At 44.6% G+C, this 60948-nt stretch overlaps 2 protein-coding genes across 3 annotated transcripts in view; both read right to left on the minus strand.

The window, feature by feature from the left end:
* Positions 1 to 23525, minus strand: part of Sans (SAM_USH1G_HARP domain-containing protein Sans) — a 121032-nt gene extending 97507 nt beyond the window's left edge. Inside the window, exon 1 of the mRNA XM_084604799.1 lies at positions 23000 to 23525. Within this exon, the coding sequence (XP_084460925.1) occupies positions 23000 to 23166 (167 nt within the window). The 5' untranslated portion in view covers positions 23167 to 23525. The remainder of the gene's footprint in view (positions 1 to 22999) is intronic.
* Positions 23526 to 27103: 3578 nt separating this feature from the next.
* Polr3E (RNA polymerase III subunit E) lies at positions 27104 to 60592 on the minus strand. Of its 2 annotated transcripts, none has more exons than XM_084604801.1 (17): positions 60476 to 60592; positions 58344 to 58472; positions 56870 to 56994; positions 55213 to 55295; positions 52229 to 52327; positions 46703 to 46866; positions 45248 to 45366; positions 44350 to 44394; positions 43796 to 43893; positions 42899 to 43019; positions 42269 to 42350; positions 38575 to 38634; positions 38102 to 38202; positions 36190 to 36287; positions 34048 to 34235; positions 31510 to 31625; positions 27104 to 27273 (listed from the first exon to the last, which is right to left on the minus strand). In XM_084604801.1, exons 1-16 carry the CDS (start codon positions 60539 to 60541, stop codon positions 31572 to 31574), a joined length of 1632 nt encoding a protein of 543 aa, XP_084460927.1. In that variant the 5' UTR covers positions 60542 to 60592; the 3' UTR covers positions 27104 to 27273; positions 31510 to 31571. The 2 variants fall into 2 exon arrangements, with proteins under 2 accessions (XP_084460927.1, XP_084460926.1); XM_084604800.1 differs by having other exon boundaries at positions 43796 to 43896.
* Positions 60593 to 60948: the final 356 nt, after the last annotated feature.

Raw genomic sequence — 60948 nt, forward strand, 5'->3', positions numbered from 1 at the left:
TCCTGTGCTAGCTGCATCCTCTTGACAACTGCAAACATAAGCTCATCCGCCCATCTAACTTTCTGCTGCGCCCTCTTGCACTTTCCTACCCTTGGAATCCAGTTTGTTACCCTAAGCAACCATAGGTTATTCTCTCCGCACTACATGCCCTGCCCATGTCCATTTCGTCTTCTTGATTTCTACTAGAATGTCATTAACTCGAGTTATTTCTCTGATCCACTCTGCTCGCTTTCTAACTCTTATCATTACACATACCATATCGTTTACACGTACCCCATACCATAGCTCTTTGAGTCGTCCTCAACTTGAGTAGAACCCTCTTCGTTAGCCTCCACGTTTCATGAAAGCTCTACCAGCAGACGTATTTGCCCACCACTTCCAGTGCTTCGCTGCCTATTGTGAACTGCTGTTCCTTTCCGAGGCTGATCAACATTACCTTGGCCTTCTGTATATTAATTTTTAGGCCTACCTTTCTGCTTTTCCCGTCTAGGTCATCAACCACTTTTTCCAATTTGTCCCGTGAATTACATAGCAAGGTAATGTCATCACCAAATTGAAGATTACTGATGTATTCTCCATCAACCTTTATCCCTAACTGCTAAGCAGTCTTAAATGACCCCCCCCCCCCCCCCCTCCCTCTCGCAATTCTCTTGGGTTTCCTATTACGCATCACCGAATGTCGTGTATGGCGATGTTCAGCATGTTCTTGCGAGCCATCACTCGTGGTGTCTTTCTTCCTTGGCTCACTGTTTGTCCGAGCTATTTTACTCACAAAGAAAAGAAAAGGAAAGAAAAGAAAAGGAAAGAAAAGAAAAGAAAAGAAAAGAAAAGCTCGTTTGTGGAGTAGCGCGGCTTCGGGCTCGTTGTCCGGGATGTCTTCTGAGTAGCTCGGGACGTGTAGGGCGCGCGCGTTGGTATGCGCAACTCGGGGCCGCCGCCGCCACGCTGCGAGCTGAGGGAGCCAAGCTGGGCACCGCGAGCTGCCTTGTTCCTCGTCTGCCGCCGGTTGAGGCCGCTCCCGCTTCTTTTAGAGTGTGTGTGTACAGGATCAAGGTCAGCGAACTCGGCCGCTTGCTTGCATGCCGCCGAGCGGCCTGCTTATGCACGCCTGTTGGTGCGGCCGTGGTATCCAGGCTGTGTGTGCGCGCACTCAGCGTATTATACGATCCCATACGTGTCCGTTACTGCTTGGGAAAGGCCATCGCCCGTCTCTTGTTGCTCTGCCACGCATTGTTGCGGGGAAACAAGAGCTGGACCGATATCCTAGTTACATCCCGTTCTGATCCTTTCATCGCTGTATATTTGCAGCCAAAGTTAAACTTCAACTGTATTGAGCTGTTTAAGTTAGCTTAAATCTATATCATTTGAATTTAAGCTTATTTACCCTATTAAATTCATTCGAGCTCACGATCACTCCGGTACAATGTGTTCCAGTGCTCAGCTCTGAACTTCGCTGCGCCTATAGTTTACACGGCGCGTAACCAACTAATCCAAACAAGTCGCTATTACCGCTCGCATCACCCAGTGAGCACTGCATGGTAGTGTGACCGAAATTGGTACATTGGGAGGAAAGTAATCGTCGAGTGAAAAGAAGATATTGTTACAGTACGCAATCTCGGAGAAGACGAAGATGTGCTCGAGTAGTGAACGATGACGGCGCTGAAGCTAGGCTCTGTTTGTCCCGCGAGTGTGTCCCTGGCGGCGAATTGTTGCGGCTACGTCGGAGTGTGCCTCGTAATATCCCCCCCCCCCCCCAAAAAAAAAAAAGAAAGAAAGAAAAGAAAAAACGCGGACAGAAATCATATTGCGCATGCGCGGTTTATTACATACTGGCCGCTCTGATTAACCAGGACAGTTAAACAGTGAGCTAGAAGCAGTCAAAGGCCACGAAGTTCACAGACATGGCGCTGTATCGGTCTACTTAGAATTTTGTTTTTCTTTATTGTCCGCTTCCTATCGCGCCGCTAGCATACTCCATGCAACTCGCTGTTCTATCGCTCATTCGAGAGGTACCAGGTTCGATCCCCACTGCCGCCGGGTACCCACCGGCTTTCCAATGGGTACGAGATGTGTCATGGCCCGGGGCTCGGTTTTTCTGGGGTAAAATGATTGGGGAAGGGGGTCTCGGATCAAAACGTTAATGAGATAGGTTAATGATAAGTTGACGTGATAAGTTAATGATAGAGACTGATAAGGCACCACGGCTAGTTACGATCGCAGTCACTAACGCGTGTCAGTCAGCATGAGCGTCGAATCGGCACTGGTTGGTTGACGCCAGCTCCACATAGCTGCTATCGCGCAAAACGCCTCCACAGGGAGGCGGAGTATATACGGCTATATAGAGCAATGCATAGACGACACAGATATGTACGCACGCGCACGCATCGTAGGAAGCGAAGACGACGACAAGCGGCTTCCGCGTCACGCCCTACAACATGCACGCTGTACGCATCGCCGTCCACGGCGGTCGGTGGGTCTCGCCAGTGCAAGACCCTTGTAACCCCCTCTTCCGCGAGCCTTATTATACACGCGATCCATAGCTGCCAGCGCGGATAGTGTGTACACAAGACGTGTGCGTGGATTATGCGAGATGCCATGTACGTAAGCCCGACACGGGTGAAGAGCTGCCCTTGCGGCGACGGAGGCCAAGGCGACCTCGCGGGAACGCAGAGATAAGGCACGCACGCCGTACCCGGGTACGCGTGACAGGGGGACTCCCATGGGCATACCTCTGTAGAGTCGCCGTTCACTTCCGGTTCCGCGAAATACCGAGCGACACGCGGGGGAATGTACGTGTGAAACGGACGTCCCACCGATCGTTAGCCACTGCTACTGAGACTGATAGACGAAATATCCAAGCCCCGTCTGCCTATGTCGTGACAGATGGGTGACCCTGAGCGAAATCAATAGATATTCCACCGACAAAGAGCCTGCAGAAGCATCGACAAACGGCATACGAGAGGGAACAAACAAAACGTTATAAGCCCCGCCGTGGTGGGGCAGCTAGAGGTTAGGGCGCTCGACTACTTTGCTCAAGAATGCGGAATCGAATAACCCCGGCCGTGACGACCGTTTTTTGGTGCAGGCGAAAGGCAAGGCGCGCGTGTGCTGTGCGATGCCAGTGCACCTTAAAGATCCCCCGGTGAGTCAATTTGAGACGTTAAACCACATATATCAAACAAATGATGATGATGATGATGATTATGATAATAATAATAATAATAATAATAATAATAATAATAATAATAATAATAATAATAATAATAATAATAATAATAATAATAATAATGACAAAAAAGAAATAAACGATACAGACTTGAAGACGTAACATCGAATTTCAATCCCTACTGAGCTCCCCTACAGCTTCAAGTCGTTTTATGCGAAATCGGTGACTGAAAATATGTGGCCCTAGCAATATCTTTGGAGCGCTGCAGAAAACGCGAGGCAACTACTATGGACATCACAATCATCACCTTACTGAGTAAAAATGCAGTACAAACTGCGGGACGGGCACTGTTAAGCTTAATTCAACACTTGGAGAACAAAACTATGTTTGCTCTCTTAGCTGCGGACCCGGCGATGCTTCCTCGCCCTTCCTGTTCCGGGACCCAAGGGCTTTCGCCTATCGTGGCGATCACCCTCGCCGCTTCGAAAGACGGAGGCCGTTGCGACGCGTTTTGCCTCTTCCCGCATCCCTTTGATCTCTCTTCTGGCTCAGCCGTTTCCTTTTCGTGCTGCAACAGAAACAGCTTGTGTTTTCGCATCTTTGTCAACTCTTCTCTGTTTGCAAGTGGTAGTAGTAATGGAGAGGACAGGTGCGTAGATTTTAGTTTTTCCTTCAGTCGCAGCACCAAGTGCCTCCGTACCTCAGCAGCTACCCCACGCAACTCGCAATTCTACAACAGCCCAAGAAATGAGGCTGAGCCTTGCTGTGTGATGGGGCTTCCTGCTGCAAGAGGCAGCACGAACCTTTTGACGCTTTAGACAGCTTGGAAGAGTTCTGGTGTAGTTGCGCATGTGCTACAGAGCGATCAATATATGATGCACGTCGCAATACGAACTGTTGCAATGCAGCAACAACCTGCCTGTTTTACTGATACATATATAATAGTAATCATCATCCATAACAAGCCTCGCACAGCTAACAGAAAACTTCCTTGTTTATCATGTACGCCATCCTGAAAGGTGGCATGTAGCCAAATGTAGAACAAATTATTGACATCAGATGTTGAAATTCCAATTATCCACATTTCTAAATCGAATAACTCAAGAAACTGACACTGATATCTATCGTATATCGCCAAGAAAACTGTGCTCAATATTTGTACAATGATGTGACATAGCGACTTTACTTTTTTTGCTTTATAATGTTCCTTTTTTAAACGATGTTCCATAAATCCTGTATGCTTTCGTCATTATACTGTTTTCCCTTAGCCGCACGCTCCTCTGCTCCCCGTGTGGTTGGGGGTCAGGGCTCCTCAAGCTGCTCAGACAGATTTTTTCCTGTCCTCCATGTAAACTTTTATTTGCAGAATTAAATTTGAATTTGAATAGAGACGTGGTTTGCGCGAACAAGCAATAATTTAAAGCGACCAAAGCGCATCTGAGACATCACAGTCATCGCTCGGCGGTTAAAACCGATACCATAGTCCTTCTGTCGGTACTGAGCGAAATGTTTCAATTAGGAATTATTTATCTGGTGCAGGTGAATTCAGCGTCACGACTTATCCGCACTACTATTTCGCGCACTGTTACAACAACAATAACAACAAAAAACATCAAAGATGTTGGTGCCTCTACACCTTTAAGATGTTTATGATCCCACCGTGAAACATGATTGTCCTCCAGCTACCATTCCATTCATCCTACCATTCATCCGGTAATGAGCACGCCTATCCCGTCCCCTTTACACACTTTTTAATCGACAAGCTGTTCTGGTGCAGCACACGGAACACCGATGATTCGATAAATCGACGTGACTGCGACAGACCAAAAGTTCGAAATGCACAAGACTAGAGCGTGGGATACTCTTGAACTGAAAAACGTACGTGCGCCTTTCGATCGATCCCAGGTAGCTTACGCGAGCCCTCATATCTGAGACCCCCGCCCCTAAACTTATCGGCATGCCCTGATAAAAGCAAGCGGGACAATTTAATTGCCGAAACGTCGCACCGGTTTCCGACGCAACGCTTCCTGCTCAGCTCACCTACTCCTGGTACGATATCGACACCCCAACGAAAGCGGTTTGAAAGATCGAAGGTATAACAGCACCTCAAAGAGAATTACAGCACAGTGCCCGCGAGCTAAACCGTTGAATTCCGCTTTAGATAACGCACTTCTAAACGTCCATCGTCGGCAAGCACGCACAGTCGAACGGACACGTGCGCACAGTAGAGGCCGGATCAGAGTAGCAGAACGTGCCAGCGCTGATACCGTTAAACGCGCACACCGTTGCCGGTTGAGAGATAAGGAGGTAGAATTCAGTCAAAACAAACTGGGATGATGTAAGCGGTTGCGCAACAAAAATCAAACAGAAATGAGGGGGGGGGGGGGGGGACAATCGCAGAACGTGAGGCGTGCTATCGACAGTGTACGCTATTGCATCGCATTACCGGAACCCCAACCCCAGTGGCGGCGGAGGCCTTCACACGGCACGACCACCTCCCGGTGCGTCGTCGGCAGAATGATGGCAAAACGTTGGCGGGCAGACGTTTTAACACTTTTTATCGCCGTGGGAAGCGGTCGATAGCGAAGAGAAAGCTGCTCCCATACCAAATTCCCTCAAAGGTGTTTAATTTATTTGGTTATAAAAACGCATCTATAGCTGTGCATATATATACAGGTTGCCTCATTTTTATTCAGTACGAATTAACACCCGAATGTGTTAGATAAGTTGTCAGTTTGTAACTTAGTATTGAAGTAGTAGTAAGTGGTTTTATTATTATAGAATAAAATAAAGATAATAAAGGACGGAAAAAGATTTTTTTGCCTGCCCCGGTATCTGCTATCGAAATGAGCTGAACATTCCGATAGCACAGCAGAACCTGCAGTGGAGAAATGCGAAAGCTTGAGCGTCGCTGCTGCACATGGTATGTCGCGCGCCCCTTGCATACAGCTTCTGCTAGCAAGGCCTGCGCTCACAGTGGGAATTTCTTTTCCTTGGAGCGAGTTTGTTGCAGTGCTAATTTGGTTTACGGGAAAGTACAGGTGCATGTCTGTTACACTTTCTCCTGCAAGTGTGACAGATTGACAAACTTTCTAGGTTTTTATTATTTTTTTTTAATGTCAGGTTATTTTTTTTTTTTATGTCAGTAGTGGTGGTCTTCATGCCAACCGCGTTGACATGACATCACCACGACCGCACACCTTTTTGACATGCTTTTGGGAAATTTCGTCTTAATTATCATTATTTGATTCATTCACGCAAATTAATTAATTTAATCTATTCCAACCCTTTATTCGTCTTGTTTGTGCTTCTTTTGCCACAATTTTAACGACTTCCGCTCTAGTCTGATGTCACTACGAGTTTCGCACGGCCCCGCTCTGTATCGACGTCCATGGTTATTTCGACGTTTATTTGATTTTTGCATCTAATTAATAACTAACCATCACTCCACAGCAACAAAATTTGGCATATAATGACATCTCTTCATCCTATACCTCACTCAATCACTCTTTTCCTCCTAACTCTTCAATGAACGACACAAAAGTGCCAACAAGTTTTGCGTCACTGATGGCACGAATTGGCAAACATAGTGAAGTAAGGCTTTCGCCTTAACAACAATCACAAGGGACCACACAAAGGCTGCATCTTCTGCATGCAATCATTATGGCTGTGCCAGCAAGCTCTTCATTTTATGCATTAGCAGTTGGGTAAAAACTTGTAGAAACAGTAAGGATCATTTCGACAGCTGCCGTGGCTGGCCTTGCTGGTCTGTTTACTTCATTCTTGTAGCAGCTCTAAAGAAACAAAGAAAAGTACAATTAGGCTATTGTAGGCCCATACTGCAGCTATGCTGATCAAGGTCAAGCAATACCAGTAGTTACACATGCAATTAATTCCTTCCTGCAGCTGTAGTAAGTGACGTCAGCTCCGCCTGAGGGCAAATTAAAGGGAAGCTGAAGCGGTTTTCAAATTGCATGAAATGTTGTGGTTGGGAAGAAAAGACCTCGAAAATCATATGTGTAAATTTTTTCTCGATTCTGTCCGTTAGAACAGCCGCAATCGCCTTTTAAAAACCCGCCGCGGACACGCCCCCGTCGCCTCCGGAAGCGCCGGGTTGGGGGATGGCAAAATTGGAGAGCTGGCGGAAGTGACGCCATTCACGGGGAGCCGGCCAGCCGTCTTGCCCGTCCCGCATTGCTTGCTCCGCTGCGTCTCGCGCTTTGGCGTGGCGAACGACGATTCAACGTAATCCTTTGCTAGTGCCGTTTGGTTTTTCTAGTTCGAGCGTTCTGTGTGGAGTGGGTGTAGCGACAAGTGGCCATCATGCCGTCGTTCTGCGCAGCATTCGGCTGCGCGAAAACTGGCGGCCGGGACGATGTGGTGTTTCACACGTTTCCAAAGGACAAGAAACTTTCAGCGCGTTGGGTCTCTGCCGTGAAGAGGAAAAATTTCGTACCTACGAAATCAACTGTGTTGTGCTCGAACCATTTCCGTGACAGTGACTATTATCGGAGCTTGGGAACGATGCGGGCACTCGGATTCCAATTAAATCAGTGCAACTGAAGCCCGGAGTCGTTCCGTCAGTGTTCCCGCACAACAATAACGCCTCGCCACCTCCAAAAGCGGCCTCCTGGCAGCAAAAGCAGTCCTCTTCATTATTCATCAGCGCGCAGCACATGCAGCTGCACCTAATTGAACAAAATCCGATTATTTGAACTTATACGCAATGCAAACAATTTGCATTCGTGAACGCTTGACAAGGCTGATGATCGACAATAGTATAGCGTTCGTACAAATTTTTCCTCGAGTAAAAATGGCAAACTCGTGAAGCCGCGGTATGCATATATCTGTTGTAAGTCATTCTGCTGGCTATCTCGCTGCGCAACACCACCAACTACATCCTGCCGAAACACGACCAACGGAAAGCCGCAGACAAAAAGAGGTGCACAGGACGACGCGGCAAAGATCTGCCTCGTTTTCTAGCTGGCTTTAATTGTTTAAAATGTACCAATTCACCTAGCTCTCCACTCTATACATTTCGTAGGACGACAGAAGAAAAAAAAAATACAGGGGCGCACTTAATAGCACACACGAATAGCTTCCTCTCTCATCTCGTTACACTGCAGTCCAGCAGTGAACTCACTAAATAGGTTTGGCGCTCTTTCGTAGTAATAAAAGGCCTTCGGATGTAAGTAGGCACCGTGCTCTAAATAAATGAAAAACAAATGCTTTACCTCGCGTGACTCGTGTAAGCATGCCGGCGTTTTGAATTCGATATTACAGGTGTCTGGTGTTTAGGCTGTTATGCAGCAGCCAGTAAGCAACAGCGTTTCGACGTGATTTACTTTATTACCACTTGCACATCTACATCGCAAAGATATGCAAAAACAAGCACCTACGCAAAACATACGTACCAGAGGAGATTTCAAACCCGCGAAAATGTCGCGGCGTCACTTTCTCCATCGGCGCACTCCGCGGCGTCGTTGGTTCCGCCGTTTTCTGCAGCCGCTGATGGCTCGAACATATATGGCGAGAGTCCAAACTGTTCACTACTGCCCGCACTATCCATAATTTTCAAGACTAGGCCTTCCAGCCAACTGAAGCAACGCGCTAGCAACGCACTACGCAGCAACGCCGTCGGTGCAGGCCGGAGACCCGCGGGACGCCCGTAGATAACGTCACGACGGTCCCGACCACTCACAGGCGACAGTGGCGTTCGCTCGGCGCTCTGAGGCGCTGGCGCGCGTTTTCTTCTAAAAAACAGCTGTTTGCGTTTATTTAAGCCCTTTTTTCATGCGATATTCTTGTTCAGTGGACCAAAAACAACTAAATGCTGCCGAAAACTCAATTTTTTCGAAAAGTGCTTCAGCTTCCCTTTAAAGTAAAATTGATGCACGCAATTAATACGCATCTTACTCTGTGGAAAATCCATATAGAATTTTATGCTACCACGTCAGGTAGTCTCGTTATATATCCCCATTTGAACTTGTCTTAGCGGCAAATTCTCGTAAAGAGAGCGCCTTCTGTGTACCTGCAAAGTCACCTGTCGTCGATACAGAAGTGCCTCTAGAACACAACAGAAAGCGCTGTTGTCACGACAGTCGATAAAAAAAAAAAAAAAAAAAAGTCCAGCGAATCAGAATCATCGGACTTTATATTCAAGAGGACGTATGCAGCGACGGAACTATAAAATTAGAGGGTCTCTTGGGGAATGGCGAAAGCGTATACCCTTCTTCTCCTATCATCTGCCTCTCATTGTTTGCCTCTTCGGCGTTCGTTGCAGTGCTGTGTATAATTATAATTGGCTTACGAGAAGGGAAAGGGCGCAGTATCTGTCACACTTTCGCCTGTAAAATTCTGAGTCAATGTAGGACTTCAGCTGCATAGAAGGAGTTAATATGGGTACCAGGTCACCAGGGGGTTCAAGGAAACGAGCATGCACACGCTTCGGCCAGAGCTTTTCTTCCCCGGAATCCTTCTACGTCCTCCCTTGCTGATTTAGGCTCACCCTCTCCGTTAACAACATATTCAGAGATATTACAGCATTTGCACCTTGAAAGGCAGACATTCCCGAAGCCCGCTAAGGGTCTTAGTAAATTGTCATTGAATAATCCAGCAACACTTCACGCCATTTTGAGCTCTAGTCCTTTTCGGCAAAGTGCAAATTTTGTGGCCAGAAGGCAAACTTATACCACATGGTATGGGCTTGTCAACAAAATACCAGTATTGACATAATAAATTAGCCAATGTGGGAAGGCTGGGAGGCAGCCCTGTCCAGCTCGGACCTCAAGGAACAACGAGCCCTCGTCGAAAGAGCACGGGCAGCGGCTTTTACCAAAGGTGTCCCGGACTAGGGACCCGATCAGCCTTTCCTTAATCTAAGCTAATGTGGCTTTCAATAAACGTTTTCATCATCATCATCATCATCTGACAAGTGTGTTTGGACGGTACACCATCGCTCCTGTCGCATGGCGTTCCTTGGCGCGCGTTCAAGTGTGGGATTGCAGATGGCAGGAACACTATGAAAGAACACATCTCGAGCACAGATCTCGCGCACGAATCACGCGCATGGGATTTCGTTCCATGAGCCTATAAAGGCTTTCGCTTTAAAAATATTCGACGTATATGTCATTTTCGAATGGGGCATAACCACAAGCTACAGCAGAGTAGCAGGCCAGATTTGAATTATTCCGGCCAACCTCTCTGCCTTTTCCTTTCAATATATCCATCTATCTATACAGCATAGTGGAGGAATCTAAATCTAACTTACGGGTTCTACAACGTACTGTGAGTCCTAGGTCTAGGTTCCTGTCCTTTTTTTGTCCCATTTCGCTCTCTCTCGAGTACGAACATGGGACCAGACACTTACACCAGGACGTCAGGGCAGCTGAACATGACCCACCGCGGTAGGGAAATAGACAACAGACAAGCGCTGGCCTAATAGAATCGTTTACACATTCAGGCACTAAGAAAAAGAAAACAAAACGCATAAATAACTTTGTCTGGGTGCAGAGGACGAGGAATACGGACACATTTATTCTCGGCTACACGGTTATCTTAGGATGCGCAGGCGGCACCAACGATGTCAGCAAAGCCCACAGACATGAAGCGCACTCTGAAGCGAGCGAGTGAGTTCTAAAAACGCAAGCCAGCTGAGCGCTGAAAGGCCGCTGTTCTTTTGTTCTCTTTTATGTTTCTCACGCGGAACGCCTACACATCAAGCCCTCGAGATAACTACTGGTAATAAATAGCGCATACGAAACGCAAGGCCGCGCCGTCGCTGTAACGTCGTGTCATTACGCGGCTTTAGTAGAGCGTGCGTCTCGTCTTCGCACTTTAGAAGAACAGAAAAAAATAAAATAAAGGAAAGTCGGCACACGGCCTCAGAGATCTGCATTGCACGCATTGTTGCGAACTCTCGGAGGCCAACATGGTAAGGCGGCAATCGTTGCGTGCATGCTTCAAAGATATCCCATATAATACCATGTACAGTGACCGTCCTGGCAATGCAATCGCTCAAGAAAGATGGGGTCAATATTTCTAACGTACATGTTATGTATGTATGTATGTATGTATGTATGTATGTATGTATGTATGTATGTATGTATGTATGTATGTATGTATGTATGTATGTATGTATGTATGTATGTATGTATGTATGTATGTATGTATGTATGTATGTATGTATGTATGTATGTATGTATGTATGTATGTATGTATGTATGTATGTATGTATGTATGTATGTATGTATGTATGTATGTATGTATGTATGTATAACTTTATTAGGATTGTAGCGAGAGCTACATTGGACACAGCCTTGCCACTTCGCCATGCCTGCACGTGAGAAGGAAAAGAAGTAGAAAAGAAGAAAAAGACAGAGCCTTAAGAACAAGACAGATAACTCTGTAGAGGCGAAAGACAACAGCGAGTTGAACGTTGTGACGGCGGTGTGCCCCGGAGTTCGACGTAGAGACGATGTCATACCACTAGACTAGAAGTATTCTACACTCGAATGAGAATAGCCAATGATGAGAGGCAAGGGGTGCTCATATGTGAAGTGATTCCCCTACGGCTTAAATAAAGCTGAAACCATACAGTAAACGACTATGTGCAAAAGCCATGTCATTTACTTTCAAGCCGAAACTAAGCGTAGCCATGCAGATTGCACTCGCTTAACTCCAAGTTTAACCACACGCTAAACCACAGCTAACCTTTTTTTTTTTAAATGGTTAGGCATATTATTATAACAACACATTGTCTACTGAGCTGTTCACTTCGTTGGATGGCGTAATGCATAGAGTGAATTCAAGTGAAGATGACCTATATCTTTAATGGCCAATAAAGTTTACACCCCAACCATCTCCACTTCAGCATAAAAATGATGTGCCTGATTACACGAAAATATATAACATTGAAAACCAAAATTGTCGGGGTTAATCATGGCTTGAACCTATAGTGATAGATCGAAAGCCGCGAGTGTTGCAGCGATAGCCTCAATAAGACCGCCTTTTCAATCCGCGGTTTTTTCCTACTTTTTCTTATAATTGGTTCACAGGAAAGGAAAGGGGCAGCATCTCTCGCGCTAGTTCTGTGGACACCTATACCGCGCAGTAAGGGAAGGGAGGAAGGTGGGAGTGAAAGCGGAAGGAGAGAAAGATGAGCCGTAGCGGAGGACTCCGAAGTAATTTTAACCACCTGGGGATCTTCAACGTGAAGGGTGGCAGTTCCTGGCCCTACGGGGCTGGGATGGTAGGTCAACGCCGCTTGCGGCGGTGGCTAGCCAGCCACTGATTTTTATCTGTTGTAGGCCGTCATTGTACCCGCCACCGCTTCGGTGGTGGTGGACGACGGCTGTTGCGGCGCACGTCTTTCTCTCCCTCTTCTTTGCTTTATTGTCTATTTTCTCTTCTGTCCGCACGAGGCAGCGGAGGTGGCTCAGCTACAGAGCCAGTAGCAGGCCCGTGCGTTTTCTTTTCTTTCTTCCTACAGCCACAACAACAACATACCAATCTTAAGTAAGAACGTTGACGTGCACTGACACCGCACAGCACATCGAAACGCAGCCGCCGGTAACAGTGGTCAAGATGTCCAACTATTGTGCTAAAGTATCCTGGTTCGATCTCGAATACTTGATAATAATAATAATAATAATAATAATAATAATAATAATAATAATAATAATAATAATAATAATAATAATAATAATAATTGGTTCACAGGAAGGAAAAGGAGCACCTGTCACACTTGTTCCTGTGGACACCTGAACCACGCTGTAAGGAAAGAGAGCAAAGTTGGATTTAAAGTTGAAAGAGAGAGGAGCCGTAGTGGAGGACTGTGATGTAATTTCAACCACCTGGGGATCTTTAACGTGCGCTGACATCGCACAGCACACGGACGCCTCTTCGTTTCGCCTCCATTGAAACGCAGCCGCCGGCGGTCGTGATAGAACCCGGGTACTCCGACATCATCCTAAATGGCATCCCGTAATTTTACGTAACGACCCCAAAATAAGGTATTTGAGGAAAGACAAGCGTAACGCTGAGCTGAAGACTCGCGTTGTCCACAGGAGACATTGTATGACAGGAAGTGAATTGCAGCATGGTCAATTGTGACCCCATTACATTAACCCCTGTTAAATACACAGACAACCGGCGGTATAACGAGAGTGCCTTGAATCTGGAACGCCAACGGCCAGCAGCGCGCGCCCGTTGCCCTGGCAACCGCCAGTGGAGGAAGCTCACTACGGCGCAGCCCCGCGGTTCGCACACACCTGCACACAAAGCACACACGCCTCCCTCGTCCCCACTGCCCGCGTGACCAGCTGCAGCAGCTGAGTCCATGCGTACAGAGAATTAGAGCAAAAAAAAAAAAATAAGCACATAATAAATAACACCGAGACAAAGTTCGACGCTGTCGGCAGAGACGACAAAACGACCGAATGAAGTCACCAAAGGGGCACATGCTGAATACACACACGCGCGGCACTGCCGTTTTAGGGCAATAAGCGCGTATTTAGAGGAGACGCTGGCGCCGGACGGCAGACTGGGCAGCTATAATAATTTTAGCATATCACGTCTGGACGTCTACCGGATTGAGGTACGCGCCCACTGCGCAAGCGCAGTGTCAGCGTTGCTTTACTCGCATCGTGGCTTGCGCAGATCGCTGGTACACGTCAATCCGGAACACGCGTCTGAGTCAATAGAGAGATTTAGCTTACCGTGATCCGCGATCCGCCACCGTGACTCTCTACTATAGTGCCTAGAATATTCTAGGCACTATATCTCTACCGCGCGTTCAAGCTGATTGGTCCCGACGCGGTAGGTGTGTGTGCCACCATCCAGTATTTGGCGCCATCTATCGGCGTCAAGGGGTGTCTGGGCATGCGCAGTGGAACGCGCGGTGGCGGATCACGGTAGCGGATCACGGTAAGCTAAAACTCTCTAATACGTCTCCGTTGAGGTAAAACTGTGCAAAATAAAGGATTCCATTTTGATTCGGTACCACGTTCATTGTGGCTGGAGAAAGCGACAGGAGCCCGCAGTGAGTAACCTCCAGCCAGAGGAGAGAACGCAGCGTGTGGCAGCCAACCGCAGGGTGTGAAAGGGAAGCAAGATGGAATAGGACCGAAACAACATATTGCTCTTAATACCTACCATTTCTGTACACGGTGTCTTTAATGGCCTTTACGTTGCAACGAGCGAGCGCTATGCAAAGCGGTTCAATATGCACAGACCATTTCCTCCATCATTCATAACAAGTGACGCACCGCGTACAGACAGTTACGTGACTACTGTGCCGGAGTACCCGGGTTCGAACCCGACCTCGGCGGCTGCGTTTCGATGGAGGTGAAACGGAGTGGCGTCCGTGTGCTGTGCGATGTCAGTGCACATTAAAGAACCCCAGGTGGTCGAAATTTCCGGAGTCCTCCACTACGGCGTCTCTCATAGCCTTAGTCGCTTTGGGACGTTAAACCCCACAAACCAAACCAAACCAAACCCTTAAGGAGGGATTCTCTGCTAATTTAAATTAGTTTTTTTCCACTCTCAGGTTACGTAGAGGTGGCTGTTAGCGGCATTTTGTACCATGCTTAGGAAGGTTAGGTCGGGTACTAAATCGGTAGGAAATAATCAGGCATCATATGTGGAGGTGGCAGACCGAAATGACACTTCCTGGACAGCTACGCTGGAACGTCCGTACTAGCCGTGTTGTATCACAGCCGCGGAGTGTTTGCGACCACTCCCGGCCCAGCGTTCGCCTGTTTTGGCCTTCGACCTGCTGCCAGCAGGAGATGGCGCTGCCTGCGCAGCAGTTGCGAAAACGTCTTTATTGGTCCGGTATTATTATTATTATTATTATTATTATTATTATTATTATTATTATTATTATTATTATTATTATTATTATTATTATTATTATTATTATTATTATTACTAGTAGTGTGAAACTTGTGTGTGCATTTTTTTTGTGCTGCAGCACGAAGACCACATGATTGTTCCTGCGCACATTAAATAAAGATTAATAATAATAATAATAATAATAATAATAATAATAATAATAATAATAATAATAATAATAATAATAATAATAATAATAATATTATTATTATTATTATTATTATTATTATTAATATTGTATGTATATTTCTATATTACTATAACCAATGTAAGTTATTTGTTATTGTTTTTTCTCTCTATCTACCGTTTTTTTTTTTCTTTCGTGATGTGTTCAACAATTCTCTAACTGTGTATATAAGAGATGCTACACATTGGTTTCTTTCTTTCCGTGACACTTTCGTCTCAGTTTCATTTCATGTTATTTATTTCTTCTTTTGTGTTCTCTCTGTGTGCGTAAAACTTGTTTGTGCATTTTCAACTTTTTCTTTTTTTTTTCTTTTCGTAAGCGTCGATAACAAAGAATCGTCAGTTTTCTCGGCTAGTGCGAAAAATGACTTTTCTACAATACGCTCTCAATCTGGCCTGTTCCGCTGAAGAACGAAAAGATAAACATCCTGTGAGCTCTTACTACCACCAAAAGCTTTCAAATCATTCCGACTTCGCGTTACTCTGATGGTGTTTCATTGAGCTGTGGCCGCTGATAATCGCCATTTCAGCAGTCCCGTCCGTTGCTTATAAAACTATGCACTGATACAACTACCCGCAAAACATGTCACCTGAAAGCGACAGCATGTTATCAACAGCTTAGAGCAAGCGGAAAGTGCACGCAACTGGATGCACCCATGAAAGGACAAGAAAAGAGCAAAGAAAACGAAGTTATAAAATGAGACAATTACGCCCTAAGCAACTCCTGAAAGAATAAAAGCGTGTTATTGCACTAAAATATATTTAGAAGTAACAAAATGGTAGTTTATTTCTAAAAAATATTTGGTTTGCACGAAAATGTTTAAAATATCTTTTCGTCCACTAGTGTATATGCATGCAGCGTCAACCTATAGCAACAGGAGTAACTTCCGCCGCAGAAACAGTTGGGGGGGAAAAGTTGGTCACCAGAGCCGCTCCGACAGGCGAAAAAAAGAAACGATAAGCCAGTCTGCGAGCCCAGTTGTTGCAATGCGAATAAATAAACAAGAGGAAATAAAAAGAAAAGAACAGCAAGAGTAAAAGTAAGAAAGGGAGAAACGCAATCGCGGGCAGGGTTGCGAGTACTATACACACAAGCTGCTACCAGCACGCCGTGAGCGCTGCCGAAGCTGCCGAAGGCAACCGCTCCCTGACGCACACGATTCCGTACGAGCCAGGTGTCCCTCCGTGAGTGCAGACTTGTATATGCAACAAGCCCTGGATCACGAAGCGACACGCACCACGTGGCACACAAGCACTCAATTCGCCCGCAAATGACACAGCCAGGAACGGCAAGGGAGACAGGATGAAGGCACGCACCGGATATTGTCAGAAAAAAAAAAAAAAAAAAATCGCCGATGTAAGGCAGAGAATGAGGGGCGAAGAAAAGAAGAGAAACAGTGCAGGAATGAAAGAAAGTACAAACGGACAAAACTAGATAGAGCGAATAAGTACGCAGTTAAGTGTCAACGACAGCCGCACATAGTCATAGATTTCTGTTGTCCTACTGAAGTTGAAGGCTGATATAAATAGACAAGCAAATGAATAAACAAAGAGAGGAAGAAAAAAAAAAGAAAGCAGCAAGAAGGAAAGACTAGACTAGTTTTCACCGGTATTCGGGACGAAGAAGAACCGCGCCACATCGGCTTCCTCATTCACCTTCGCATCAGAATAGTCGCTCCGAATCACGCCTCAAATTGCGCCCACTCCATTTATACCCACTATATCCGAATTGGCACAAGATGGCCGAACTTAGCAGGTATGCCGTGAAACTTCGAACGTCGACGTCATCATCATCGTCATCAAGCGCAATCTCGCGAGCGCCGCCGACTTTTCCCGGACTTACCCTGATGACAACCTCATCTACTATCAGCAGTGCGGAAGTTTCCTTTTACGGCTGACTACAACGCCCTTTAAGCCAGGGAAAGTCTGCTGTCGCGCCCATAATGGCAGAAAGAATAAAACAACGAAGAGGATGCAGCCTAGCGAAGTAAAAGCGAAAGTACTTCGGAAGGAGGCGAAAAGGAGAAACAGACCGAGCACTAACATGTGCTCCACTGGGCGCGCACCGTGCCGAGTGTGTTATACGGGAAAGCGAACCGGTCGTCAGTTGCAACGTTTCCTGGCGACACACGGGGCCATCGCATATGCGTGGCAAGTAACCCGTGCATATCGACGATGTTACACCGGATGGGAGGCAGGAAGGGGTGGGTATGGAGGTTGCGCATATACACGCACCACATGGACGTGCATATTACATATGCGCCCCGCACGAGCATTCCGACGTCCGGCGTATCCGGAGCGCGCACAAAAGCGAGAGCGATTAACACACAATGCTGATGCGGCAAAGGCGAGGGGGATAAAAAGAGGCTACGCGTGTGCACTACGGCAGTAACACTTGCGAAACCGCAACGATTACTCACAGTGAGCGGCTTATGTACATTGCGTCTGTAAGAGCGCGATTAGTGCCGGATTTGTTCCATGGCCGGGACGCGAGCGTACATTTACACCGTCAGTGTAAGGTGTCATTACCGGAGCATGAGATCCCTTACACCTGTGGAGATGAAACTGGACTCGTACTCTCTACTCTCGAAACACCCTTTACGCAGACATAAACACCCCCTTATACCGTGTATGACGGTGCGTCTCTATCGCTGGCATACACAGTGCGGCTGGCCTGTTATCACTTGTGGGTTATATATAAGCAACACTTTCCAATAAACCTGCGTTCTTCGTGTTCTGACCATAATAATAATAATAATAATAATAATAATAATAATAATAATAATAATAATAAAATATAATTGGTTCATAGGAAGGGAAAGGCGCAGTAACTCTCACACTTGTGTCTGTGGACACCTGAACCGCGCCGTAAGGGAAGGGAGGAAGGTGGGAGTTAAAGTGGAAAGAGAGAAAGAGGAGCCGTAGTGGAGGGCTGCGGAGTAATTTCGACCACCTGGGGATCTTTAACGTGCGCTGACATCGCACAGCACACGGACGCCTCTTCGTTTCGCAGCTGTTTCGAAACGCAGCCGCCGAGGTCGGGTTCGAACCCGGGTACTCCGGCACAGTAGTCGGGCGTCTTACCACTGCACCACCCCGGCGGGGCCTGACCATCATGCTGTTGTGACGTTTTGCCGGCTCTGATAGATGTAGTCTGAAGTGGTCACCACGGTCTATAGCTACGCCAACGGCGTACGAATCATGGAACGGCTGGTCACACCGGAACCACAGCTTTCGAGCGACCAGTTTTCTTTGTTCGCTCAAAACTATGACCCTATGACTTTATACATGTTACTTTCAGTCTCCATTACCCCTAGTCGAATGGTCTGGGGATATATTCAGTCCGTGTCCTCATCGAGAGTTTGATGCCTTTTACTCGATACTCGGTGGAAGACTTCGCGGTTCTAAAGCTGTCCCGATGACAATATAACAGACATGATCTGAGCCACGTACGTGCTACGAAATAAAAAAAAAAAAAAGCACCAAGAGAAGCCTAGTGGCTGGAGGTTTTGAAACGCAGAATAAGTACTTGCTCCTGTTGTAACTACAATGTTGTCACCAATATCGTTTCTGTTGACGTTGGACAATGGTTCTTTATGAAGTGCCCTCCATATATATATTGTCAGGGTGGCAGGGCGGCGCGATGCCAGAACACATGTACCGAAAAGTGCCTCTCGTCAGCCACCTCCGGGACATTTGCTACGTGGTTCGTAAGGCAATCGAAGTTTGGTGACACCAGCATCATCCTCTCTCACGGTAACAAGATCGATCCAACTGCCAATTTATTCCTTTAACTCACTGACGCGCCCCTGTCCAGTTATCCGCGGAGCTTAGAAAACGGGTTTATCATCGTTTCAAAAACTGACATGTGAAATACTTGTTCCCGGACAGCTCCCCACTGGCACTAACTGCCGAACTGCGATAATGAAAATAATTAGTGAGATTTTGTTTATTTGCTAATAATAGAGCTTTTAAAATAAGTCACGTCCGCTGCGGCTCACTATAGACCTTTGCAATGGGTGAGGAGGTTGTCTCAACGCCTCCTCCCTGGACTGTTGCAAACCGGTTCTGCTGCCGCCTCTACCGTGTTGACGTCAGGCGCACACAACAGCCCAGCGAGCAATATCGTTGCAAAGGTCTATATGATCCTGAAAAACTCCCGTATTTCGAAATCCATCTCTTCGGGGATTTTGAAACTTCGTTTAAACGTGCACCTGGTAAATGTCTCCCACGCTAAGTGCTGGAACGGATAGGGGTTATAGCTGTAAGTCGCTCTGTTAAAAGAGTGACTCATAAAAGATGCAATCGACAGGGTTGGCTAAATATAAACGGGACGAATATAAGAGGGGATACTTGAGCTCTGCCTGTAAAGGGTATTTACCGGGCAGCGTTAAAGGCTCCCGCGTTGGCCGGCTAACCTGGAGAATCATGTTTCGTGTCATTTAATTCGTGCCTCTATTATTTTGCGCATACTCAATAGCATGGAGTCATAAGCTACCATATCATGTGAAAGGCCTACCGACATAGATACATAGAGCCGGCTTCATTCAAGCCGCAAGAAAGTGCCTGCGTGGCCCTGGGGCAGCGTATATAGTTGATCGGTTTTTTTAAACTTAAGGGCCTATGGAAGGTGGATGATATCCCCGTTACAGCTCAAAGGCGATAGCCGTTACAGCTAATGGTCATGGCATGTGTCTCGTGACGTCACAATCCGACAACCAGTCAGTGCACCACCATATCGCCTGCCACCTACGCACCAGTCATGCATGCACGTGAATGGTTTCTCGTTCACAATGCCGACGGCAGATCTTCTGGAAAATGAGCATTTAAACCTATCGCTTTAAAGGAGATTCATTCGTCCGTTTCTCTTTCCAACCGTGTATTCGTGAATTTTACGATTTTGAAGTAGGCGCTGGTAGCATGCTCGTAAGAGAATTCCCATTTGCATTACTCTGATGTGCGCATATTGCTCCGTGCATGCGGACACTCAGACACGGCAGCGTATGCAGCCTATAGGTGCAGCTGGAGGAAGCGTATACATGTAGTAAATATGGGCGCATTCATCCGTAGCGGTGCGCCATTTTGCTATTTGTTCGTACTTTTCCGCATATGGGCGTACAGGGGAAGCAATCGATACCGTTTCCACAGACAGACTCGTATGGCACGTACATAAATCGCACAGGTGGGAACCGGACTGCTGAGTCATCGGCTATAAAAAAACTATTCGAACGGGGCCATTACCATGGCAACTAAAACGCGCTGATTACAAATATGGGAAAAGTAGGAGTAGGCTGGATGCTGCCTTTTTGCTGTGGACTCTAGCGGTGCTCGATATTTCGCCGCCGTCGAATAATGTGTCTGAAGACAGTGCCCGCAGTCTGGATAGGAGCAGTGTTACCACAAATACTGCGACCAAGTTATATTCGAAGCGAATGCCACAGAAAGAATCGCTTCGCGGTAAGGCCGATCTGGAGCGGGGCGACCATTCGTACGCAGTCAAAGTAGGCAACGCTATTTTGCGGCATGAAGATATATCCACCCTACTGCCTTCGATTTAGTTTTCTTTAGTGCATGCGTACAGGCTAATATATTTATTTCATTTGAAGAATTTTGCAGATTATACAGGCAGCACGTTATATTTCATTTAACAGCTCATGAGCAACTAAGACCATCGTGAGTACAGGGTAAAACCACAAGGTTTCGCAACGCACGGCTGCGCATACAGTTGCAGGGCAACACTGGCGTGACGACCAGCTCGAAATGCGCGTTCGCGGGTCACACATTTCTCCGTTGTTCTTTCATAAGCCAACAGAGGGTCATGCACTCGCCCGGTTGCTAAACCGGTTGAATGCGTTGGTCAGAGGAGCGTCTTGCAGTGTTCTCGCTTACAACGAACGCGCCAGCGGCAACCGCGAAACGAACGTGGAAAGCCCCTTCTGATGACACGCATACGTCAACCCCTGTGCCTCAAGCGGACGCATAGCGCCCATTGCAAAGTGGCGCGCATCAGTGAGACACAACTGAAAGAGAAAAGAAGAGCTTCGCTTTCCACTGCGCTCCTGAATTAAGCACTGACAAGGCAGATTGTCATGTCACTGAGTCCGACTTCGGCAATCTTCAGATCGAAAAGTACGTATCTCAGAGGGGATCACTTTTTTCGAATTAAGCGGAGTTCGAAATAAGGGGAGCTTGAGCAGCTCCGCTCAGTAAAAATGATGTCGGGGAGATCAAAGCGTCAGTTCGAACAGAGCGGAAATTGAAGTCAGCTCGTTTCTTGTGCTGCTTTCAAAGCTGGAGGATAACAACTTCCATGATTAAAAGATACGAGGACGAGACACGCACGACACAAAAGCCGATGGGACGATGCGCTACCGTGTACCCTTCTGGTACCTCGAAACAAAACGGGCTTCAAACAAATAGTCCAACAACAAGCTTGCTGATAGACTGCCTTAGTTCATAACAGTTAAACTGTTGCAATAATAAAATGTAATGTTCTTATTAGTGAACATAATCGTTCGTGGGATGCGAATGTAATATATGGGCTTCAGTGCACTATAACTATAGATCAGAATTATAGCTTATTTTGACAGGGCTAGCAAACTGCTGAACGTGATTTGCACATATATACTAGGCTAGGATGACATTACAAAATATAGACGCTTTAGTTTGACGTTGCTTCCGCTTTACCTTCCACTGAAGTCGTGTTATTTGTCGGACAACTTGGTAAACCACCGGAATGTAAATAATTTCAGGCGTGCTAGTATGTCAGTCCCGGGACTGTTTTATGTTGATCGTCGTCTACTTGCACTTCCTTGTTGTAACTGCCACTAAAATCTCTAGGCTTGTTGTCTGTAATGATACACACGTTCCTTCAGCCGGCAGCGTTCTGAAAGCAAAATGCCCAGGTTTTCATTCGCAGAGCACATACACATGCTGAAAGCGAGTCGCAATGTTAAAACATTGTATAGCTCGTTGCAACCGTTTTTTCGAAACGCTGTCTGCCAGGGTGTTTAAATGCGCATAACGCTTCATGTAGGACAAGCAGTTTTAAACGTCACGTCGCGAATCACAACACGATTCCATGTGCACGAACGTCCCACTTCTCCCTCTGCTACATTCACCTAGCTTCAAGGGAGTTCGCACGACAGCACCAGCGATGATCCTCCAATTTTTTTCAGTAGAAGTGGAGCTGTTTTCTCGAGATAAAGGCACATAATTATGTGTATTGTTTTACACCCGTATTTGTCTTCCCGATTTATTGCGTTCAAGGTTGCTGTAACAGCGCTGTCGTATTATCCTGAGCAACGACCAGCAAATTTGCGCCCAGCGGTTTCAAACAGCCGCGTGCATACAATTGCCGGGCAATCGCTTTGTCATTGTTTTTTCGAAAGCTTTGGCGACCGCGACAGGACGGTAAATTTGCTGCAAGCGAAAAACAAAAGGCGAGGAATCGTTTGCTCGCAACCCCACGCGCAGACGACGCTCGCTGTCGCGGACGATGTATCCTCTCACTACAGCGGCGCTTGAAGAACGAAAGCAGCGCATAATGCATATTCCGAGCATTGTCATGTGGCGCTTCATCCCGACAGGATAAAAAATATTCCCGATTAAAATTAAGGACACAAGGATAAACCCGGTCGTCTGCTCGCATCCACCTGCACATTGTCAAAGCATTGCCCAAACAGAGCAGTATGATTTCGCAAACTGGATCACCGTTTGCAAGAGAAGAGTATATAGTACTAAGTTACTGACCCTCGGCCCACGAGGAGACGAAGAGCGTCGAGGTGGCCGTAGTACGCCGTCCAAATAGTGGGCGTCATGCCATCTTCGTCGGGCGTGTTGCAGTCTTTGCGCGTTGCCTCCCGGAGCAGATCCAGGTATCCGTCGCGAGCGGCGCGATGAAACTTGTCGCGATCCATTGCCCTTCTTTTCGGTTGCCACTACTGTCGCCTCCACGCCGAGATTTCACCACAACAAACGCCGGGCAGCGGCAACCCGCCGCACACGGGCACGGCACACAACAAACATGGGTCGCACGACGATGACAGCAACTCAGCGGCAGGTAAGAGAAGCGGCGAAACAAAACGCCGGATGCGCCCGGGCGAACGAACGGCTACACAATGCGTGCGAACAGCGCTTCGCTCACTTTTTGGGGGGAGAAAAAGTAAGGAGAATAAAAGAATGCGAGTTGGGGGAGCGGCGGCCGCGAACTCTGCCGTAGCTAGTGAGCGCCGTTGCTAGACTCCGCAGCCAGACCCACCGTAAACTCTACAATCAACGTCCAACACACACAGGTGGTTGACTTGCTCAGGCGGCGGTGAGGAGGAAGCCCGAGAGAGGATGTTTTCTCTAGTCCTCTCCGTGGTCCTCTCTTTTCTATCCCACCTCCTCCCAACAACACAAAGCTGTGGCGTCACAAGGTATCCGCCAATGGCAGCAAGGAAAAGTTTTCACGCACAGCACTGGTGCGTTTGTTTCGGTTTAAATTTTCTATCCAATTCGGATGCGACCAGTAAAGTCGCTGCGGATTTGCGGGTTCATTAATTCGCGAACGTTAAAAGAGACTCGACGCGTTAAGAGCGCGTCATAGGCTGAATTTATTTGCTCGCTCTCGAGCATGGAGGAAAGTTTTTCCTTCCTCCATGCTCTCGAGCATCAGTCAGACTAATGGGGGTTGATGCTATGAAAACGTTCTAAACCGTAGTGCCATCTACACGGAGCAGTTAACACCTCACTGCGCCGCTCGTTATCGGCAAATTCAAAATTGCGGCTTTCAAGTAGCGGTGTAAATGCGTGACTGACATTATTATATGAAGTACAAAAGCTGAAGTAACTTTTTCCCTCTCTTCAATCAAGAGATCTCTTTCGCAGTCAAGACTAAATATCACTCGCGAAGAAAGGCTCTCAGGAGAGTGTATTAAAAGCTTAGCTAAGAGGTGAACTACCGAAGTGCTGCTTTGTTGCGCATCGTCAGGAGACTCCATTTCTGAGCAAGATTGCACGGACTTGTATGCTATACTTGTTGCACGCAGACAAAGCTAATGATTTTAGATCAGTGAATGTATGCTTACGCAGAAGGGGTGGCGCATAGACATAAAGGGCGAAAGAGCCAGGTTGGGAAGGGGCGGGTCAGAGCATTAGCTTTTCACGTTTGCTACACTGAAAGCTGGTTGAAAACATGTATGAAGTTGTGAACGCTGTAAGGCGCCAGCTGCGCACGTTAAGCAGCAGGTGTGCACTTACTGCTGCCGAGCGCACAAACACGAAATGCACATGCGCATTACAAGCAGGCAGATCAACCAGTAGAGTCCAGGAGAGGAGGACAGGGAATGCTCCCCTCTCCAATGATATCACAACCTTGTGTGAACAAAACCTGCATGATCATATCGCGAATGGATGTGTTTAGATATTAAGGTATATACGACAGTGCTGACGGCCAATAAAGAATTAAAAAAAAAAAACATGAAGGAAAGGCCAGTGGAAGCAAAAACTGCGATGGAACCCTACATGCACTTGTCCCCGCTGTGATGGCTTAGTTGTTGGGGCGCTCAACGTACTGCTAATCACAAACGCGGATTCGGTCCCGGTGACTTTATAGGTGGCCTAGGTCACCTATAGTTAGGAGAGCCAATTGGTATCAACTTGCAACGTTTTCCTTAAACCAGTTACGATTTCCACCTGCAGGCTACCTGTTGTCAAAATTCTACCGCGGTGATTACGATCAAGTATGTGCACTATAATAAAGTGAAACAGTCACATATGACCACATATTGTGGAATTATAAAGGGATGCCGCCCTCGGAATGTCTAATACAAGTTCCTACTCTTGAGCAATGGGAGGCCGTGTTGGTCAGCTCAGACCTGGGAGTTGAAACCCGGGTCACTGAATGGGCTACTCAGGTCGCTATCAGCCATCGACTGATAGCCATCCAGCATGGATAATCTGCATTCTGCCTTTTCTGGCGAAATGTTTTGCAATCCAATTACAGTGAGTTCCGTCGATACAACTGTGGCTCCCATGTGGAAATCCCAATTGGTTTAAGGAACAAATTCCTTCCCAGTTAATAGCTAGTTAGTTCAAAATTGACACAACTTCAGTACGACATGAATTCCTTAGGCCAAAGTGCATTATGTACTATGTACAGAACTTCAGCGGTTCCGAATAAACTACAGCATTACTATGAGTAATTGCGGAATCGAGTTTTCCTAAGGCTCTTGTGTTAGCAGCCGAATTCTTTTTTATGCTATTATATGAGGCATCATTAGGCAGAACCGCATGATAGAAAAATTACTTCACCTTATTTGCATGAATACAACGCAAGGAGGAGCTAAGAATTGTCGAGAAGTTTAAAAGGAAACTGCACCAATTACAGATTTCGATTAGATTCGAGGCGTTGAATGTTGAAAGCTTGCACTTTAAGCATGTGAAATATTTGGGCACTGGCATTTGAAACAAGGCCACATTCGGCGATTAAAACAGCGACACTTTCAGGTTCCTCCGCACCGGACAGTGACGGGTAGTGGGCGCATTATGAAGTCTTTGATAAAACCGGTACATTTCCAGCATAGAAGCATTTTATTTGAAGTAAAAACAACGCTGGCTGAAAGCAAAGCCCCCGAAGAGTTGTTTGGGCGTCTGATAACGCACCACAGGGTGTGGGCGTAGCAATAGAAATTAGAACAATCGTCGTACATGCCGTCATCACCAATCTTCTACGCAGTTCTTTGATGTTGAGAAGTTTGAGACTTAATCATTTGTTACGAGATCAGCTTGCGTGCCAGAGCAAAAAGCTTTGCATGCTTTATCTACAGCCAATATAGATTAGAATCCTTGACTCTCGCAGAATTTTCAGAAAGTGGTGCAATTGCTTGTTAAAAGAAATATGGTTACATAATGCAGTCACAAACTGTTCAGAACAACCATAGCTACAGGCCCATCAAGAAAATGCAAAACTAGTAAATACAGCAAATATGTCAACATTACTTTGCATGCAGTGCTTCAGGTGGACATGCAGCAATCGAGTGAAGCCAAACCTGAGGTACTTTAATGTGCACAACCTCCCATGCAGCAGCAGCCACTATCACTGCCCACCGCTACTGTTTCCAGCTACCCAGTCCTGTCTGCGCCCATTTTCCCTTCTTGAATAATCTTTTCAGTACAGTCTTTTTCTCAAAAACCTGCACCGCCTTTTTTCCACATCCGAAGTCACACCACTTTGCATTTGCAAGTCATTGAAAAGTTAGGTTCTCCTATCGGCTCTTGAGCCTAATGGCAAAGGGCTCTAGCCTAGCTACATTGAAAAGCTCGAAAAAAAGAAAAGATACTATTAGTTCTGAATAAAGCAATATGCAATCTGAAGAATTATTTGACACATGTCACAAAATTTCGCACATTGTTTTCGATCCCGTGTATTTAATATTTCCTGCCGCAGAAAATTGGGGGTCTTAAATGTGGGAGCCGCAACCGGGCCTGCAAATGCTACGTACTGGGCTCGCATCGCGAATTTGTGGTGCGAGGGCACAAGTACATCTCATCAATCTTTTAATGCTGGCAGAATTAAGGTTGCATGTGTCTGAATTCATTCCTAGTACTTCAGAACATAGAATTCTTTCGGTCACTAATGATATAAACTACAGATGATGACTCCGTGACATTAGCATGATGGAGATGCTACAGTACTCCGTGCACTATTTCAGCCTACAACAAACAAAAGGTTGTTTCTTGCTTGACCTGGCCACGCTGAATATTTTAATCTCCAAGATAGTGCACTCTCCTAACAAAAGTAAACAAAACAAAATAATGGTTGTCCTGTTATTCTTTTGTTAGCTCCACCTGATCGAACCAGAAGAGGCAAGAAGCAGTAATAAACAGTTCTTTATTGCTTGGCCCCAAAATAATCAGGGCCGTGCAGCTCCCAGAGAACTCTCTTCACTATAACGGAAGATATTAACGTTCCCATGCTGAAACGCATAATAAATTAGAAAAGATGCATGCTGGTGTAGATGAGACAGATGATGTGCGTTACTCTGAAAAAACAAAACAAAAAAACAGCATTAAAATGGGCATTACGATAATTAAAAATTAAAAATTAGCCACTGCCAATTGCACTGAAATATACTCGTATACTCGTGCAGGTCTGATATTTATATCAGGCCTGTACGAGTCAATGAACTTTAAATAACAGGGGCGCTTCATGTGACCACTGGGCTGCCAAACATTTATGTTGCAGCGGTAGTTATATGTGCATGAGAAGAAAAAAATTGGGTGTCAATTGCAGTGAACAAGAGATGAAAATTGTCATTTGGAACCGATTTTGATCAAAGTAGGTAAGCCTAACGTGCCTTCAGTATTTTCAATAACATGCACAGAACTCCAACAGGGATCATGTTCTCATGAAATAAAAGATTTGCACACTTTGGGTGGGTTACCAGAGTAATAAACATAGGGAAAAGTATGAAGTGCATCTAACTGCAAGCCAAGTGAGATGCCGCAACATGTTAACGCTTCACAAGGTGACAGTGAACCAAAAAATAATTTTCCTGCAGGAAACAGTTCACTGTGTAATGCTGTATGGAAAGCACTGAAGGCAAGTGTCATTGTAACTGACACACTGAAACTGCCTGCGCAACGGTGATTACCGGGGACTACGCTAGTTTTTAGGTCATACTGTTAGAGTCCTCCACAAATATTAAGCTTATTTTATGCAGAGGTGCACCAAACATTTATGCGACACTATACGCTGTTGGAAGCATCCAAACCGTTACATGCGGTGTTCTAGTAACTGAGCCGTGACGGCAGCTACCCAGTCTATACTTTCGAAAGTATTTATATTCCATGTAATTTAATGCTGACATCATTCAGTAGCACCAACCTCAACATTAGCGATGGACACAAGAATACTATAGGTACCTAATCAATTCTTTTTTTCTGCTCTTCTGTTTACCTTACTTTCTAATCAATTAACAATCAGTTAATATGCTTTCACGGATCATTTTTATTAGTCAATGCCATAAACCAAAATGTGCCAAATCGCAAAACAGAAACTGAGCCAAATTTTCTTGTATTTGAAAGCATCTATAGACAAGTAGGTTTGATATCAAAGTGCGGCCGATAAAAACCAGAAATTGCGTGCAAATCCTGTGTTAAATAAAAAATGAGACAGATCCTGCTGATGCACGGATCAAAATGAACCAAATAACTCTTGACAGACATCCTCAGATTCAGCCTTAAAGGTTGGACTGTTTCGAGCATTAACTATTCCTTCTCCACAGCACTACTTTCGCACTGAATGGCAAAGATATGAAGAGACTGGTGGAAGATCTGAACCCAGAAGACAAAAAGTTGGGATTATTAGCTCCGCTGTAGATGACACAATGCTGTATCCATGCTATAGAGAATGTGTAAAAGACTGCTTTTAGCTGGGCAAGTTGGCAATGGCTTTCTTAATTCAATAACAAAACCGGTGAGGCAGGCAACAACAAAACTAGCCATCGCTTTGTTGTTGTGTGCCCTGTATGTGTCTGCCATTTTAAGGCTACCCGTAAATATACAATGGTACAACGAAATAAAATTCTTGATTGCATCCACTCCAACTACTAGTTCATCTTCTGCTGCCGGAGTGTGAGCAACAGAAACGAACTCTCCCATCAGTGCTTGAAGCAGAAGCCTGCTATTAGCATTTACTCGCCCAGCATAAGAGTGCTCCTGATTGCACCCAATGAAGATTCTCATTTATTCGCAGTTTGGTCATTTTTATGTATATTATTTTCTCGACGAGAGGCCAAAACAACTAAAATATTTTTTCGATCAAATAGGGTTAATTTCAGTCAAACAGAGGTCAAATCGAAACCTTCACACCGAAAAAAGTCAAATCCAAGATGTAATTATAAAAATTGTGCGAATTATTGTGTAAAATTTCATTGAATACCAGAGTTAAGATTCTCTAATATATATATATATATATATGAAGCATATAAAAAAAAAAAAGTTCGAATACCTCTACAGCTTGTGTTGATAACAATCTTCCACACTTTTTTCAGTTTGTGTTTTTGTAGACAAGGTTCCAACACACACACGCATGCACGCACGCACACGCACACACACACACACACACACACACACACACACACACACACACACACACACACACACACACACACACACATGCACGCGTGCTGTATGCTTTCTTTGGTTTCAGTGATTGTTGGCTTTCTTATGTGTGTTGTCACGAGATTCTCAATTCCCTATATAATTCAATCATATAATTACTATGTCATTAGATTACCAAGGGTCTCGACTGTGACAATCTTGGTGCTAAAAGAAGCATATGAGGGTCCTCGTACGCCTGCCTTAATCATTTGATCATGTCGCCTGCCTTAATCATTTGATCATGTCCTATCCAGCACTTGCAATTTTAAAGGCTGTTCCTATGCCCACCCCGAGAGTTGAGGTGGCACTGGTGAACTGTCTGCAGATTAACACTATGACCAAATGGGCGAGTTGGTGGTACATGTTTACAGGCAAATATTGCCCCAGATTAAGTTACACACCAGCATAAACATACCCTCAAAAGTGGCTTAGTTAGTAGAGTGTGGGTTCAGATGCCATTGGCAGCATGTGGTCGTTTTTAAAACAGTGGCATTAAAGGCCGGCATTGGCGTCGTGAGCAAAAGATCACAGGTATGGCGCTGGCAAGTGGTAGCTGGCAGCCGACATGTCTGAGCACAGATTCTTCGGTGGTTTGTGTGATCTCATGACAACAGAAAGTTGGGAGAAGCTGCCAGCTTTGGTTGCTCCTTTCAAGTGGGAAGGTGGAATGAGAATCAACTTTACACTCCAGTGCTCTTAGATGTCGAACAAGGCATGCTACTCCTAGGCCATGCAGGCACATTCATACAGCTAAGTTAAAGCAAAGCTTTATATGTCGAGTGGTAGCCTAGGCTACTGGATCATACCCTTAAAGCTGGAACTTAGGTGTCCCCCATAACTTTTTTTCCCTGTTTCTAATTATGCTCGTTAAAAGTTGGCCATACAATTTACTTTCTATCCTCAAATGCTACAATTTAAAAAAGAATGCTGTATATAAATGTACCCCTTCGGTTTCCTTGTTTTCTGTCATTGTTAACTTTCTTCACAGAAATGTCTCAAGCAACTAAATTCCCCATCACTGTCTCCCATTTTCGTGTGTACGTGCATATGGACTACTACTATCTTAGTGTCTGCTCCTTGCTTTAATTTCGTCATTCAAATGTGCTTTTTGTTAACTTCACAACTGTGCACAACTAGGAGCTTTATGGCTGTCCCAGGTACTGCTGTGAACATCAGGTGTAGTGTGACTGTTTATGATCACTATTATGTGAGCTTCAGGAAACAAATAGGGGGAAGTGCGGGGCTTATTACGAGGCTTATGCTAAGGACGCCAACAGTCATCGACACCACGGAAAGCACAGGCGATTTAAGGCAAAAGCTCTTTTTGGCTAATGTGTGGCCTGGACAGGACGTGCCCACAAGTGGCACAAAAATCCCATTGTGCCTCACAGAGAAGAAGGGTGGAGAGGGCACCCTCAAAGAAGCGGGAAGAATACAGAGAGCACCGCGATCGCAGCTACATAGTGATGTGCACTACAGGCATCGTGGCAGCGCAAGCATCCAAATGAGCTGCCTTCATACACAAAGGCAATACTGTCTCTGCTGATTTCTTTTTTTTTTTTTATTTTAGTGATCAATGTAAAATAATAATGCAGTTGTGAAGATAACTTATCAGAAAGTAGAACAAAAATAAATCACATGCCACTGGTCGGATATGAACCCTTGACCGGCGAATTTCGGTAATATAACGAGACATTACTACGTCCATCACTACGGATGAGGGTGGCACTGGTGAACGCATTCAAGGGTAGGTTACATGTAATATAAATACCTTAGAAAGCAGAAGATTGAATTGGAACTTTTGCAGCTAGTTGGTACAGTACCGGGCATGGAATTATGAGGTCATGGGTTCTGATCCATCCGGTAGCATGTGGTTATTTGTTTCCACTCTTCATTCAATTATCTGCACGATTACATTAACATTTCCCATCGATCAACACCATAAAACAATCCCCAATACTTTCCTTGGTGTTTGCGACTGTTGGCTCGCTTCGCACACCAACGAGCATGACCATCATAGTCTTCTCGCAAAACAGAAAACTGGACAGCTGGAAACAAGAACCCCTCAAAAGGGGGCCGTCAAAGAATGCAAGCAGCTTGTCTCAGGCACTAACCTTTCACATGTGCAAATAGCGGCGACTCGGGATGAATTGCATGACGAGTAGCCGATCATTGGTCATTGAGCTGCCTTCGCATTAGCTGCTACAGATGACCTCGACGTTTTGCTCATCTGCAAGAAAAGAGAGTCACCAAAAATTTCCTCACAAGGGTCAGTGCTCGTAATTCCTGCGAAGAGTGCTCGACACATTCCACATCACATGTTGCAAGTAAACACGATAAAGAGAAACCTCGTTAATTAGACCCTAGTTTACTCGGAAATCAGCATAAAACCCGGGCTGCCAATGCAGTCCCGGCCAACGGGCGCACAAGTCTATGGCATTGGGCGTTCCTTAATTTCGACACTGGTCGCTGGAGAAAGATTTGATGTTGGGAAAGGTTGAGGGTCACCGGAGAAGGGGTAGGCAGCGAACGCGGTGGTTAGATGGCATCCTCGAGGTGCTGCAGATGAAGTTATGTGATGTTAGGAAGATAGTGAGAGACCGGAAAGCGTGACGTGATATGATCCATAGGGTCACAAAGAGTCGGACACGACTGAACGACTGAACTGACTGACAACTAGCACAGCCAGCGACCATCTAAACAACCCTTCTCAAGCTTGAACTATGCGATGCAATCCTGCTCGCACTGCTCCAATGTTCATGCTATGATGGGCACGACGACAATCGGAAGGCACTGTCACCAAGAATTAGTCAGGCCACCAGGGTTCGATTTCACTTTTCTGGGCTTTGCACCTTCTTGTGTCAACCATTGTTTCCCAAGCATTGGCCAGATACCCGAGCTTGGCTGCGAGCCATTTCAAATGTTTACTAGTGTGTCATAGGTCATAAATTATTTTATAGTTCATGCAATAGAGCATCCTCACACACGATGACACTGTTTGCGAAAAGAACCCACTACACTTGCAACACAAGCTGAAGAGGCCACGGAGGAATCTGACACTGCTGGTTTGTTCTGAGGGTTCTAATGTCTCAGAGTGACTCAAGCTATGAGAGACTACGTAGTGGTGGACGCCAGAAATTTTAAACCGGAGTTTTTTTACCATGCATTGACATCACACAGTACACGAGAGCCTTGCATTCTGCTTCTATTGAAATGTGACCAGGTGGCTCAGCGGGTTAGGCCGCTCGACTAATGACCCCGAGGATGCAGATTCGAATCCCACTGCAATGGCCGGGATTGAACCTGCTTCCTTGGAAACAGCAGTCGAGAAGTTCTTTTCTGACACTCCCAAGTGTGTATGTTGAGACTCAACAAATTACTCAAAACAGCTGCTGCCAATTCAGTTTATGTCTCAAAAGCAGATGATCATCAATCAGGCCTTCACTAAATAAATAAATGTTTCTTGTAGTCTCAAAGTCCAATTAAACAAATGTCACTTCTACAGTTTCATTAGGAAACAGCCCGTTATAGTACCTTGAGCCATCAAAAAAAGCGAAGAATGATGCAACTGCAAAAATTTAGGGGGAATCGATTGAACCGATGTGATACCCGCTAATATATGCTAACTCTGCTTCTATTCTAATTCTAACATGGCTCTTATTTAATTTCCAACCGTAATCGCTTCTTTTATTAATTTTTGCCGAGTCACTCCAAGTCTGGCCTCTCCTTTCTCTCCCTTGCCAAAGGAGAAGAGGATTTCCTTCTTTGCATATATCCTACCATCCAACCGATTTTCCTCCCGCTCCACCTGGCAGATAGAGAAAGTGAACTGCCCACGAACACCACCTGCTACCTGCCAACGCTGATGTGAGACGGCTTCACACAGATGCCGACATTGACACCAGACGGCTCTAACACGACAGCGTGCTGCAGAAAATCCAGCACTGGCCTTGTGAACGAACAATAATGACCATGCCTTCTGCAGGTGGTATTCGGCAGGTGGCATAGCCGAGCAATTAACTGGCTGGCAGGCTGTGTAATGTCACGAGACCACATGACATGGCCAAGTTGACAGGAGCTGCCAATTTGGGCAGCTCCTTTCAGATGAAAGGGTGAATTGGAAGTCAGGATCCCTGTATTCTGAGTCAGACAAGTCCGCTCTATGCCCCCACAGGAGCATTCGTACGGGTTGCTTAAAGCAGGATTTAGTATCTGTGTCGGGTGGCCCCGCAAATAATGTGCCAAGTTGCAAATGTGTGTTAATGATTATGCGTGAGATGACTGAGCGAGTAGAAAAGTGCATGTACGCAAGTCAGTATCCGCAAAGAAAGCTGCAGATAAGAGGCACACACCGTCCCATCAGCCCTCAAAGGTGGAGCTTAAGTATCTCCCCAAATTTTTTGCCTTCCCCACCCTCCATGTTGAAAAAAAAAATCAAAACCTGCAGCCCCTGTGACATGTGAACAAAATGAGCCATATTTTGTTGATGAAATCAGCACTTTCTGACAAAAAAAAAAAAAAGTCCTACAATTATCAATTAATAAATTCATATAAAAATAATAACAATACATTTACAGAGCTATTAGCATAAGAAATGAAAAGCCACGCATAGAGAAAATTCATCATTTCTAAAGGAGCCAAATGCAAGATACCTTTGTGGCTGAACCTGCAGGCTTTGACAACGCTGAACCGGCACTTTTAGGTGGAGAATCTTGTCCGTTGGTCATGAGGCCGCTGTCCGAGCCGCTTCCTTCACTGGCCGTGGAGTCATTGCGTGAGCGTGCCCGCCTCTTCTGTTGCCTTCCTTTCATGCCAGCTGGCGGCGACTGCATCACTACATCTGCACGAGCCACGCAAAAGGACGCCCACAAGCCCCGTTTACCTAAATGCATCCCTTGGCATTTGACATCAACTGCGAGAGCTTTTCCTGGCAATGGAGTGAAGTGTACACAGCAGAAATGTTCCCGTTGGATATAGCCCCTTGCTACAATTAATAGTTTTCTCTTAAAGGAGCACAGACACCAAACATTTGGTGGCATTTTTCTTCTTGTTAATGATACACAAGACATCCCTGTTTATGGATCACCATGTGGATTTTTCCTACAACTAAAAAAAATTTAAACTGAACTTTCTTTTTTCATCAGTTTTGGTTGAGTAGGCAAGAGGTGGCTGTGACGTCACAATAAGTCTAAGTCACACGCGTCATGAAAAAACAGCGATATATAATAGCTGACTCCTCACTTGTGGTTCTTGTTGTTGAGGCAGGCTGGCTTTATCATTGTATATATTCAAACAATGGAGGAATGATTATATCGGTGTTTTTTTCATACCTCACAAACCTAGACTTAACTTTGACATCACAACCATCAATCGGCTGTTGAAAACGAAACCAAAACAGGGGAGGGAGAAAAAAAATTCGATTATAAATTATTCAGCAATCGTAGGCGAATATGAAGTAGTGATCCATGCACCGTAATGTCTTCGGCATCATTAGAAAGGATAAAACACGAACCTAAAAATCAGGTACCTATACTCCTTTAAGAACTATGCATATTTACTTTTTGTTTTAGGCAGATTTTTAACACCACTGGTATTTTTATTTGGAGAGAATCACAATGGAGAGAATTTCTTAGATTAAAATGAACTTTCTAGGTATGGCCTGCTACAAGAAGTTCCACACAGGTGGCACCAGGTAAACCAGTGATTTTGCAAAGCGACCGTTCTTGGGCTAGACGCACCGAAGGCTGAACTATTTGGCGAAGTGACACAATTACAAATGCTCGAACCTCATACTGTTCCCTTCATTACCAAGGAAAGCTGTCACTGAGTGTAGCAATATACGTAGTAGCACTGTCACAAAAGACTTTTGACCGCGTTCAAGACACATCTCAATCAAAATATCATGCTCCATACGCAACATTCCAACATAATGCCACTCAATCCTGATTGGTAACCTGGCATTTGCCATGCTAAGTAGAGCCGTATGCCCCTATAATTAGACTACAAAGTACAGCAAACAAATTTTTAGCGCAATAAAAGCAACCAAACCAAACCTTCGACTAACAGTCCGTTTGCTTGTTTATTTATTTATTGGAGGGAGTTTCATCTGAGCTCTAGCTAAAGAAATCAGGCAGCTTAAAAAGGTCAGTGCAAGAGCAAAATGTTTGCTCAAAAGGCTGGCATCGTGCTCCGGTGTCGGTATCACCTTTCCTAAAATGGACATTGTATCTACATATGTGTACTATACTGCAACATATAATTTATTCATTAATTTATAGTGCCCCATAATATTCAACTTGTGCATAAGAGAGCAATTTGGTCAGTAAGTAGCGGCAGCTTCTGAATCACACTCGATTGAGAACTGGTACTAAACTAGCCATACAGCAATGCTGGATATAAGGTGCAAAATACACTAGGAATCAAAAAGAAAGGAAAATTTAAGACCACCAGAGTACATGACGCCTTTGTTCTCTTTCTGGTCCTGTTTGAACTATGCACCTCACACCCATCCCCATGTCAAGAGTGCCAACAGGCAGCACAAACAGAAGCACAGTTACAGACACAACACAGGCATGGGGTGCTAGCTTCATTACGGTGTGTGTCCATGTGCATGCACGTGCCTTTGTTTGTCCTATCTTTGCACAAAAACATAAGAACTTGCTCTAGTTCTAAATTTCACGCGGGGTGCAACACTACCTGTGACACGCGTAGGTGCAGAATTAGTGGCAAGAAAGAAATGTTTGTGCTCAAGCTTTGTAATGACACGGGAAGCACAACAAAGCCGAGCGTCACACCTCCTTGGCCTTCCTGACGAGAAAGCCGGAATGACTTTGACAGGAACTGCTGCTTTGCGTCCCAGAGCATCTGCTGCCTTTGTACGACATCAGGATACCTGCACACACAGATCCTTGGTGAGCCACTCAAAGAACAATGAAACAGCCATGGGGCACAACACAAAGCAAAAATCATGACAGCACCTAAAATGACCTCCTGTACCTGTACAAGCCATAATAATGTACAGGGTCGTCCGCTCTTAGTGCAAACACGTACGCAGGTGGTCACTCCCTTCAACACATCATCGAGCCATATGCATCTGCATATTGAAGCAAAGTGAAACAGCCACGGACGAACCTGTAGGTGGTGCTTCGCGTTGGCCTGCCACTTCCCTACAGTGCGCGGGTGGACTGGACGCAACGGCACATTGAAAAGAGCGGCTGCCTGCATGCCTGTTTGCGTGGACGATCCAGTATACTTGTGTTTCACATACTGTGTCAACGCAGAAGCAGTACAGCAATTTTTTTGGCACTATAAAGTTAAACAGTTTTAAGCACGATAATAGTCAAGTGTGCACACAGTAAAAGAGTAATGCAATGACTGCTTTTTAAATCCATTCAAAATTTCTTCCCCTTTTTCGTTTTTGCTCCTTGTGATTAGGTCAAGTGATGTCATGTTACTGCTATTGCTGGAGTTGAGTCAGCGAAAAAAAAAGAGGGCATGCGGGGCATGAAATAATTCTGGCCAATTGCAAAGAATAAAAGAAAAAAGTGGAAAGGTATTGGAAACAGGTTATCATATTAAGCAAGAAAAACTTGCGCAAGTGGACTGTCTGGACCATCTGCTGGGATAAACGAAACAAGCAATGTAGTCACTGCTCCCTCCGGTACAAGTTGTCTTTACACTGGTTAACTGTGATAACAGCGTCATCTGCTATTAAGCCTGTGTGCAAGATTGCTCCATAAAAGCCGTGATCCACGAATTTACAGTGCTTTTACACTAAATGACACTTATGGACATTTGCACACCAAACTTTGCCACACAACTCTACCTGCTGAAGGGGCAGACATAAAAGGGAAGGTGTGGGGGATAGCCTCTTTCAAGCGAGAACTTCAGTGCCAGAAAAACACATCCGTCCTCACTTTTCCAGCGAAAGAATATCAGCAAATGCACAGGACAAATAAAACTATCATCTTCAGCCATCGTCGAGACTGAGACTATCATCGTCGAGACTGATTCAAGATGTTTTGTTTGAATAAATTATGCAATTCATGCAGAATATTTTGTGTTGCTGCCTAGCTCAAGCACGACCGCTTTTATGGACGCGCTGCGCGCTAAGGTGCTTTGTGCTACAGTTTTACTAACGCGCCTGAGGTGCTACAAGAGAAGAACCGATACGCACGAGATGTGAGTGCTCAACAAAATATGCGGAAGAGCTGGACGAGATCAGCACGCGACAAAATGTATCAAAAAGCGAGAAGCAGCGGTAGAAGTGCGGTAGGCGCTCTCAACGCACCCACTGCCATAACGGATTGGATTGGCTTGCTGCGGCAAGAGTGCCTTGCACAGTTCTGAAGCGAACATCAACGTGTTTCAATTGTCGGTAAAATATGGTTTTTACCGGTCGTACACATCGCTAATAATTTTTCCAGTGCTACTAATTGTAAAATATAGCAATTTAACGCATTATATACCTTGTTCTACTCTCGGGTGGGTACAAATGCATTTTAGCAACCCGAGTGTTTACCACTGAGAAAACAGGAGCCGCTAGTGTCGCCAGCAATTTTTTCGCCCCATTGCTTCTATGGAAGTGTCACCCCACTAGTACAAGCCAACTCGCATAACACGCGCGACTTTGCAACACAGCATACAAGACAAACTAGGCATTCGCTCCTGGGCTTCAAACATACTGTCCGGACAGGTATCACTCACTTTGATATGAAGTCCCTATCGAAGGGTAGCAAGAACTCCCAGCCATTTGGCGTCAGCTTTGCAATTTCTTGCAGGAGCACCTTGACATCTGCTGGAAAAAGCTGGTGGAATTGAAACTAGGTTATAATTTCAATCACTTGGGATTCTTTAATGAGCACTGACATTGCACAGTACACAAGCGCCCCGTATTTCGCCGTCACCGAAGCATGACCATGGCAGCTGAGATCAAATCCACGTCTGTGTTTAGAAGTGGTGCAGCTTAACCGCTGAGCCAAAGTGGCAGGGGTCGAAAGACAGTACAAATGAGTGAAGAACCTGCCACCGAAGCCCTTAAGCAGCGCAACCAACTTCCACAGTGCTATTACACCAGCAATGCCAGCGAAAATGCACAGTGATGAAAACCAGGAAGACATTTTCACATGCTCTACCAATGCTTTCCCGAGTCCTGTGCAAGTAAATCCAGAAAGGCTCACCCTGACAGTCTCAGCAAACTTGACCTGGTTCACATGCCTGGACTGTGTGTACAGGTACAACTGGAAGAGAAGATATAAGTGTGAATGGCTTATGTAGCCCGTTTCATCTTCTCTGCATGCTTCAATGGAATGGGCAAATGTTTGAAAGTTTCAAAAACAAACCAAATAGCCTTCTTTTCAATTATTCGTATGAATCCAAATAGTGTATGCTTAAAATTATTCAAACAAATCAAATATGTTCACAACTTTTCAACCATTCTGAATAACTAGAATGCTTGAATAAGAACAGCCATATTTTTCTTTTCTTAGAAAACTATTCCAAGAAAAGGAAAAACATAAGTGATGTGCACCATCTTGCCACAATAATTATGCGCAGGAAGAAGGGTTCAGTGCTGTGGTGCAATACATTTGTGTGCCAGCGTTCATCATGCTCATAAGACTGGAAGATATGGCAAGTCTCGGGCAAGCTCTGCAAAGCCTATCTTGAAGCCTGATCTCCGAGGCCATGGCCATCCGTCTCATGTCCTAAGGTGTGGCTCTAGTTTATACTATATTTTGTCATCAATAACAAAATAATTTTCCAATAGATATAAGTTAATGATCATAGAGAACATGCTGATTTCGTGATGTGACCCCTCAGTGAAGATAAGTGCTGTGTTTTAACAGCTAAGCCCTCATTCCGGAAGTCGCACTACAGCACTGGCCCATCACCTCTGGCCAAGCACCTCTGCCATGGGCCACGGTGCATTCTGGTCATTGTAGTTATGCCACTGCAGCTGTGCCAAAGTCGCTGCTGCCACCATCTCTTTCTCCACGTGCTGGAAAATGTTTCATGGCATTTTATGCTATTTCTTCCAGTCTGCAATGTGCAGTTTTACCTGCTGCGCTTGGTGCAATAAGCCGGAAGAACATCGGTTCCGTAGGCTCCAGCACCGTATTGATGGTACCCAAGCCATTAAAGCCACGACAGAGCAGAGCTTATCTACTGAAACTTATGCAACAATGCATACGGGGAGTATACGAGGTGCACAGACGAGTAGAAGCGCGAGCAGGAGCAAACATGAAGCAACATTCTGGCGAGATGCACTACTGCAATCGTGTTTTGCAGCATTATTTGAACCATTCTAAAAAAAACCTCTGGTGTCAACCAGAGGCTCGTTTGCGGCAAAATCGCGCACAAAGCTCGAGTGTTACTGACCCTTTTTTCACCTAGCAAGTTTCACAATGGTGCTTACCTGGTTTCGCCGCGCATGATGAGAAAACAGAACCAACTGCAGAGGCAATGTGGTGGCAACGTTCACTTCGGCGATTTTCTGTTGTGGCGCTTTCCTCCGCTGACACCTGAAGGCACCACTAGTGCCTTTTGGCAAAAAGTCGGAGTTCGCGTATTTTGCTCCCTCGATCCAGTTGCAGATGGTTCTGGTTTCTCATTATGAGAGATTTCATCGCAAACGAGCATCCGGGTGAGGAGGGCTATTTTTTCAAAGCAATCCAGATATTTGCAGAACGCCGATAGCCTTATGTCTCTCTCGCATCCCTCTTTTTTGCGCTTTAGGCTTTGCCAAAATGCGCTGACAGTAACCTTTAAACAGAACATTTTTGGTCTCATCCCAAACTTTAATGACAGAAACATGCGTTTGAAATGTTCGCATAAATAGTAAGAATCCTCCCATGAATGTACCCCTATAGTACTGGAATACTGACGATATGTTAGGCTGATCGTCCCATTCACGTTCAAATATCACCATCGAGCTGATAGTGCCGGCTCATCGCTCTTTTCATCATGAAATAATGGTTATTCCTTCATGTACTTAGATCACCAGCGTCAACCAAGGCCCCTTCGCTTTACGGGGCGATGCAAAGGTTTTCACTAAGTGGTGTCATGACAAAACGTCTTCTTCTTCGACGAGAGCTGTGCAGAGGCAGCAGCAATGCTTGATTCCCATCAGTGGTGGTGACTATAGCTAATACAGTTAAACCTCTATGTAACGAACCACCATGTAGCGAATTCCTCGATATTACAAAGTTTTTCAATTCCCCAATGCCACCCCCATTGAAGTGCATGTATTTGAAAACTCCATGTAACGTACATGTCGTGGCGATTGATTTTGATATAACGAACTCGCGGCGCCGACTGCCTCTTAGCTAGTGCCGAGTCATTGAAAATTTGGCACAACCCCGCAAAATTCGAACTGAAGAGAAGAACGCCTACTATAGCAACGAGCGACCGCATTTGATCCAGCGCTTCGCGTTTCAGCGCCGACGCCGCATCCGCTTGGCAGACGCAGCAGTCTCCGCTGCTTTTGCTGTCGGGACATGGTACTACAATAGTTCATACTTAAAAGCGGCAAAAAATAATATAAAAAAGACGCGGGGCAAGCACCGTGCGTCCATCGCTGCCACTCGGTTGCTCGCGGGCTATCGCGCGTCGGTAGCCGGAACAGCGGAACGCGCTAGTGACGCTAGGCAGTCTGTTTCCTGGGGCAATGGTGGTGGGCGAGCGCAGGCACGGCGCCAACGCAGGCGCTCTCCCCAAGACTGATTCCTCCTCCACCTCCTTTCCCTGCTCACCCGCTCCTTCGCAGACGCGACGCGCGAGCCACAGAGGAAGTGGAGGCTGCCGTCGCAGTCACGCCGCGCTATCAGCGCCATCACGAAACATTTCACCACTTCCATGACTTCGAATAATTCTGATTTACTGTAAACACTTTCAAGGTGGTGATCAAATTTTAACAGCGTAGCGTTAAAAATGCTGAATGTCATTCATGCATTTTGATTGGCTTCGTAGGTGACAGTAATGCGATGCCAGTGGCTGAAACAGCAGGGTCATTTTGACTTTCCAATCATGGGGAAGCACTCCTCAGTTCCGGACGAATACAAAACGGACACTGATGGAACAGAATTAAGTTAAGGAAATTTGAAGTGCATCATGTATGAGTTGGTACGTTCCAGATGCATTGCATGAGCACAACTGGGTTGTGTCTCTTCTAAATAGTGAAGAATTTACTCCACGGACCTTAAAAAGTTGTCCTTAGTAACCGAGGTCTCTTGTATGCAATGTTGTTAACATGGCAGACATAGGAAAACCAACCAAACCATTTTCAAATGTCTCTGTACAAATATTGACACCAAGAGGGTTTTCTATGTCGGTTTTTCTTAAGCGCAACGATGTTTGAAAATATTCACACAACAGGTGGGTATTAGCATAAATGTTTGATTTCGTTCAATTACTATCCGATTTGTATTGGACACAGTTTTTAGCTACACTATTCATTTGTTTGAGAAAAAGTGCGCTTTGCACACATCTAGGTTTTGGTCAGTTCGGTGTCTAGAGGGACGCTGATGGAAAATTCGAACTGGCATATATCAACCTAGCTGGCCTATATCACACATCACTAGGGTCAATATCACATATTACTAGGGATCACGTGACTCATGCAAAAGCTGCAAAATATTTGCTGTTTCGCAGTTTTAATTCATAATAACTCTTAGACAGAACTGTTCCAGAAGGTGGAAAGATAGCGACTGGACAAGGAGCTATTATACTGCTATTTTTGTGAACCTCGCACGATCTCATACTAGCTTGTGACATCGGAACATTTGTTCAGCAACCTGAAACCAAAACTGTGCGGCAGGAGGAATCAAAGCACACAACTGGATACAAATAATGTGTAAAGAAAAAACAGAGACTCACCAGAAAGTCACGAGCTCGGCACATAACTTCTGCTGGCACTCCTGTCCTGGGACTGAAGCTATCCTTTGGATAAAGGACCTCACTACAGAATTAGGAGAAAAAAATAGTTAAGATATAAAAAATGAAAATAAGATTTGAGCAGGAAAATCAGAAGTTGGCCAGCTCTCTGAATTGCCCCCTCTCCCCCTTTTTTTTTTGCACATAATATATATATTTTTTTGTGTGTGTGACTGTGCTTTCCATGGCTATATTGAAAGTTTAGTTTTAACAGCGAGTGCTGCACACTGTAATCCAAGTTTGTCATTATATATGCTTCTGCTTTTTAAATCTAGTCAAGCGAAACCGCAAGTGCGGCTTGACGGGGTCTGCACATCTTTACAGATCTGTACATACATATAAAAGCACGGTTTTCTTCATAACTATGCCAGCTGAAGACAGCGAAGCGTGATCATGCAAAGTTAGAAGGAAAAAAAAAAACAATTAAAATGGTTCAATAATATCCTTCAACTTATGAGAATTCCCCTAATGCACATAACCAACAACAATGAGTACAGAAAAAACTTCTGAAATGCTCGCACTATGGTTTGAACACAGCACAACGCCATTCTGTTTCTTTTTCCAAAAGCTCACCTTTTCACGACCCAGCAACCCTGTATGAGCACTGCAACTTGCTGGAGAAACCGCACAACAGATGTGGGATCCGACTTGGGAGGCAACACTGACATGAGCTTTGCAAAGTTGATAACCTTGGCTGGAAAGAAAGAAAACCGACGAAAGCCAGGCTTGGATAACGCAAATAAAATTATGCTGCACCAAATGCTCCTTGGCACACATTTACTGTTCACTCTCAATAACTCAAACCCAAAGGTGACTGAAAAATTTGTTCAAGCTATGTATGTTAAGTTCATTCCAAATAAACAAGTGTTATTTTAGCATGCAAGAGTTGGAGTCTCCAAATGCTCAAACTGGAAGCTGATAAACTTAGTGAGCAGTAAACTTTGGTCTTGTGTCATAGCCACTGGACTTCTGAAAGAAATCTAAGGTGGAAAGAAAAGACATCAGGCTGATGTTAATATAAAGCCTACCACTAAATCATGCCTCAGTGCCAACATACAGAATAAGAGAGTGTAAATTGAACCGTTAAATGGTTAGTCATTACTTCTCAAACCACTTAGCTGTTAACGTATATAGGCTGTTTTCTGATGCCTGACAGTAGTCAAAATACTACGGCACAAGAATAACCTAACTAAAGAATTTAACTTTCAAATATGTATCATAAAGATATTCAGTGAAACAAAAGGTCTATAGCTGAAGCACTCAACAACCTGCTGGTTTTCCTTCCGTAATGTCTACCGAAGCATGCTGGAAAACTTATTCGCACACATGCATAATAGAAAAATGATTGGAAAAAGCTTTTGAAATTAAAATTGAGATAAAAATGCACCACTGAAAAAACTGTGCATGCATTTCAGGATACAATAGCAATCAAAACTAGAAGGCAAAAAATAGGAGAGGAACATGCCATACCACTAACGAGAACGGCCTTGATGTGATCCTGAAGTGGTAGATTGCATAGAGCATGCATTGAGACTTCCTTGGAAACTTGGAACGGTGCTTTGCTGTCACTGCTGGAAGAAAGCACAGCAGCATCAGAAAAGGGGCCTCCAGTTTTATGTTTCGAAGAACCAATAAATTCACTGCTAAACATTTCTCTGGCATTTGCAAACTGCCTTCCTGCAAGTTTTACTGGTTTCATTTGGGTCACTGGAAACAACTACTACAGTGAAAGCTCGTTAATTCAAATTTTCGGATAATTAGAACTGCACTACTTGGTCCGCCCAAGCTTCATAGAGATCTGTGTACAAAAAGGCTGTTAATTCGAACGCGTATCTTTTCCCCTACGGATAATTCGAACTACGTCTGGGTGACCTGGCACACAACACGTGGTCAAAAAAAGAAAAAAAAAACACCTCTGCGAAAGACCGGCATAGTTACGAGGCTGCGCACGTCCAAATCGGGGACAGAAAATGAAAGCCTGTGAAACCATGAAAGCAGGCAGAGAAAACCACTCGAATGCTTACCTCTGTTTGGCTTTACTCCCCGGACCTGGTCCTTGTGAACTGCCTCTGAACGAATCAAAGATGAGAAAGAATTGAATCTCCTCGAGTCTTGGATAGCACATGACATCCAACAAAAGCAACACACAACTCGCCCAATAACTATACCCTAGTCAGGTTTGTCCTGACACATAGAAAAAAAAAAGGAATTACGTATAGTCAACAAATTGGGCCCTCTTGATACCTTGAGCTATTATGTATATAGCACCGCAATCAAATGATATGATTTGCAGTTTTAATATCACGGAGCTGCACATGGGATATGAGGAAGGCCAGAGCGAAAAACTTCGGATCAATTTAAACCACCTGCGGTTCTGTAACATGCACTGGCATTGCTCAGTCTATGGGCACTTCTGCATCTTGTCCCCAACACCTTTGGCACAGAAGCTGAATGCAAAAGTCAGTGAATAGCGACACAGGTGTTATCAGAAAAACACCGGATAACCTCCGAAATTACATATAGGATAGGAAAAGAGGTGCGGCTAAGTTTAAAACCAAAAAGCACTGATATACGTATGCTGACTTCATTTTTCAAAATTTGAAGTTAAGACAGAAAAAAATAGAAGAACTTGCTGGAACCAGAAATGATTTTCTCAAGGAGTGAACACTTCACTTCAACAATTTTATTTATTGCTATAAAAGTATGAGTTTTAGAATGGCTCTTGCTACCCACCATCTATGCGTTCATTCCTCCTACATGGGCTGATCCTTATAAAGGAAGGCCAAGGTAAACTCTATGTCACTTTAACTTCATCCTACAGAGACATCATTCACTGATAAAAAAAATGAATATTTGTATATAGGAAATACTGCTCTATTTGCATGCATAATGAAGCAATCCCCCCAAGATAGGCTGACATACCCTGGCATTTCGAGGACAAGGTCCTTAAAGTAGTCCTGTATCGTCTTGGGCAGCTCCGACTCATCCCGGTCCATTTGTGGGCAGACCAGCATCGACCGCTCGACACCTGACCTTTCAGACTGCGAGACGATACAGAATTATGCAGTTAGCCAAACACGAATGAACAAACAACCATGCAAGCGGGGTCATCAAGTGATGTTTAGCAGGCCCCAAACACCTTCAAACCAAACCAACCAAGCATTTGCAACAGGAAAGAATATTAGACTGTAGACTGCCGGTAAAATGTGCGGGTTCGATGCGAAGTAGAAATTGTGTGAATATGAACTTTCTTTGGATTTAAAACAGTCATTGAGCAAAATCCACTTAATCTAAACATAATCGCTTACACATGCTGGAATGTTTAGCTGCATTGTACAAAGAACTGGTAAGCCTTACCACTAAAGGCATGGGTCGAATGACGAAGATCACAGATTTAAAGCACAGTCCTTGTTTCTGAGAGTGCGATTACTATACTATCACGGCAACTAAAGGTTCCCGTGCTGTCAAAAAAAAAAAAAAAAAAAAAAAAAAAATGGATCTGTAATTGCTCCTCTTCGCCGCACTGCAGCCGAGACCGGACACCTCGACATTACCGCAGCGAAACACCACCGCCAGCCGATTTAGACTAAGCTTTAAAAATTATAGAAGGTCCCAAGTTATCCTAAATAAAAAGGGCATAATATTATAAAACACAATCAAATAAACTATTGTGGCATACAAGAAACATCTTGTGACAGCATGCAAATTTTTCATGCATCCATGATTATACTATGTGCAGCTCCTATGCTGCTATGCCACCGTCAGCGAAGGTTATCCCATGCATAAGAAATGTTTTTGAATCTCCTCCCAAACGTTTGGCTTGTCCTGGATATTTTTAAATATTGCAGGCAATTAAGCTATGAAATCAAATATGAATATTTAACTCATACTATTTTATTCAAAATAAAAAAAGAATTTGAATGATACTTGCGCACTGTTGAAGAGAAAAAAAAAATCATCACCGAACCACACCATTAGTTATGCAATTTCTGCACTGAAATTTTGGAATTCCTTGTTCATGTCTACAATGTTATGCTGTATTGCTTTCAAGGTCCGAGTTAAAATTCTGCAGTGAGAAATTGCCTAGAAAACAAACTGCACTTCAGGCTCTTAGTAGAGGTAGTGCTTTCAAGACAAACAAACAGAAAAACAACAACAAGCAAACAAACGGAAATCCACACTCACAGCAGCCATACCGTAGCTACAGTAGCATAACAAATATGCATCATTTCGAAAGTGTCTTCATATCCAGCCATCCATGTCACATAACACAGCAGGAACCACAACTGGCAACAAAAAAGTGATGTGCCCAAATGATGATAACATGTGGCGGTAGTAGTGGAGGTGATGATGACCATGGCGATAGTAATGACTCACCCCAAAGTTGTGAAATGAAGCTTGGACCCAGGGCTCACTCTCCTGCTTCTGTTGAATGAAACGGAATGATTTCTCACGGGCCCGTTTGGAACGGTCTGTCTCTTGTTGGGCAAACCGCACGGTAACTGCCTTTGGCTCGTCGATTTCCTCCTCTTCTTCCGCTGCTGCACAGATCATAAGCCAGGGGGGAACTTGTGAAGTAATTATACAGGCAATGTGCAGCAGTCTGTAACTTCCTAACTGAATTAAAAGCGTCAAACACTGAACACGTGATAGATCTGTCATGATGTTCTTCTGATTGAGATATGTATCTCTTGAGACAACACAAAAGCAGTACCCTAAAGTTCTGCAGGTCTCTGGAACAAGCGACCCAACATACCAAAAGAAAAATTATGGGGACACTGAAGTTTCGCTGAAGTTTCCCCTTAAAAGTAGGCCCGATAGCACTGTTTAAGTGTTCATCCTGTTCTAAAGTACAGTGCAAATATACACAAAGATGGAACTCTAAGGGGAGCACTAACTTTAGCCAATAATGTCATCAAATCATACACTTAAAGACAGAGCTTAAGCCTACTCTAGCTTAAGCCACCCTACTTGAAGTGCTCACTGTATTCTTCCTTACTGCTGTCGGCAGAATGAGCTGTATATGCTATCGCAGAAAAATGACAATGTGCAAGAAGGTGACCAAGAACTGCTTAAAGTTTTATTCGGAAAACAATTTGCTTCCGAAATGACGTGCTTCGCGAAGTCAACCAACAATGCCCCGACCCAGATGTAAGACGTGCGATCATTTTCAAAAAGAGACCATGGTTAACAGTACTCAAACGATTTCACTTTTGACATGAAACCAGGCTTTATTGCAGATTCTCAAATGTTATCTATCTTTTGGAGTGCTTCTTCTGTCATACACTGTTCATCGAAGATAAGAGGCAATAAATTAATATAAGGCTAAATGGCCTTATGGCAGACACAGGCAAAATGCTCCCCAAAGCAGCTTCCCATCCCCCCCCCCCCCCCCCACACACACACACATAAAGATACACGACTCTTCCGTATGTTCATAGCACAAGCTAAACCACTGCCCATATCTGACAAAAGAAGGCATGTGAGTAGCGAACAAAATTAGAAGCGCATCAGCCCTCTCCCTAACTGTTTTGAAAGGCCAGGTACCGAAACAGAAAACACAACGCACTCTTTGCAAAATTCCTTGTGTCGAATTCAGCAACATAAGAACATAAGGAACATAATAAAAAGCTAAGCATTGAAAAGGTGAGTATAGAAATGACTTTCGAGGAACCGCCATTCTCAAATCCAAAACAAATTAACGAAGACGTTTTTTACTGGAATCCTGGCATATTTAAATAACTGCAAACGATGTTAACCATACTTGGGACAGCCTCTTCCCCCTTATGTATGCCCAGGCCCCAAGGACTACCTATGTGCTTTTCTCTGCAAGGCACAGAAAAAGAAAAGACGTCAGCAGCATTTTTTGTAGCGAGAGCTACATTGGCCACAGTCTCGCCATATCGCCGTACCTATCCACGAGAAGAAGAAAAAGAAGAAGATAGATAACTCCGTAGTTGGTAGAGGCAAACGACAACAGCGAGTTGCTAGGACATAAGGTTCGTTCGAATGCTGAGACAGCAGTGTGCCCCGAAGTTTGACGTAGAGACGATGCCATACATGACAAGTCTTCTACACCTAAATGAGAATGGTCAACGACGAGAGGCAAGGGGTGCTGATGGGTGAAGAGATTCCTCTATGGCATAAATAAAGCTGAAATCAGAGTATAGCGCAGCCATGTAGATTTCCCTTGCATATCTCCAGGTTTAACCACAAGCCGAACCACAGGTAATTTCTTTTTTACAGTTTTTGTCATATCCCGAAATTGCACTTTATATTACATGTGGGTTCGTTTTTACAGTGCTTAAAGGGCAGCTGTAGAGGTTTTAGAATTAAAAAAGTTTGAAGGGAACAAATCTATGAAACTCACAGGTAAAGAAAGCAGTCTTTTTGTGCTACAATTTGAATTACCAATGTAATCGCTGAATAAAGTGATGCAGGGATTCAGACTTCTTTGCAGTGCATCGCACCTGGCTGGGACCACAACGGTGACGCCATGAATAGCAGCACTACATTTCAAGCGAAGGAACGGTTTGCTTGAAAGGCGAAAACAAACACAACCAAACATACAATTCGTGAAGTGTTATTTAGAAGCATTGGAGCACTGGACAAAGGCAGTGGAAATCTAAGAGCTCGGCAACAATAACTTCCTTGGGAGTTTCTCTGCATTCTAGCACACTGAGAAAACAATTTAAATCTGTGATTGCATCACCATTTTAAATGGTAGCACGAAACCAGTTGACATGCTTTACCTACAAACTTTGTACATTGTACATTAAAATTGTCATATTTCATCCAAACATCAAAAAACCTCCTCAGCTTGGTCACCGCTGATGAAGGAGCCGAGCCGGCTTCGAAATGTTGTAATTTTTTTTTTTTGAACTAAATGTTTTGGTTCAAGACTCACAGTAGAACCTCGCTATAGCGAGCACGGATATAGCGAATTATCAGATAAAACGAACTAAAATCGAAGTTTGGTTGGTTTATGATTTATTTCTATGGGAGTTCTTTCTGTAAACGGTTACGGTATAACGCTAGATCGGTTATAGCGAAGCAGATTTTTGCTATAAAACGGCAAAAAATGCGTAAAGGAGCCGGAAAAAACATCAAGAAACGCAGTTTTTCAATCAATCGAATCGCCCGCCGCAGAAGTGTGCTTAATCACCTGCATGTTCGCGTGCCACATCATTTAGCAGTGGCAACAAAAACTACCGCCAACGGCTATGGCCCCCGAGACCACACCCTTGCGCGTGGCGATCTCCGAGGTTATGAACGGTCATGACCAAATTGGAGCGGCGACATCGAAATGTGTTTAAATCGCCCACATGCTCGTGTGCCGCGTCTAGCGGCGGCGACAAAAACTATCACCAACGCCCCATGGCCTCCGAGATCCCCGCGCGCGGAGGCTTGATCTCGCGGGCCATGAACGGCCATGGCCGAGCTCGAGCGTCGAAGCCGCTGTCGCCGCCGCTCGACCCATGCAACGGCTGACTGGCATGTCATCACCACTGCCTCGTTATGGCACGAGTCCCTGCCGTGCCTCTGCCCCTGCGACCGACCCATGCGCGCGCGCTACACTCCCCGAGTCCGTTGGCTCCGTCGTGCAAATTGTGCGTGGAGTTAACATCCCTTCTCAGTATTCATTTTTTTCTCTTCAACGCGGAACGAAAAGCGAGATTTCATGCTTATACCAAACTTTTAATTAAAAATTGTGCATTTTCGCACCTTTGTGTTGTCCACATTAGTGCACATTTTGTTTCGATTTATCAGTAAACTTATTTACAGAAATTTGGGCGTGCACTTTTATGACGAATATCAGATATAAGGAACAAATTTTCAGGCCCCCATGCTACTACATTATAACGAGCTTCAACATAAGCAATACAATATTATAGTCTTTCAAAACGTATTTCCTACTTGCTGTTACCAACATCATTAGATATGTAAAGATGTCACGTTGTTAAAAAAGTGATTGTTTTCAATGCAGGTTGAAAGAATGGGCCTCGACCACCTTTAGAGAACCGACTGAGGAATAGGCCCACCCAAGCACTCCTTTCCTAAACACTGGGACCCAAATATGCTCCTTCATATCACGGTGACAATGCAAAGTTTGATTTCTCCATTCATAACTTTGAAATGCACAATTGATTTTTCTCCTTCAGGAATGTTCCTCATATTTTACTGTAGTTTACGCTCCTTACAATGTGCCAATCAATAAAAAGCAAAACTCCCCCTCTGTATTGCTAAAGACCTCCTTTAGCTTATGTCAATAGGAAGGTGGCACTTTGTTTTGCATTTCACAGGTGAAGCGAAAGCCACAGTCCACTGAAACTTTCAAGAAGCGAGTAGTACATCATTGTGCCGTAGCAGCTTTGAGCATGGAAACTGAAATCGATGCTACTCTAAACTAAAAATGTTTGCTACCCGCTGTGAGATGTACTAGTTTTTTTTTGTGCATCACTTTCACCAATGTATGACCAACACCATGATACATATGCACAGGTTGACGCGCTGAGAAATTCTTGATAAAGATCGTCCAAAGCGTTTCTAACAAAACCATCACAGAATCCAATGCCTTAGAGCGCAAACTTTCCATTGCACTGAAAAAAAAAAATGACTGAGGAACCTTAGCGTTCTGCCTTTGGAATGAAGCGCAACGCAATTCACAAAATATGAACAGCTATGCAAATTCCAAGAAAAGGTGGTAAATAGTTAACAACTGAATTTCTTTCTTTTATGCAGCTTTGGGTTAGGTTTGAACTGTTGAACGGCGTTTGCGACGTCATGAGTTCAGATCACGTGAGACATATAAAAATTAGAGCACTGCAGAATCTACATTGGAGTAATGCGAAAGCATGGATGCTGCTGTTGGTTGCTTCTAGCAGCTAAATTCACTTCTTGTTTGCCCATTTAAATGGGCCTTATACGCCTTATACGCATCATTCGACATACCGCAAGGCTGCGCCCTGACTACTGCGAGGAGCCGAGCCACAGCCCCATTTATCCTCCTAGCGTGACGACACAAACAGCGAGCGCCCTCTCTCGGCTGCGACACAGCGCCGTGTATGGACTAGCCGCTGCCATCCGACGGCGCGAGCTGGGGCCCAGTCTTTCGGTCTGGCGTGACGTCACACGGTCATGTGAAAATGGCATGGCATCACCGCTGCGGCTCATGTAAGGACTCACTGCCACCATCCGATGGCGCGAGCTGGGGCCCCCATCTCTCGGACTGGCGTGACGTCACACGGTCACGTGAAAGGTCATGTATGGAGGCGCCACGACATGCCAAAGGCTCGAAGTGCTAGCAGTATTGCTTTCGCAATAAAACTGCAGTACGGTCACCAGATCGTTCATTTTAATTCGAATTAACTATTATGGAAGCCTGCCGAAGAGCTGAAGTTATATCACAGTTCTTAGCATCATTCGCATGAACTCAACTCGTCTCTGACATCATAACTGTTGCTCAGCGATTGTCACCAAAGAGAAACTGCACAAGAAAACAAAAGTAAAATTATAGATTATTTACCGAGTGTAGGTGATTTCTATGTCATGTCTCATGTTTAACGTTGTCTTGAGCTCAAGCAAAAGCAAAAAGCATTTCGAGCAAAAAAAAATGTGCGAAAATTTCAGCGCCTCTCCTTTTTTGAAGGCTTGTGTTTTGCTTCAAGAACCCAATCTCTTGTTCAGGCAATGCTTCAAAGCCCAGCTCAAAAGCGTATGTTTCTTTGCTAATACAAAAAGCTTCTAGTATGACCTCCCTTACACGGTTATCCTTGAGATGATGCAGCACCGCTGTATTGTCTACAAAGCTACTGCACGTGTCGTCCCTTTTCAATGCCCGGCAATGCCCCTGTCCCGCAGAACAATACACGCAGAAAAATATGTTCTGAAAGCTCAGCGTACCTTCTTGAGCTTCCCTGGCCTTCGAGTCTGACTGGTCCAGGTAGGGGAATGTTGGCATCATCTGCACGATGGCACTGAGAGGCGACAGGTGAAGCTCACCTGCACGCGAGGGAACAACACTATAAATGAAGGACCACAGAAGATAGCGACAGCGTATCACATCGGGCTGCCACATGAACCAAGAGCTGTTCAGGTAAAAAGAAACTGCTCTTTATTCTCGAAAAGAAAATATGCCTTGTTACTTTTGGGGGAATCAAATTAAATCAGTGCCACAGGCATCAGTCGCATCTGGTTACTGCAATAAGTGCTAGCAGACATCGTGTGACAACATCCAATCACACTGACAGAGAAGGTTAGCACCCTGGGGTAGGGGTGTTCACATGTCCCCTACTCAAGGCACCTTTATACTGTGTACATGCACGTTAAAGGACTCGAGGTGGTTGAAGTTTCAGAAGGCCTCCAATATGGTGTCTCTCATATCCTGAAAGGCTTTGGGATATACCCCATAAGCCCCATAAAACCCATAAAACCCCATAAACTAAGCTAAACTAAATACATATGTCCCTTACAGCTCAGCCGAGCACAACATGGTCTCAGGGCAGCAAGTCAAGGCAGCAGCTTCTTGTCACCAGATACTACAATCATGACCTCGACTTTATCTACTCCAGCATTTCGAAAATTAGGTGCCCCAAAAACTGAGCGCAATCCAATAACTGGGATAATACAACAATTTTTGAGTATGATGCAGCTACAGGTCACCTTGCCTTATCCCATGCACACTAAAGCAAGGGCATCGCTCTAATCACAAAGAAACAGCCCTCACTGAAAACGGGGCATTTTATCAGGTAGGAAAGTACCGAAAACAAAATACAGGTAAATCCTTCATCGGCATATCTCGCAAGCAAAATGCGTGCGTCGATGCCCATTTTTAAAGCGAAAAGCTTCACTAGGCTAGTCAACTCAGAGTCTCGCGTGTGTTCCGTCGTTCGAAACACATATAAAGCCCCGCTTTAACCAAGCCGTATGAATGTGCCTTAGTGGCCTATAGGGGTAACGTGAATGCAAGGGTCCTGGCAGGCTGAGTCTGACATAACCGTCCCATGTGAAACGAGAGACCCAAGTTGGCAGCTCCTGCCAGGGGACCATGGTAATGGACACGGTTAGACCTGGCGTAGTATTGCTTTCGCAATAAAAGCCACAGCTGCACATGCGCAAACCACGTGACGTCACAGGAGAGGAGGCGCAGGCGGTCGGAGCCACCACTGCCGCCGCAACTGCTGCCGCGACTCCGCCGGTTGACCTTTAGCCAGTGCCACGCGCTTTCACCGGGCTGTGTTTATGTCTATACAGAAGTGTAACGGTGATGATGACGTAGAATTGGAATAAAGTTTAATCTTATGTGATGTACGGCTGTAATCAATGTTTCACCATGATGATAAGCCATAGAATATCTATAAAGTGCAACTGTGAACAACAAGGTATGCCACAACTACGCCAAGGAACCACAAGCTAAGCCATGGCATCGCCGAAGCTTTTCACTTCTGATATCCGGGCTTAACCAAGCTAAGCCACCACCAATTTTTTCACCACAAATCTTAAAAGCTATGCTAGATTGCCATTCATTTCAAATTATGGCAATCCATCTTTTATGGTAAGAACACCAAGTACAATCTGAGCCAACTGGCAGGAAGACTGAAATACAATCTTGTCAATAATCGAGCCTGTTGCTAAAGTGCCAACAACCTGAGCAAAGAACCAAAAAATCAATTTTTACAAAGAACAATAACTGCTTGCCATGGTCCTCACTGTCCATTCAATGTTCCAAACCTACACCTGAGCTACAAAACCTACTCCAGTGGAGGGTTACAGAGTAATTTTGATCATTACATGCGCCGATACAGCACCTCACATGAATGTTTGTGCATTTTTATGCCGGCTGCCAGAATTCAATCGTACGGCCTTGAATAAGTAGTTGAGCAACAAGACTGCCTAAGGTCACTGCTGCAGGTAAAGAAACTGCCACCGTTGGATCTCAGAATAGAAGGCAGTGACACAATGGCAACATATTTTTGTAAATTCCTTCCTGCCTTTGTGCAGTTGAGATCCAGCAGTTTTAACCTTGTCTAAGCTTCCACTTTATTGATCCCTCAAATCAAACGACCTAAGCATGGCTAGGCCAAAGTGAATTAGGTGTCCTGGCACTTGAAACCTCTGGCATCAGTAATTTCAAGGACTGTGGAGGCGCAACAAAAAGAGTTTGTGTGCTGTACGATGTCAGTGCATGTTAAAAATCCCCAGGTGGCCAAAATTAATTTGTAGTCCACCACTGCGGCACTCCTTTCTCTCTTTCCGCTTTCACTTCCACCTCCCTCCCTTCCCTTACCACGGCTCAGGTGTCCACAGAAAAGTGTGGCAGATACTGTGCCTTTCCTTTCCTGCAAACCACTTATTATTCTTCTTCTTCTTATTATTATTATTATTATTATTATTATTATTATTATTATTATTATTATTATTATAACTATAGCATCTGCAAGTCCTTGTGTCCAAACAATCAGATAAAGAGATAGCGATACACACACATGCCTCTCTCCACCGCTGTTTAGATTTCCTTTGCTTGGAAGAACACCAACAGCCCTGAGAGCCGGTGCTTCTTCAACACACAAACATGAGTATGCTTGGTTTGGTTTAGTTTCTGGGGTTTAAAGTCCCAAAGCGACTAAGGCTATGAGGGACGCCACAGTGGAGGCCTCCGGGAATTTCGACCACCTGGAGTTCTTTAACGTACATTGACATCGCACAGCATACGGGCGCCTTGCTTTTCGCCTCCATCAAAAAGCGGCCGCCTCGGCCGGGATTTGACGCTGCATCCTTGGGCAACGCACGGGTATGCAAGGGGATACAACGTGAAGCCAGCCATATATAGTGAGCAGGGCCAGTGCACTAAAAAAGTAAAAGATAGATAAACAAAAAGGTGCTCAAACCTGGCCTGAGAACTCCCACAGCATAATTCTCAGCGGGACTTGAAGACTTCACTGATGTCAAAATCTGCTTGTCCATCCTGGAGCTATTTTGTTAGCAGGACACGAGGGGAGAAAGGGTGGAAGAGGAAGAGAAGATCAACAATCAAAAACCAAGACCCTGCTTACCCATAAACAATTGAACCATGCATGTTAAAAAAAATGACTCTTCTGCTAGTAGATGGTTTTCTGCTATTTCTTCAAGCTGCTTCTGATGTTGCTTCTCTTCCTTCCAAGCAGCTGACAATCTGCATTACAGCATTCTCTCAATAATTCAAATAGTGCTGAAAATTGGTTGAAGTTACGTACAATTCAAATGAAAAGAAGCATCTTTAATGCCACTGTTGACGTTAACAGCACTAAATTGAAGATTCTGGTAATCATTATTTTGGATTAAGCCACACAGGCCTAGTAAGTGTAAATCCCTTGAAGAAAGCATGTAAAAAAGCAATGACAAAACTAGAAGTAGAAAGAACATGCACTACTCTCACTATTGAACTTTTGCCCATGCAAATGTACTAACTTTGTTGTTGTAGTGTCTTCCACACAAGGGGTGGAAAACACTAGGGGCAGCGAAAGTTACAGCAGAACTGACAAAGGCCCTTCCATCACATACGAAAGGCCAGAAAACTGCGGCATGGTATTTAAGGAACTGCAGGCTTGGGCTATTCCGCAAAAGCTGACTTTTCGTTAAAGCAAAGTCATGATTTCAATTTACGCACACCAGGGCTTAAAGAGAAAGAACAGCTCAAACAGAAAACAGAAAGAAAAATGAATTACATGCATAAACAACAGCACTGGTGCAGTTCGTATGTGCCTACCAGTTGCCTCCTTTGTCTACATAGTCCACTCTTCTTAAAGTTGCACACAGGACTAACTAGAACTAGCCCTCACCAAGATTAAGCTTACAACGCTAGATTAATTATTAATGCCACCATGCACAAAAAAATTTTGTTATTGTAATCACCATCCCAGTTATGTTCACCGCAGGGTAAAGGCTTTTCCTGCTGATAACCGGTTTGCTTTGTCTTGCATCAACCCCAAAGTCGCTCCTTCCCAGCAAATTTCCTTATCTGCCCCCTCAAATTCCAGCTGGCTTCCCTTCAAGTATATTCTGTTATCACTGTAAATCATCACTTACCTCCTACTTACTCTTCCATGCGTCCTGGCCAAACCCATGTCCTTTTGTTTACCGCCAATCAGATATCATTATCACAAGCATGTTGTCTAACTCGTGCTGCTCTCTTCCAGTCGCTTGAATTTACTTGCGCATTTTTTTGTTCCACACCTCATTGCACTTTCCTTAATATATATCACAAGCTTTTTCATTTGCCCAAATCCATATACTTTAATGTTCCTGACTTAAATAAACCCAGGTGCCATTGCTGTCAGCAACCAATAATGAATTGTTTGTAACATCAAATCAGTATCTGTACTGTGTTGTAAGCGATATGCATTTGATTAAGTTATCCAAATTCACTGCATGTTTGGAATAAAAATGTTACAATAATAAAAAAAAAGAATACCTCCAACGAAACAGTTGTACACAAAAACAAACGGTGGCAGCAAGGGCTGTTGCAGTAAAAAAAAAAAGGAGAAATTGAAAGTAGTGTATCCCCACCTTTCAAAAAATGGCTTCTGATCCCCAGATCGGCTACCGCTGGCGTCTGCATTTGCCGCAAAATGCTCTCCCCGCACGCTGTCATAGCTCGGATCTGACGTGTTGAGAGCAAACTCCAGCTCCACCTAGGGAAAACAATGCGAATTAAGACAGCCTGACGATTTTATCATTGTGGTGAGGAGCAGATACATCGCACCCAACAAGCGAATTCTTAGAATCCATTCCAACAACATGAAAATGCAAAAGGCTGGCACTACTAACTCTCTCTCGATGGATCAGGGTCAGATTGGAGAAAAGTTAGGGCGAAGGGGTGGCCAGCATAGAAACACGTAGAAAAAGTGCGAAAATATAAAGAGCACATTGCCAGTGAAAACGCAAAGAGCCAGAGCATTGACAGAGCTGTGCAATATCATTCCTCCCACTCAAAGTGCTGTTGAAAAAGCTTGTAAAATTGCGAATGCAGAACCAGCCACATGCTTATGCCGTACTTCTGTGCTGCTTGACAAGCGAGACCTAGTAAATCCATCTTTTATTTTTCCTAGCTTTAAATTGCCCCATGCTCCTTTTTAAGTAGTGAGAAAGACACACCAAGAAAAATTTTGGGGGTTTAAGCATGGCCTGAACTTAGTGATACCAGTGAAAGCTATGTTAAGTATGGTTATGCATCGTTTGACAGTTTGAAGTAGGCAGACGCTCAAGCTTCGCATTAAGAGTAGCCGCTATAGCCCTTGTAACACCGCCTTTTCAATCCGCAAGTTTTTTTCTTCATGTTCTTAAAGTGAAATTTTGAGAAAAGGTAGGCGCATTATACTTTTGAGTGGACGTCACAGAGTGGTGGACACCTACACTTAAACAGATCAAGATCATTTTTCATGTTTTTATTTAAATCAGATTTTAGGGAAAGGAAAGCATAATGTACTTTTGATTGGATGCCATGAATGGTGGGCACCTATACTTATTCACATAAAAAGTCACACTTCCTTTATGAAGGTCAAGCAGCCAGACAGGTTGACCCAGGCTAGTGAAGCTTTCGCTTCAAAAATGCCCAAGAGCAATTTGAAGCGATATAATTTCAACGCATTAACAGGAAGAAATATGAAGCAGAAAAATCCATTGTTCTATACACGGTAAAATTTTCAAGAAGTGTCTTTATATAGATCTTTGCACTGGACAGGAAAGTTATCAAAATTCCTCCTCTCTGGACTGCTGGAAACTTGTTCCACTGCAGCTTTCACCACGCTAGCGCAGAGTGCATTCGACTGTCCTATGAACAATAAATATGGCAGCACCCAGGGGGCCCTCAATGCAAAGATCTATGTGAACTAAAAGTAATAAACTACAGAATAGCACTGCCTCACCTCACACTTCCTGGCTGCTAGTATCTCTACTGCTTTTCTCGCTTTTCTCCTTACAGATGCAGATATGTGTAAGGGAAATAAATCAAATCTGCAATCAGAAAGTGCTGGCTAGGTACCTTTTGTTGCTTTGGCTTGACCCTTGCTGAAACACACTGTTCTTCATTGTACGAGCGACCGACTGACCGCTGGGGATATTGGAGAATGTACAGGTTTTCAGCCAGAGCCTTTGATATGTACACATCCACCTGCAAAAGAAAGAACGCAGCTACAGTGGCTGTGTGTGATGACAAGACTTGTATGATGAAAACTTTCACCTAGGGGTGTTTGGGTGTAGACAGCTGCTACTAAGATGCATTGAATAGCATAGTCCATGAATAATATTATTTTAAAAGTGCAGCAATGTTTATGTACAAATGTGTTTCCACTGCTGGTAAGATCAAACACAGTAAGATCAAAGATTGGAATCATTCACGTGACTATGATACACAAAAAAATGAAAAAAGCAAAAAAAGCAAACAGTGCCCATTCTTATATCAGTTTCCTTGCGGGGCTTTGCCTGCAACATAATTTGCCATGAATTAAGGCAGAAGCCTTTTACGTAAACTACCTATGGGCTGCAATGTGTGGTTCCAATATGCCACATATTCAATGCAGGCTGAAAAAAGCAGCCACTGAGGAGACTCCCACAGAAATGTGAGATAAAACTATTATACACAGTTCGAGACTAGTTTTATGACTCATTTAAATCACAACAGGCATCAAAAGCTATGCAGGTACAGAGTAATTTGAGCTAAATAGTGCTGCACTGCCAATGTAGCTCTGTCTTGCTTGCTTTAGCCTTCTGCTTTGAGACAGACTTGCCGCAAACAAGCATGCGAGTTATACAATCCACCCAAAAACCCACTGCAGACCAATAAAGTTTATAGAGTCACTACTTAGGCTAATTAATGCAACAGACAATGTAAACATATCTACATTTTCTGCCTGATTTCGTGCACCTTTGCCAAAAAGAAATCCGCACCTTTAGTGTCTGTACTGCGTGAATGAAAAACCTAAAAATGCGGCACTACGTTCCACTTTACATCTTTTCCAAATGACAACGCGGTTTACGTTTGAAAGCGAAAACGGAAGCAGTAGTGCTTTCTACTCAAACCTGCAAGCTGAACGGGTCAAGTTTCTGGCAGCATTTCACATGACAGGGTTTTTCCTCAACGAACGTAAACATACACAGCTGCGAGACACTAAAACAGGAAACGCGCAAAAGGCCGCACGAGCTTTACTTTTTCAGCTGGGCATTTAATAACAACCGCTGGGGTTATTTAAAAATTATTGCTATCTTAAACTGCAAAATTCCTACAGTGGAAATGAAATAGACGCGAGGCGATGAAACCGTTTCCCTAAATCAAAACTTCATGCAGTACGCTGCATAGGCTTGTTTTGTCTGGATAGCGCAATCTCTGCGCAGAGTAAAGTTGGCAGAACAGTTGGCCGGGGACTACCCCACCGCTGTTTTTTTTTTTTTCTTTTTTTCTTCTTTCTTTCTTTTTCCAGGACAGCAACATAGTCTCCGCGTCTTAGGGGGCTAGCGTGCGTGGAAAGGAGTATAAAAAAAAAAAACAACTGTCATGGCTACTGCATCTTTCAGGACTTTACTGATGCAAAAGAAACGCAAACCTCACTTATCGGCAAAAAATTCTGTCAAGAGAGTGAGATGCACGAGCTTTGAACGCGTGCTAAGCCATGACGGGCAGTTGCGCCCAGAAGCACGTGCGAACGAGATTCGCAAGTTCTGTTAGCAAAAATCACTCGTACACACACAGAGGTAGAATGACATTTACCTTTCATCACGTTGCCAAACGTGTCAGGTTAAACTAGCAAAGAAAAACAAACAACGTGAAAAGCTAATTGCAGCCCCTGCATGCGTCGCAAACTCGTGGTTCATCTACTTACCTACAGAAGCCTACGCGCAATGAAGTCTGCACATAAAATTTTATTTATCGGAGCAACTATTCCACTTAGGTCACTTTCTAACGGAAACATCAATATAAATTATTCTAACGCTGCAAAAGCTTTAGACAGATATCGCAGCATTCGAAACTGCATAACACCACTGCCATGTGTCACCGGGTATGCGTCACTAGCGTAACCAGCGTATGGCGATTCATCAAAATGTAAGTTGGCGATGTCAAGCGAACACTACTCATAAAAGAGAAGCGCATAGGTAGGACAATTAGAGTAGGTACAGTACCTCTTGAACGACAGTGTCGTCATCATCTTTGCTGTTCGCGGCAGCAGAAGCCATGGAAGCCGCCATACTGGGCGGTCACGTGTTGCTGGACGAGATACTACGTTTGTCTAATCTTGGCGGAGATTGTGGATTATCGGATACTCGAAGGAATAAACCCTTCAAGCGCGAATTAAGAAATGTGACGATAAAAATTTGTGAACTTAATTTGAGCATGTTTCTTTAAGTTATTTGGACACATTTCAATCAAGAAACTCCATTTTATTGTGCGTAAAAAAATTTGGTCGCGTACACAGAGCCACGAGTGCCTGAAAGGCAACTTTTCAGGTCTTGATTACGAAGTAATGTTAGGGGCCCTAGTAATGTGAAGTATGTATCATCATCAGCAGCCAGACTGTACTCACTGCAGGGTGAAGGCCTCTCCCATATTTTTCCAACCCGGTTCTGTGCTAGCTGCATCCACTTGACCCCTGCGA

This window comes from Amblyomma maculatum, chromosome 5, assembly GCF_055883805.1.
Source record: "Amblyomma maculatum isolate TAMU_Amacu chromosome 5, ASM5588380v1, whole genome shotgun sequence".
NCBI classification, from domain to species: Eukaryota; Metazoa; Arthropoda; class Arachnida; order Ixodida; family Ixodidae; genus Amblyomma; species Amblyomma maculatum.

Excerpts from the sequence above, each read along its gene's own strand:
- Polr3E (XM_084604800.1), bottom strand. The coding sequence starts at position 60,541 with ATGGCGGCTTCCATGGCTTCTGCTGCCGCGAACAGCAAAGATGATGAC. Across the intron at positions 56,995-58,343 it reads TCAAGCCAAAGCAACAAAAG|GTGGAGCTGGAGTTTGCTCT; the intron begins GTACCTAGCCAG and ends TGTTTTCCCTAG. Across the intron at positions 46,867-52,228 it reads GGCCAGGGAAGCTCAAGAAG|CAGCGGAAGAAGAGGAGGAA; the intron begins GTACGCTGAGCT and ends TGATCTGTGCAG.